The 60,948-nt window shown below is 32.2% G+C and overlaps 5 protein-coding genes, 2 non-coding genes and 1 pseudogene across 7 annotated transcripts; 2 read left to right on the top strand and 6 right to left on the bottom strand.

Moving 5' to 3' along the window:
* The first annotated feature begins 12,372 nt into the window (after window positions 1-12,372).
* Window positions 12,373-13,188, top strand: LOC114175078 (putative CCR4-associated factor 1 homolog 9 pseudogene; annotated as a pseudogene).
* Window positions 13,189-20,321: 7,133 nt separating this feature from the next.
* UREG (urease accessory protein G) lies at window positions 20,322-22,682 on the bottom strand. Its single transcript, XM_028060778.2, has 6 exons — window positions 22,307-22,682; window positions 22,173-22,233; window positions 21,875-22,076; window positions 21,421-21,542; window positions 21,197-21,301; window positions 20,322-20,584 (listed from the first exon to the last, which is right to left on the bottom strand). Exons 1-6 carry the CDS (start codon window positions 22,579-22,581, stop codon window positions 20,501-20,503), a joined length of 849 nt encoding a protein of 282 aa, XP_027916579.1. The 5' UTR covers window positions 22,582-22,682; the 3' UTR covers window positions 20,322-20,500.
* Window positions 22,683-30,128: 7,446 nt separating this feature from the next.
* On the bottom strand, window positions 30,129-30,212 carry TRNAL-CAA (transfer RNA leucine (anticodon CAA)). The gene has a single exon. It is a non-coding gene; the product is annotated as a tRNA-Leu (tRNA).
* A 113-nt stretch (window positions 30,213-30,325) lies between these two features.
* Window positions 30,326-30,398, bottom strand: TRNAR-ACG (transfer RNA arginine (anticodon ACG)). Its single transcript has one exon. It is a non-coding gene; the product is annotated as a tRNA-Arg (tRNA).
* A 939-nt stretch (window positions 30,399-31,337) lies between these two features.
* Window positions 31,338-33,684, bottom strand: LOC114176223 (NAD(P)-binding Rossmann-fold superfamily protein). Its single transcript, XM_028061181.2, has 5 exons — window positions 33,458-33,684; window positions 33,124-33,324; window positions 32,716-32,835; window positions 31,751-32,023; window positions 31,338-31,647 (listed from the first exon to the last, which is right to left on the bottom strand). Exons 1-5 carry the CDS (start codon window positions 33,572-33,574, stop codon window positions 31,483-31,485), a joined length of 876 nt encoding a protein of 291 aa, XP_027916982.1. The 5' UTR covers window positions 33,575-33,684; the 3' UTR covers window positions 31,338-31,482.
* Window positions 33,685-37,132: 3,448 nt separating this feature from the next.
* On the top strand, window positions 37,133-38,669 carry LOC114178637 (krueppel-like factor). The gene is made up of 3 exons (XM_028064652.2): window positions 37,133-37,356; window positions 37,625-37,921; window positions 38,431-38,669. Exons 2-3 carry the CDS (start codon window positions 37,669-37,671, stop codon window positions 38,463-38,465), a joined length of 288 nt encoding a protein of 95 aa, XP_027920453.1. The 5' UTR covers window positions 37,133-37,356; window positions 37,625-37,668; the 3' UTR covers window positions 38,466-38,669.
* An 833-nt stretch (window positions 38,670-39,502) lies between these two features.
* MCM3 (Minichromosome maintenance (MCM2/3/5) family protein) lies at window positions 39,503-45,156 on the bottom strand. Its single transcript, XM_028064651.2, has 17 exons — window positions 44,990-45,156; window positions 44,802-44,911; window positions 44,453-44,661; window positions 43,643-43,773; window positions 43,327-43,565; window positions 42,970-43,206; window positions 42,737-42,891; window positions 42,440-42,648; window positions 42,158-42,323; window positions 41,876-42,078; window positions 41,558-41,617; window positions 41,379-41,468; window positions 40,697-40,872; window positions 40,341-40,418; window positions 40,101-40,242; window positions 39,922-40,022; window positions 39,503-39,807 (listed from the first exon to the last, which is right to left on the bottom strand). The coding sequence occupies exons 1-16, from the start codon at window positions 45,053-45,055 to the stop codon at window positions 39,963-39,965; spliced, it is 2,331 nt and encodes a 776-aa protein (XP_027920452.1). The 5' UTR covers window positions 45,056-45,156; the 3' UTR covers window positions 39,503-39,807; window positions 39,922-39,962.
* A 2,306-nt stretch (window positions 45,157-47,462) lies between these two features.
* On the bottom strand, window positions 47,463-53,229 carry KASI (3-ketoacyl-acyl carrier protein synthase I). Its single transcript, XM_028065665.2, has 7 exons — window positions 52,701-53,229; window positions 52,002-52,433; window positions 51,427-51,600; window positions 48,742-48,855; window positions 48,514-48,615; window positions 47,930-47,996; window positions 47,463-47,844 (listed from the first exon to the last, which is right to left on the bottom strand). Exons 1-7 carry the CDS (start codon window positions 53,148-53,150, stop codon window positions 47,777-47,779), a joined length of 1,407 nt encoding a protein of 468 aa, XP_027921466.1. The 5' UTR covers window positions 53,151-53,229; the 3' UTR covers window positions 47,463-47,776.
* Between the last annotated feature and the right edge of the window lie 7,719 nt (window positions 53,230-60,948).

Raw genomic sequence — 60,948 nt, 5'->3', positions numbered from 1 at the left:
CATACAATCACAATTTGTCATTCTTCTTGATCCTCCAATTTTCTCTTTCTTTCCTTTTGTTAAACCACATACAATTCCATTTCTATAAGTTTACACAAAATTCATAAAGTTTTGCAATATCACTATAATTTTTTTTCATATTTGAGAATAAATGAGACTGTAATAGTTATGTGAGCTGAAGTTTGAATATATCAAGTGTTCAACAAAGGTTGAATAGCTTTGACTACAACACTCATGTCTGGTCTATAGTTAACTTCATATATAACACATTGCAACAACAACAACTATTTGTAACCAAGTATCGTGTTGTTATCCATGAATATTGTTTTTAAATTAATCTTTTATTGTCCTGATTATATGTATATGTAGTTCCTTTTAATATGCTTAGAAAAAAAAAATATATATATATATATAGGTACGATTCCTATACTAAAAAAGTGTCAAATTCTCCTAGGCTTAAGTAATACATTTAACTATACTGAAACTGAGATCATAAATAACATAAAAATATTGTCTTCAAAATGCTAAGCTAAAACTAATTAATACATCCAACAAATTTCCACTTGAATGGGAATCATACAACATTTTAGATTCAAAGTTTGGTCTTTGGCATATTTAGAATTGACTACCTAAATAAAACATGGAATTCTAATGCTACCTTTAGTGAACTGCATTGCATAGTTTTCAATACAATTTCAAATATATAAGCAATATAATGTTTGCAAGGACATTCAATATAACATTAGCAAAAAAATAAAATTAACGTAAATTGTAAAGAATGATATATGAAATCACAGTAAACACTTTAGCAACAACTTTGGGTGGATATTATCCTCTAGCCATGTATGAACACACTGTCTGAATTTATCTTCACTGAATTTTGGTGAAGTCTGAGACAACATATATGCATTAGTAGCATCAGTGTCGTTATCTAGAATAAAAGGAAGTGTCATTATCTAGAATAAAAGAAGTTACACTACTGGTTCCAAGTTCATATTGCATTTAAACAGAAGAGAACCATAAAAGAAGACTTACACTACCGACTTTTTGTTCTTATAGAACCTTCACAATAGTTCCTTGACAACCAGCACACTTCATCAAAGCCCAAGACTTAGATCCCTTGTTGTAAACACCAATATTATAGTAGACTTAGATCCTTTGTTGTAAACACCAGTATTATAATACAAAAAGAATTCAATAGTTCAAGTTTAAACTCAAAAAAGATGGATCTCATTGAAATCTTTTGTCCACATTTGAAAATAAAGATAACGTATTCATTGAACTACTTATAAGCATTTTTTTAGATGAAGGCATCTCCATAGGAAAGAAAAAACAATAACAAAGAATGAAATTATAATGAAGTAAGGCAAAAAAATTAAAAAACATAGTTTCAGAACACAAAAACATCATAACAAACCATATTTAGAAAAAAAAAACTTCCATTGCATTCAACTTTGAAGAAGTAGTTTGGGAACACAAAAACATCACAACAATACCATATTTTATTAAAAAAAACTTTGACTGCATTCAACTTTGAAGGAAGTAAGAGTTGAGGAAAGTAAGTCATGTTTGGATAGAACAAGTGATTGTATTGGCTCACATTCCATGCGAATGTTGCCTAGATTCCATGTTAAATGTAAAATGAAAAACTAAAACCAATTCCAAAAAAAACCGACTACAAATAAAACTATTTTAGAATCCAAATAGCTTCCAAAAATTTAAATGCGTACAAAATTTTAAATAAATAAACTAAATTGCGTACAATTTTCACTTTCCCTTTTTATATCTCTGCATATTTCACTTAAATGAGATGATGGGATTACTTCCTCTAATACAAAATTAGGTCAAATTTGAAAACAATACTAAACTGAAAAAATGGTCCAAGCCATAAATATTCCGGAGAAATATAGTACACATTTTTTAAAACATTTCTCTAATGTTGGATATAATTTCTCAAATAAAAGAAAAAAATATGTTATTTCTAATTAAACCTGTTAGTTAGCTTCAACTACATAAAATGATAGATATATACATATGGACAAATAGATAAAATCTTTCATGCTTAGAATGAATCACAATCAAATGCGATGAATTTTAACAAAAATGGCTTGATCTGTATAGAAGTAAACTCAAGTCCTACTTTTATCATGTTGTTTGTTTAGTTCCTCCAAAATATTAAACAATCTTGGATCTTATTTGCATAAGGATCAAGAAAAGGAACATGTAGGCTCCTGATAAGGTGAGAAATTAGACATGATGTTGGTTTTATAAGAATATTGAAAGAGTATAGTGTATGTATGCTAAAAATTCTTTACAAAATGACGTGGTATATATGCACACAGATTATTAGTACATGATATGAATGTTGTATCTCATGAATGTATAAGAGGGGACAATTAAGCACAAAAACCATCAAACATAGGTAGAACACAAGCTTAAAAAAATTAAAAAGAAAAAAGATAGCATTTTCTTCATATCAGTAACCACGAAAACCATATCAAGACCCTAACAATAGCTTCCGTTCAAACCTAGAGGAAATTTCCATCATTCTTTAAGTGAGGACTATGTTTAATTGATGTCGTTTAAAGACATAAGTACTTTTTCAATCTTCTACCATGAAACTTAAAACCTAAAAAGAACCATTTAAAACCAAACTAATATTGTATAAACACAACAAACATTCCTAAACCCAGAAAACGAAATAGAACCACTGAAATAGATGGAATAAGTTTAATGACAAAAAAAATGAACTTGAAGAAAAAAACAACAATAACTGGCCTTCAACTTGTTATTCCCAAAGACGAAGAAGGATAAGTAAAAAGTAATGTTGGATTAAACAATAACTGTTCTTCAACTTGATATTCCCAAAGACAGAGATGAACACCCTTTCATTAACACAAAGAAGGAGAACAAAAATAAAGGCTCATAGATCAATTTATAGAAAAAAGTAAGAAAAAAAATAGGAGAAGTGGGCAAATGTATGTAACAGAAGGAGAAAATAACAACGAAAAAAACAAAAAATCAAAACTTGATTCACAAACAAATCACACCATAATCAACGAACATACCAACATAGGTAAAAAAAAACTAACATTTAACATTTTTTGTCCGAAAATAAGTACAAAAATGAAAATATCCTTCAAGCTTCAAGGAGGAGGTTTGTAATAGAAGAAAAAGAAGAACATAACAACAACAAAAAAAGACAAAAAGTCAAAACTTGGTTCACAAAAGAAATCACAACACGAACCCAACGAAAATACCAACATACGTGAAAAAAAAAAACTAACCTTTAACCTTTCTGTGCACAAAAATAAGTACAAAAATAAAATCCTTAAAGCTTCAACCTTGAACAAATAACTCATAGATCAATTTATAGAAAAAGTAAGAAAAGAAGAGGAGAAGCTAGAGGAGGTCTTTAATAGAAGAAGAAAATGACAAGAAAAAAAGAAAATCAAAACTTGTCACCAAAAAAATCACAACACGAACCTTTAACCTTTCTGAGCCCGAAAATAAGTAGAAAAAAGGAAAATATCCTTCAAGCCTCAACCTTGAACAAACAACACAAATATCATATATCCACACTGATAAGCGAAATAGGAATATATGAAAATAAAAACATCCACAATAAAGACAAAAAAATGACATGTCATTAAATGCAATATGAGTGGGAAGCAATGGGAAGATGGTTATGACAGAGGAGCCACGGCTCCCCAAACCATTTATTTTAAAAGATAATATTTATATACTATTATTTTATTAATATTAATTGATTTTTTTATTTTATTTTATTTTCTATATATTTAAAAAAAAATATATTTATATATTATTACTTTATTTATATATTATTACCTTATTTATATTAATTTAGTTTGGAAAATCTTTTTAAAAATTTAAAAATCACTTTTTTTTCTCTATTATAATTTCTTATACTTTTTTATTTGGTTTGTATCTTCCGTGCATCCATCTCTTTCTCGTTTTATTTTCAAAATCAAATTACACTAGATAAAATTGAAGAGTTAATGAACATTTTGGACTGAACAATTTTTTCTTTTGAGTAAGTTCATTTTTCCGTTTTTTTTGTTTGAAGCAATTTGTTTCCCTCTTGTATGTGGCTTTTCTACGCTATAGGCATATCTTTACCTGTTAGAGATCATAAAATCATGCTTTAATTGTTGATCAAATACTTCTTTGTGTAGATAGAGCTATTTTAGGCTTTGAAGTTGTGTAAGGGAAGAACAAGATTAGGAATCTACTCTAAGGTAAGCTAATAACTATGTTTTAACTTTTTGAATATTTTTTTATAGATTTTAAAAGTTGGAGGAGCACTCTGACCAAAGGTAACTTTTTTTTTTTTTTTTTTTACTGTTGATGATAAACTTTATGTTACTCTTACATATATATTATTGTTATATTGTTTGGATTCTATTGTCATAAGTGCTTATTTTGAATAAAAAAATGATGTAAAAAAATTATTTTTTTAATTAAAAAAATATAATTTATATATAACAAACATAATTTGACCTCCCTAAAATTTTTGGTCAAGTTCTGCCACTGGTAGGAAGGAAGTTGAACCAAAGCTCTATGATTATAAAACAAAAACTTCCTCAACAATTCATTATTCTTCTACACCACGTCCATCAATCACTTTGTCAGAGTCTCAAAAATTAACAAAGTAGCGGGAAAATGAAAAAAATCCACAAATGCTACTACACAAAAGGAACAAAGGACGTATACATCGAGGTTAAATATGTCAATTCAGACAATTTTCTTATACAAAACTCTTAAAGGACCAAATAACCAAAGTTTCAGACACGTGTCACATAAATAAATAGGGTTAATTTAGTAATTGATGGATAATAAATGACTAAAAGACTAGTAAAATGAACATGTGTCAAAAACTTAAATATGGATATTTGAGAAAATTCTCTAATAGTTTCTTTTCTTATATTGTTACAGACGTATAAGGTATTGAAGATTAGGACTAAAAGAAAGCGGAGATAATGCATTTTTCTCACAAAAATATATTGTATATATTATATTTAGACGAATTTCTTTCTACGAACTTTTTAAAAATAAGAAAAAAAAATTGGAGTATTTATATAAATTAATGACAAACGAATTTGTAATATATATATATATATATATATATATATATATATATGTATATATAAAAGTTTTCTAAATTTTCATTTTTTATCCTATATTTAAACTAACTTGTAGGGAAAAATATTTTTATTTTTTTCTCTTAAAATTCATAACTTTTTCCAAAAATTCCACACTCAACTTCAATTATTCTGTACTTCCATTTGGATATAAGTCAGAAAAAATCCTTGCGCAAAAGTATTTCCTTTTTCATTTTTAAATGTATTTGGGAAAGTCGTTCTCTTGTTCTACATGCCAAAATCAAAATCAGTAAACTTTGACATTAATTTTGAAGTAGACTAAAGGCACAACTGTGATGGAAAAAGAAAACTAAATTACAGATGAAAAAGTTTGAGCTTATGTAATCATTGTATTGTAGAATGAAATCCACGACAGCTTCTAAATATTTCACAGTGGAAATTTGTAGATAATGCTAGAGAGACTTAATATATATTTTAACTTTGCTGGAAGGAATCTGGATCTCACAATCGATAACTTCATTTCATCACATCATAATAATAAGTAAAATTACTTATTTGTCTCTTCATCTCCAAATTTCATTGCAAGAACCTTCTGTTTAGCTAACCAAGCTTTTCTATAGGTGACTGAATAACCATGCCGATTCTTGATTTCAGCAATTAAACTTTTTATCGAGATAGATGGATTCGCCTTGACCGATTTGAAGATAATGGAAGCAATTTGGATTGAGTCCAAATTTATATGATCATCAGAACCAACTATTGACAAACATGTATGAGGCGCTTCAACTTTTTTTATTTCCCATTGATGGCGAATTTTGCTAAAAGATGCTCGTATGCGCCATTGACACCCATTGTCATCATGAATGCAACGTGCTACATATATGTTAGTCTTCGATTCCACAACCATAAATTTGTAACCTTGATCAATGTGATATTGTTTTATCGCATATACAGTAGCTTCCTTTGAACTGAAACACATCCGTTCCGAAAGAACAAATTGAATGTTTTGAGCTGTTCGAGTAAACGATTGAACTTGTGATATGAACTCATCTTCCTTGTCATCGTCACTAATATCAATAACCATATCTTTAATGATAGTTTTGTCCTTGGTACTCCTAGAACTTTCACCCACAATCTTTAATGTATTCATCTGTCATGTATACAAACAAACTGAAAAAACACTTTCTATTGTGTAGTGCGAAAAATAGAGTTAATAGTAAAAACACGTACCTTTTGAGTATTCACGAGTATGCTTGATGGTGGTTTGAGTGACAGAAGAACTGTGAAGTAGAGTTGGTAACGAAAGTTTCACATGGAATCACAGTTTGCAACTGCTACGAAAGCTTCGTATAAATATAACCTCATTGAGTGATCATGTATTAATATTAAAATATGATAGTTTTGATTGATGGGTTTTGGTCCCGAGGCAGAAATATGACCACATACAATTAATTAATCTATCTGTGAACAACAAAGCTTTCATCCATAGACCCAGATGAGGTGAACCCTGTTTTCAGAAGTGAAGCGACTTCTGCAAAAGAGAAATCGTGATGGTCTTAAAGCAAAGTCGTTGGGAGGCAGCACGACTTCATCACAAATTCCAAAAATGCAGGGATTTGGTTGCAGTGTTGTGATCTCCATGAGCAGTGAGTGGTGGATACGCGTGAAATTAGACATTGATGAGGCCACGTGAAACTGAAGTAGCTGCTCTTCTCATTTAAGCTCGCCAACAGCCACGCCTAAATGCATTCATGGTCTCTGGAGATTCATCAACAATCAAATCTCAGTTAAAAGAGAACAGGGAAAAAAAGTTGTTTTTTATATTGAATAAAAAAAAGTTAAAATAAAAAAACTGAAGAAAAATTTTGTGAAAAATTTAATTGATATGATAAATAAAAAATATTTTAGTAAATTAATATATTTTTAATATTAAATATATTTCATATTAATTTAGCAATATATAAAAAATTAATTAATTAAATATAATTTTTAATATTAATTATTAAATAAAAATTAGTTTATGTTATAACATATTAAATTAAAATTATTTATTAATGATTATAACATTATTTATTATAGTATAAATTTGAAATACCTATTTTATTATATTTTACAATCCTTAACATTATTTAATATAAAAATAAAATTTCAAAGTTGAAAATTAAAATATAAAATTAACATCAAATCTATTAAATTAAATAAATACATTTTTTAATTTATTATATTCATTAATTATTTTATTATAATAACACAAATTTATTTATAAATACTTAATTATTATATGTTACATTTTAATTTAAAAATGAATAACATATTAATTTTAAAATACAATAATTTAATTTAATTTTTTAGAATATTACTTCCGCACAAATCATCTTAACAATGTGAAGAAAGTTTAAATCATGATTTTTTTTTATTATTTTCCATGTTTTAACAATTTTTTAATCCTCGATTTTAACACTTTAGTGCATTTCTCTCCATGTCCTCTTCGTCCGGAAACAAATACACCTTAAAATACTAAATTTATGATTTTTCTTTTATAAAGTATTGTCTATCGGATTTAGATTTACATTCCATGGGATTTAAAAAAATATATATATTTATAAAATAAATTTATGTTAATAAAAGTATAGCTAAAAATTAATATAAATATCCTCACTGCTACTCTGATTCTCACACTAGGTTGCATCTTTGACTTCACCCCCGCTCTTTCAGTATTTCAATTAATTCACATCAACCCTTATTATGCTCACAGTGGTTAGGTTTCCTTCTATCATTCATATACAGTCAACTTACTATAACTTTTGTGTTATTTGAGGATTATATCATTACGTCAAAAACCAAAATTTGTAAGAGGACATTTTGAATGTTCAGAAATAAACTGAGAAGCTGTCATGATATTTTGAGATTATATCATTAGGTTGCATTTTGTTTTATTATTATTTTCATTAAACCACTAGAAAAAATCTCTATTACTTGTAACTTAATTCAATAACCACAAAGAAAATTATCCTCCAAACAAATAACAAATGTTATCGCTGTCAACAATCAAACTGCAGTGATTTTGTGATAAAAAATGTTCTCATTACAGAGCTCCGATTCAAGATTGGACCTATCAAAGTCAAGAACTATGTGTTAAGGATCAACTATTAAAATATCAACTCGATCTAACGATTAATGAAGTAGGAACTTGTACGAAAAGTGTGCAGTGTTGTCAACAACCAAACTACAGTGACCTTGCGATAAAAACTGCTCTCACTACAGATCTCCAATTCAGGATGCGACCGGTCAAAGTCAAGAAATATGTGTTAAGGATCAACTATTAAAATATCAGTTTGATCTAACGGTTAACGAAGTAAGAACCTTCATTTTACGAAAAGTGTGCAGTGCAGAAAAAAAAAAAGTAGCGTCACATCAATCAAACATACTCATTCCAGAATGAAAATAAGTACACTGTACTTTAAAAAAGAAGGAGTTCTAGCTTCTCTTACATGGAATGAGCTAACAAAAGACTTTGACACCAAACAATGGAGTACAGCAGTTCTAGGGGCAGATTCAAGAGGTGGGCAGAAAAAAGGTTGAGCTAATGTGAAAAGAGCCAAAGTCCAAACCCTAGTAGAAGGTGGTTGCAACTCTAAGAGAGGGGAAGAAGTTGCTTTTCTGAAAAATGAGTGAAATGAGATGGTTATGGCAGTTTAGGATCTTGAACACCCTATGAGCCAGCCCTTATACCCAACAAATGAGAATAGACCCTTTAAATTTTAGGAAAGAAAAAGAGAGTTTTACATCTTATATTTAGGGAGATGACAAAATATGCCTATCTAACCCATTTTCCTTGGGCTTGTTATTGGTCCATTAAAAAAAGACTGTGGTAGAAATATAATGTGTTTAAATAAATACTTATAAAGCACTTATTCAATTTTTAAATATAATTTGCTTATATTAAAGAAATTATTGCAATATTTAAATAATACATGGCATTATATTATAAATTATGATGCTAGAAATTAAAATAAAACATAAGTTTGAAGATATTAGTATATTTAAGATATATAATTGTTGGGAAAAGTCCAAGTGTGAGTCAAAAAGTTCCACATTGGATATAAAAGACAAAGTTAAAAACTATATAAGAATAAAAACCCATAATAACATTGTCTTAAGGTTTTGGGTTAAAAGTGATGTCTAAGGTCTTATATGTGTAAGACTAATGTCATATAATCATATAGAATCACAATCTCTCAATGATTATAACCATGACCATGACTATAACCCGTATATGAAAAAATATATTAAAATAAAATATATTATTATATTCAAACTAAAATTTGTTAAAGGTGACATCAATGGTTTCGTGGTAGAAAAGTAGACCGGGTCACAATTGAATCGTGGTACTTTGACTGACTTACATTTTTAAGTAAAAAGAGTTATATCCTAATTAATAGGTATAGTTTTTGGTCAAGTAGTAAATGTTCGATCCTAACAAAATTGTAATAGTATAAAAAAATATTTTTTAACAAAAAATTAAATTTTGAATGCAAACATTAGGCTAAGTTCACTTTCCATTTATTTATAAAAATATCTTTCCAGATTTTGAACATGATACAATGAGGTTTTATTGATTTTAAAAACTAAATACAGATCTTTTTGTCTCAATTTCAACTCTTATTTTAACTAACTTCTCCTCGTGTGATTCTGTCTTTCCTTCATATCTTATTTTCTGAACTTTTGTATTAACTAAAATATATTAATTTTTTTATATTAGTTACTTTTAATATATTTAAAAATAATAAAGAGATTCGGTAAAGATTCCAACATCTAGTGCATTTCATTTTTGTTTCTAATGCAATTCACTCCATTGTTTACTTATTTATTCTGTTATTTTTATTTTTTTTAAGATTCACTATTTCAAAAACATTCATATGTTATAATTTAGATTAAATTATACTTTTAGTCCCCATTTTCGTAGCAAAATTTGAATTTGGTCCCTCAATTAATTTTTATTTCAATCTGGTCCCTATTTTGGGAAATTTGACTCAATCAAGTCCTTTCCGTGAAGTAACGGTGTTAAATGGGTACCACGTATCAGCTTCTGGATTTTTTGAATTTTATTATTTTTTTTTAATTTTATTATTTTTTATTAATTTTTTAAAAAATTTTAAAAAAATTAAATTTTTGCCACGTGTCAAGCTGACATAGTGCCACGTGTCACTATTTGGGAGGTGTCATTTTCTCATTCTCAATTTGGTCCCTGTATTTTATCTTTTGTCTCAATTTAGTCCCAATTTTTGTAAAAATTATGCAATTTCGTCCCCCTCCAAATTGAAACAAAAATTATAAAATGTTATACAAATATTTTTATTAAATTTGATTTTTTTTATTCAAATTGATATTTTTATTATATATTTTCAATAAAACCAAGTTTCTTTAAATTTGTTTCACATTAAATTTTACTTAAAATTGTTTTCAAATTTTAAATATTTGTTTTTTATTGTTACATAAACTAGTTAATTTTTCTTAAATTATATAATTGTTATTTTTATACTAACTAAAATATTTGTATAGAAATTATTGAATTTTACACATTTTAAAAATATGCAATTATTTAAAATATAAATTCAAATAAAAAACAATATTAAAGTATAATGTAATAAAATATCAATATAATTTAGGAATTTTTTTATTAACATTATTTTCTATTAACAACTTTAAAACAGTTTTAAATAAAGTTTAACGTAAAATATAAATTAAAATAAACTTAATCTTGTTAAAAATATTTACTTGAAATATCAATTTTGATAGAAATATTTGTGCATATTTATATAGAAATTAAATTTGGTTTCAATTTGGAGAGGGACAAAATTGCACAATTTTTACAAAAATTGGGACTAAATTGAGACAAAAAATAAAATACAGGGACCAAATTGAGGATGAAAAAATGACAACTCCCAAATAGTGACACGTGGCACTGTCACTGCCACGTGGCACGATGTCTGCTTGACACGTGGCAAAATTTTAATTTTTTAAAAAAATTTTAAAAAATTAATAAAAAATAAAAAAAAATTCAAAAATAAAAATAAAAATAAAAAAAAAATTCAAAAAATCCAGAAGCTGACACGTGGTACCCCATTTAACACCGTTACTCCACCACTAACGGAAAGGACTTGATTGAGTCAAATTTCCCAAAATAAGGACCAAATTGAGATAAAAAATAATTGAGGGACCAAATTCAAATTTTGCTACAAAAATGGAGACTAAAAATATAATTTAACCTATAATTTACGTCGGTCATGAAAATCGAAGTTAAAAATATACGATTGCAATTTTTTTAAAACAGTTTACCCTCATAATTTAGAGATAATAATATAACAGGTTGATAATGATAACATCATTTATTTTATATTATGAGGGGTAGAGAGTATATCTGATTCGTGTTTACACGAATTATTTTATTTTATCATATACTCCAAAAATTGGTTTCAGTTTTTAAAATTTTGATATTTTAAGGAGCGTAAATTAGATAAAATAATTATCTATAATTTAAATACAAAATTTTCTTAAACATTAAATATATCCTCCTATAAAAAAGATAATAAAATAATTATATATCAATTAAATCTAATTATGACTTGAAGTAAATAAAATAACTAGATATGGTTCTGATAGTATCAGTGAAATTATATATATATATATATATATATATATATATATATATAATTTAAATACAACAATTTTTTAAATATTAAAGAAATACTTGAAATAAATAAGATAATTAGATACGGTTTATATATATATATATATATATATATATATATAAGGCTACTATTTATATAAGATTAGATGTATTTGTTAAAATTTATCATTAGATTATGTCAAAGTAGATATATTATAAGATTAAATTATAGAATTCAGTTATGGATTATCTTTTATATAATAAGGCTATCATTTATATAAGATTAGATGTATTTGTTAAAATTTATCATTAAATTGTGTCATATATAGTAGATATATTATAAGATTAAATTATGTATTATCTTTTCTATATAATAAGGCTACCATTTATATAAGATTATATGTATCCGTTAAAATATATCATTAGATTATATAAGATTAAATAATAGAATTCAATTATCTATTATATTTTCTATTGTCACATGATTTTGCATACCCACTACTATAAAAGTTGTATAATGAGGTCCATTATTATAATTTCGTCTTGTTCTTGAGAAGAGAGATAAAAAGATATACTAAAATGGCTGTTGTGATGACACGATCAGTATGGTCATTTAATCTTGAGGAGGAATTCCATTTGATTCGTAGGGTGATTGGGTTATTTCCTTTCATCTCTATGGACACAGAGTTTCCCGGCGTTATCTTTCAGTCGGATCCAACACTCCGACAACCACAAAATAATTATACAGTGATGAAAGCCAATGTGGACTGTATGCACCTCGTCCAAGTCGGATTGACCCTTTCAGACGGTCACGGAAACCTTCCAACCTTTGGAACCTCCAACCGCTTCATTTGGGAATTCAACTTCTGTGAGTTTGATGTCACTTGTCATCCCCATGCTCCTCACTCCATTGCGCTCCTCCGACGTCAAGGTATGGATTTTCAAAAGAATAAAAAATTTGGAGTCAACATTGTGCGATTTGCAGAGCTTATGATGCTTTCAGGACTCCTCTGCAACAATCATATTCATTGGATTACTTTCCATGGTGCTTACGATTTTGGCTACATGGTCAAGATATTGAGCCATCGTTTTTTGTATACACAACCACTTTTACCTCCCAACTTGGGTGACTTTCTGAAACTCGTTAATTTTTTCTTTGGACACACAGTATACGACGTTAAACATCTAATCAAATTTTGTCCCAACCTTCATGGTGGTTTAGACAAAGTTAGTGAGTCTTTAGGTTTGGATAATAGTGCCAGAAAAAGTCATCATGCAGGATCTGATAGTTTAGTTACTTTGCATGTTTTTAACCAGATTAGAAGACTCTATTTTCATACACAAAATGACTTGGCAAAACATGCAGGGTTTGTCTATGGTTTGGAGATGCTATGATATTCATAGTTCAAAATGTCTGTACTTTTTTTTTTCATAGTTTTCCATACAGGTGAAAGAATGTACAAGTTTGAGATGGTTACAAGAAGATAGTATCTTACCTTTGTATTTTTTTTTCAGCCTTATGTTTGTTATTAATTAATAATCTATTTCATCGTACAATTACCAAACTGTATAAAGGGAACACTTTCTTGTATATATATTTTTTAATTCTATTTTTCAATAAGTAATTGTTTTTTAAAATTAAAATAATTTTTTTATCAATTTTATCTATTTTGAGTGATTTTCTTTTTAAATTTAATTGTTTCTTATTTGATTTTTTTTTAATTTAACTATCTTCTTAAATTAAAATAATTATTTATAATAATAAAATTACTTATAAAATAAATAAATAAATTACACATTAAAGTTATAAAGTTATATATATATTTACTTTTATAATTTTAATTTTATTAATTTTTATTATCATTAAAAAAATTAACACACGTACATAATATATATATATATATATATATATATATATATATATATTTAATAATAATAATAATATACTATATTCGGAGATTTTTTTTGCTTTTGGATGGCTCTCTAGTTTTTTGTTCTTAGAGTGAAAGACCATACAATGATTCAATGCAAATCTGCAAAATATTTCTTACGATTGGGAAACTGGATATTCTTCTATGCAGGAAAAAAAAGCTTGCATGGTAAGGGAAATTTTCTTTTATAAAAGTTAACATATTTAAATGCATGTGCTTAAAGTTCACTGTACCTCTCTGTCATAATTACATATTAATTGAATTTTTTTTAATCAAATGTTTTGAAAACATTTTTAAGATATTGTCGATTATTTATTTATTTTTAATTTATCGAAGATACATATTTTTATGTAAATATTTTAATTTCTAATAAAATTTATAACCAATAAAATTTATTAATATATAAGATTCCAATTCTTCGCTTACTAAAATATGTAATTAATACAAATTATATAATTAAAATACAACTTTATTCTTCTTTTATTCAAAATCTCAATAAAAAAAATAATTGTTTTACAAACATACTTTATGAATAAATAAGACTAAAAAATTATATCAAATATTTCTTGATATTAACTACACTTTCTAGTATCATATGCTCTTATATAAAAATGATAATTGTATCTGAAAATAGAAGAAAATAGAAGAGTGAGCTCAAATAGTAAAACTAAACTATTTTCTTTAAAAAAATAAAATAAAACTTTTCCTTTAAGAAAGCAATAAAATAAATAAATAAAAATTAAATTCTTTTCATACTAATGCACACCAACACCTTAAAAAAGCAATCTCCTTGATCAAAAGTGAAACAATTACCCCATCGAACATCCTCCCTAGTTATGATGGTACAAAACACTTTCAAAGGACAACCTCCTTGGTCTCTTCCGCTAATGGAACACATTACTCTTTCGAGTAGTCTTCCCGATTATGATGGAACATAACGCTTTTTCGAGCAACCTCCTCGACTAATGGAACACATCGCTCTTTTGAGCCGTCTCCCCGACTAATAAAACATATCACTCTTTCGAGTAGTCTCCTTAATTATGGTGGAACACATTCACAAATGCATAGAAACTTTCAAAATATATATGTCTTCATATAACTATCCTTTTAATCCAATTATCCCAAATACTCATGCGATTTCATAAAATCTCATCCACATAGCTTTAAACAAGAAATTAAAAAGATTTGAAAATAAATTTGTTTGAATTAAAAGAAAATATGATGAGAAAGTGAAGAAAATTGTATGGTATAGGGTTGAATATTACTCGACTATATTGTTTATTGGAAGCCTGGAAGACTTATAAGGCCAAGTAGTGCTCAACCATGATGATTACGAGAGGACTGAAGTGTTTTTAGCTTTCCAAGTTGTATGGGGAAATGGTCTTCTAATTTGCATGCCATATTGACAAGTCACGCAATCAGTCATCTTGCCTTCAAGCAATGTTACACCTTTAACCAACTCATTTTTTTGCATGTATAGAAGTCCCGCAAGGTGGAAATGTCTGAGCCTTTTGTGCCATAATTCAATGTTGTTGCAGGTGCTTGAAAAAGTTATTTGCTCCTACTCCATTAGACTTAGAGCATAGCTTTTGGCCTTCATTTTCACCTTAAACACATCTCTGTCTTCTATATCCTTAATCAAGCACCATTTGTCTTCAAATATAACTTTGAAGCCCTTTTCAACTAGCTGCGCCACACTAAGCAAATTCTGGTCAATGTTAGGCACATATAATACATCAGAGATACACATTTCAACTGTTAAACTTTCTATAGTAACAGTTCCTTTTCCTTTAACTGCGATCAAATCACCATTTCCTTGGTCGTTCGTCATATGGTTTGTACAACCACTGTCTATTAACCATGAATCACTAGAACTGTTGCTTGTAGCAAAACATGTTGCAACAAAGAGTTGCTCATCTTCTTGCTGCTCTATGGACACCTTTGCCTCTTCTGGTGAATTGCAAATCCGCTCTACATGCCCCAGCTTGCCACATTTTCTACACTTGATGTCAGGCCTCCACCAACATTGTTTTAGAGTGGTTTATTTTTTTATTTTTTTTGCAATGTGGACAAGGCGGAAAGGTATCACTTTGGTGCTTGTTGAAGCTTTCTGGTTTCTTGTTCTTCCAGTTGGTGTTCTTCTTATCTTTGCCTCCTCCTGAGTTTTGTGCTTTTATATGAAAAGCACCTTGTATTGCCTCCTCATGTCTCATCATTCTCCTCTGTTCCGGTGCTTGTAAAGCATTTACCAATTCTCCAAGGGTGATATTTGACGAGTCTTTTGACTCCTCTAATGCTGATATTTTGGATTCATACTTTTCAGGTACAGTAACAAGTATTTTTTTTGTACTATCTTTTCATCAGGAAAATCCTTACCGAGAAGATGAACCTGGTTTGCAATGCTCAACAGTTTGTCAGCATAATTTTTTAGTTTTTGTCTCCTTCATGCTTTGGATCTCAAATTCTCTGGCCAAGTTGAGTGCCTTCGTACCTTTGGTTTGCTCACTACCTGATATTTAAATTAGTTATTAATTAAGGATTTTCTTATATTTTTTGTCACTTGGTCGTTAATAAAGGATTTTTTTGTAATAATCGATGTTCATTAACTTTGAAATTGCTATCGTTGTTCTCTTCCAATCACACTTTCCATGAATGTTATTTCATCTTAATCCAAAAAATGCAGCTTACTCGAAGGCTTTTTGCTGGAAACTTCATCTTTAATTTCCAAACAACCATGAGGAGTAATATTTGGCTGAGAACAGCGTCATACTGAAAGCTGTAGCATTGAACAGTGAAAGACTGAAACAGCAGAGAAAACGGAAAAATTGTGAAACAATGAACTATGAGAAATGACTAGCTATATGCAATGCCCGAAATGTTCTACATATAAAAGAATCCAAAATGAAAAAGCATGAAAAATCTGTACTCACTACTAGACAACCCCACAAAAAGTTTTGGAATGTTATGAATGATATAGGTAAGGGAAATAAATCTCTGAAATCTAGAAAAATGGAAAAAGCTAAGAAAGTAGAAAAGAGATAGTAAATGGTGAAATTTTGAAAATTTGGCACCCCAGCCTCTTTTGGAAGTTGGCCAGCGGAATGGAAACACAATTTCCAAAACGTTGCGATTCACCAAGTTATAATCATTTCAAGTTTTTTTACCACCAAATTTTGGCAAAACAGAATCTATGATTTATACAAGCAATGTAAAGACTCTACAAACAAATATACACTGATAAAGTTAACACAAAAATTTGACTCAAAAATCAATTTCTATCTATTTTTAATGAATTTTGCAAAGTTAGTACAAGCAGTCAAAACTGATATGGGCTAAAGCTAAAATGGAGTGACTAAGCTGATTTGTCTTTTCTAGGTTGGGCAGAAACTGGACTGTGGAGACTTGGACAGAAACTAGAAACAACAATTGAGAGTGAATGCAAGAATGACCAGGCACAGCAGAAACGAAATGCAGTAAGAAACGAAAATGCAGTGAAAAAACTAAAATGAAGTTACTGAAACTGTGAAATAGCGAATGAGAACTGAATTATACTAATTCCTAATTCAAGACATAGAAACAAAAACAAAAACACATCAGGTCCAGAAACAAGAACAAGAAAATATCAGAATTCAAGTCTAATATCAACAAAGATGACCTACCACCAACAAACTAGTATTAAGTCAGAAAACAGAAAACAACAAGTGTAAACTACAGAAAACTTAATTGAGCTAACGAAAAGAAAAAGATGGCCTAACTCAAATTGGTCATAAATAAAAATTTATTTTATTTATTTTTTATGTAGTACAATTTACTTTCTATACTACTCACTATACTATATTTACTACTTCTAACTATACTAACTAAAGAAAGTATCAAAATTCTACTCCTATTATGAAAAAAAAAATGGGAGAAAAATTTAAGCACATTATTCTTCTGCTCAACTCTGTCCTATCTGGGTATAGATGCACTGATCTGGTTGTCTACTGAAATTTGTGGCAGCAGCAGCAACTCCTTCTCATCACCAAATGAAAGTGACTGAAGGTGTAAAATAGGAGATGTAAGACCATCAACAACAGCAACAACTGTATTTGTAAAATCAGTAACATTAGCAAAAGTAGCAGTATTAAAATCAGCAGCAGTAACAAAAATTAAGATTAGAAGTATTAGCAATTGAATCATTAAAATCAGAATCAGAAACACCAGTAGCAAAAACAATAGGACTATGAACAATAGTAGCTGGAATCCTATCCTGTGAACAAGAATCTGCAGGTTTTTCAGATTGCTCTAACAGCTCTAATCACTCTTGTTCCTGGAGAAGATTATTAGCAACTATAACTGGAAACTTCTGTTCTTCATCGAGGAGGACATATTTCAAATGTTAGGGCAATATCTTCAAATCCACTTTTGACTTTTTCTCAGTTGGCTCTTGGTGTCGCTGTTGCTGTTGTGGAACAGTTGATTCTTGATGCTCTTTTTCAGTTTGGACAGTTGTTGTACCTGCAAAATGATTAAAACCAGATCCTATGAAAGTGTTTATATCAGTACACATATTGCAAATACCATCATTACAATTATATTCTGTGATATCTTCAATGTTCAAAGCAGAAAAATTTTAAAAGGCAAAAAGTTCAGAATCACAATCTAATTTACTCCTATTTCTAACTCTATAAAAATATTATCAAGGTTTGTGATTTCAGCAAATTCACACTTAAAAACAGAATGATTCTCCAGTGGATGCTTCATAGCTTCAAAGATGTTGAATTTCTCAATATCATCTCCAAACTCCATTGATAGTGTCCCTATATGAACATCAAGAGTGGTCTTCCTAAAATCAGTGTAGACCTATGAGCTGACTGTTCATCTTGAATAATGTCTAAAATATTGGAAAAATTAATTGGTTGACCTTCACCAACACATCCTCAAGCACTCCTAAAGGTTGAGCAGTGCTGCGATTTGCTAGCTGAATTATGACATTAGTTGGTTTCAGATCTCCCAAATGTAACATTCTATACACAGCTGAAGGCATAACATTAATTGAAGCTTGCAAATCCAGTAAGGCATTTTCTATAGTTAGCTCACCAATAGGTCAAGGAATGGTAAAGTGGCCTGGATCATCAGATTTCTTGGGCAAACTGGAGTGGGATAGAGATGAAACTGTTTGCACACTTTTCTGTTTTAAATTTCTCTTATATGTGCATAACTCTTTCAAAAACTTAGCAAATTTAGAGATTTATTTGATGTCATCCAGCTGTGGAATATTTATTTCTACTTTCCGAAAGATTTCCAGCAAGTCTCTATCATTTTCCAGCTTCTTAGGTAGCAACCCTTGAAGGAAAAGGCAAGGGTGCTAACTGCTGTGCTTGCTGTTCTTTTTCTTCCACCACTGATTTGTCTTTGATCTTCTCAATTAGCTCTTTTCCACTCCTCAATGTTATAGCACTCACATTCCCTTTTGGATTATTACAGCTTGAGAGGGAATGGCTCCAGATTTCTGTTGTTTTAACTCATTGATGGTGGTGGCCATCCGCCCCATTTGCATCTTCAAATCTTGCACAGTTGCTGAAATGTTCTGCTCAAATTGAATGTTATTTGCGGCCATTTGCTTCACCAAATCCTCCAAAAAGGCTCTGAATTAGCTTGCTGTTGAGACTGTTGTGCATGGAAAGGTTGAATTGGTGATCCAGCATTTTGCATCTGTTGTTGAATTAGCTTGCTGTTGGGACTGTTCATTAATCTGAGGACATGTGGGACACAACTTATTGAACCTCTCCCGGTAATCATATAAACTTTCTCTTTGAAGTTTTCTTATACTACACTAATTTCCTTCTTGAAGCACGGAAAATTTTTTCCACAAACTTCCTTTTCATATCATTCCAAGTGGTAATTTTGTGTTGGTTGAAGGTACAGCCAATCCTTTGCAATGTCAGAAAGAGAAAATGGAAGGTCTTCATCTTGATCAGTTCTTCAGGCACTTCAGCTTGCTTCATGGTTGAACACACTAAATTCCATTAGGTGTTTGTGAGGGTCGCCAGTCCATCAAAATTAGGTAACAAATGTATCAGGCCTGATTTCAGCTAACTGTTTGCACCATCCTGCAATTGTGGCAGTAACAGGATGCACAAAGGTTTGCATCCAATATCTAGATTAGCCAACTCCTTCAAAATTCTCTCTCCATTTGCAGCCATCCCTTCAAATTCAGATTGATCGGTTTCTAAGTTGGATGAAGCTGTATCTACGATCAGATGATTCTCCTATTTTTAATTTTAAAATTTGTGTCTAGTTTTTTATTGTTTCGGTAACATAAATATTTTGAAATGTTATAAAGTATTGAATAAATTTTGGTAAATTTAAATTTTAAGATATTACAAAGCAATGCACAATATGATTAATAAATAAAAAGTTATTTTTGACAACTTATCCTACACGTGGTCTTCCTTCCAATTGTTGAATATGGTTTGTAGTTCTTTTGTTTATGACCACAACCTATTGGGTATACTTCTCTTTTCGTAATAAGTTTGTACATATATCTCGTTATTATTGTTAATATCTTATCTTGATTGTTTGACATTTGTGTAACTCTTAAACAACAACAATCCATTTGATGACAGTAACAAAGAGAGTTGCATGTAGCAATAGCCTAAGATTAATTAAGTCCAAGCAGTAACATGTTGAGAAAGTTGTTAATGTAACATGCAGGAACAAGAATGTCTCCGAAGTTGTTTCTCAACATGCTATCAGAATATGCGACATAAAGGAAACCGTTTTACAAAGAAACGTTAATGACGTTTATTGCCTGTCGTTGCTTCCCACGCCTGTAAGACATGATTCACAATTTCGTCTACTCCAACCTTATGCTTCACCTGCACATAGATTTGTAAATCAAGTTAAGAAGAAAAGGGGTGAAAAATTAAAGGATTGTTGGTCGTTCAAGACCATATGATAAAGATACAGATTATGGGTGCTAAAAACAGTTTGATTAGGATGCTAGAATTGGGAAAGCTGAAAAAAAGAGTCCAATGTGGGTTGAATAAGGTGCAGCACACAACCAGCTTTGCTGTTACTTCAATGCTAAAATGAAGTGAATCATAATTGGGATCTGTATCCAAATTTGCATTACAACACGTGCATGATGTGGGGAACTAATTACTGGTGTAAACCAACAGGTCTCAGTTTGTTTAAGCAAGGGAAAAATGCAATCAAAAACCAAAGTCACAAAGGTAAGTGTTATAATTTATAAACATTCCAGATTACAAGCAAGCATTGTAACTTAAATAACATGTAAGAGAAAGCACAGTACTACTGCTAATAGAATGTTCACTGCTGTATATTTAGTGCCACAAAGCATGCAAAAGCTAAACACAGCAGGCCAAAGTGAAAAGCTGAAACTTTAATATACCATGGGGTTTAAGTGTATTAAGCCACAATTAAGATTTATAACACCATTGTTCCAATAAATGATGTTCTTAACTAACCTGTGCAAAGACAAACGGCCCTCCATCTCTCATCCGCAAAGCATCCCGCTGCATGACTGCTAAATCAGCCCCAATTGCTGGAGCAAGGTCAGTCTTGTTTATCACCTGAAATAAAGTCCAACCAGTTCCACAATCATATTCCAAAATCTTACAACAAGGATTGTAGATAAGCATCGATGGATCTGTGACAAGAACAGTGCAAGATCTATGCAAATAGAACCTACAAGGAGATCGGCTTGTGTGATTCCAGGACCACCTTTCCTAGGAATTTTATCACCACCAGACACATCTATTATGTAAATTATGTAGTCAGCCAATTCCCTGCTGAAATTGGCAGCCAGGTTATCTGCAGAAGAAAGAAACTCAACTCAAGTGAATATCCAAATCTCTTGGGATCTAACTTAATTTAAAAAACAATCGCATATCTAAGAAATTACACAACTAATTCATACAAACAATCGTTTAGCTTGTTCAACATCTGGTTTAAGTTAAAAATCATCCAAAACATGTTAACTAGATTCTAAACATAGCAACGAAGAGTTTATTCAATCTTGACACTATCAAGGAATCAAAAATCATCCAGTCATATGTATTTATCAAAGTGAATAAACTTAATAACATGTGAGTAAACTTAATTAAATTGTAGTAATTGATTAAAAATTAGATAAAGAAAAACACCTCCCCCAGATTCACAAAGAAGTATATCTGCTTTGAAGAGGTTAGAAAGCTCCTCGAGTGGTCCAAGATTAATACTAATGTCTTCCCGAATGGCAGCATGCGGGCAGCCCCCAGTTTCCACAGCGCGTATCCTTTCTTCTGGAAGAGCTTTGTGCTTCACCAAGAACTCACCATCCTCTTTCGTGAATATATCATTTGTCACCTGAAACAAACAACAAAGCAAGCACATTTTTTTTTTTTTTTTGCTTTTGTCAAATTAAGAGTAAAATTGGAAGACAGAGAAGGTGGAAAAACTGACAGCAGCGAGACTGTAGTTATCCCGAAGGTATTCACAAAGGGCCAACATGAGAGCTGTTTTCCTGCATTGCCATGAAAATGAAAAAAGGCTTAACTTTTGAAGGGTTTTGAATACACAGAGAAAGAGGGACCCACCCAGTGCCGACAGGTCCACCAATTCCGACAGTGAAGGCTCTTTCGTTGAAATTCCTGTTAAGAGGAGGGGCTCTTCTGCTGAAGAAGCCAGGTGAGTAGATGGGTTCGTGAGAATGCGGCGCAAGACCATCGTGGCTGTGGTACACCCTACCATCCTTGCCTACCCATGACTTCCCCTCTCCCTTTTCACCGTCATGATCATGTTCATGGTGGTGATTATGATCGTGATCATGATCATGGTGGTGGTGGTGGTGATGTTCGCCGTGAGAAGCCATGAGTTTGGGTGATGTTAACTGTGAGTGTGTTGAACTGTGAGAATAGATAGTAAACTAAAGCAGAAACCGCTTCTAATGCAAACACTAGCGACAGGTATCTTATCACCAGCAATATTAGTTTCTATTCTCTTAAATGAATATACAAGTTACACTTCAAAAAACCAACTAAATTTAAAGAACTAAAATAGTTCTTAGAGAACTGTTTTTTAATCTTTGAAATCAGTGTTTAGAAATTGAAATTGTATTTTTCTAAATTTGGAAAATTAAAATATGACAATTTTTCACTCTTTCTATATGATATTTATATTCTCTAATTTTAAAACAAACATTAAAATAATGAATTTCAAATTAGAAAACAGAAAATAGGTAAAAAGTTTTGAGGATCGAAATAAAAAATTAAAAGTTTAATAAAAAAAATATTGTTTATCCTATAAAACTGTATTAAGATGCTGTAACAATTTCTTTTTATCAGCAGATTCTTTAACAGTTATTTCTGATTAATTTGAATAGTTAACTAATGTAAAACATTTCTTCCTAAGGTAAAAGATAAAATACATTTTTTACATTTAATGTCTTTGTTTATATATTGAGATTTTTTTATTATTCAATAGATTTTTATTTTCTATAATAAAATATCAATTAAAAACGCAAAGAAGTTTTAAAATATATAAAAACTTTATATTTCTTACAATTTTATATTTAATTATACTTAAGTGTTATTAATATAACATGTCCACAAGGTAGACTGACTCTGCCTTATCTTATTATAATTGTATAATTTAACTACACAGAAATAATATAATATTAAGTATACAAACTTATATAAATACATTATATTTCTTTAGTCTTATATACTATTAGATTGGTTCTGGAAATTCACAATCACAGAATCAGATGAAAAAAAAAAATTGTAAATTTTTCGAGTGAAAATTTAATTGTTATTTTTTGTACTATTGATGGAAGGTGATTGGTGATTGCTAATGGTTGGTTTGAAAGCTCAAAGTCCAATGCTCAATTGTGAACACTAACATCGCTTGAACGAAGAAGAAGACAAATCTAAATTTTGTTTTTCTTTTCTTTAATTGACATTAACACACCCAATGCCACAGTTTTGTTTGTCATGGAAATCATACTTCAACCATACATTAAAAATATCACAAAAACTATCTTCAATGTTACTTTGTTAGATAAAATATCTTTAAGTAGATGCAAAACTTTGTTAATACAAACTTTTGCTTTTTATTGTTATTATTTTGGAAATGGAAAAATAGAAATATATAAGTAATCAAAGTTATTCATGGATGGTTGGTTTATGAAAACATAAATAGCAATAAATTTCAAACAATTATTAATATCCAAAGGACTAATTGTGGAAGCATATTCGAGAATATTTGATAAATTTGGTATATGGTCTTTCATCTGGAGAGTACACTGAGTTTTCTCTTGCTTTTTTTTTTGTGGGGAGAAAAAGAAAGGAACAGAATAATTTTTTAACATATTCTCAGATGAGGATCATAACCTCTTTATGTAACTTATGTCGGTTACTATTTTCTAAAAGACAATATTCCTAATTTATCTCCTTCATCAAATTAGAATATCACAGGTATCTACACAGGTGATATTTTCATTATAGATATATATTTTTAGACATAGATATAATTAATTAGATATAACAATCCTAACACATTTAATTATTTATCATATATATGTATGACTAAAATTGCTAACATTTCTACCCATCTACTACACATCCCATAACAAGTTTACGTTCAAAGAATATATGATTGATATTCTCTTTTGCAATCCACATGAGTTACGAAAAGAAACATATAGTTTTATCATGACAAGTCTAATTTATTATGATTTTAGCCGATAAACAAATTTTATATTACTAAACTCATGACTTAAAACAATAAAACATGATATTTATTCTAGTATCAAATTATGATGTAAGCATGTATAACTTTTGCAATATTTTTTATATTAAATGTAGTATTCCCAAGTGGTGGCCATTATAAAGTATGCAAAAAGTGTGTCATTCTTTGGGTTATATGAATAGTGAATATTGCAAAATAGGATGTTAGGTTCGTTTTAGACGTATTCTTTTTTTCAGTTTCTCTTCCTGTTAGTTTCGTTAGCCTTGCAAAGCCTTGCATAGTCTTAGTTTTTCTCTTTCCTTCTTTTGTATAAAAGTAGGTTTTGTTGCATTTGTAAAAGCAAGTCAAGCATTTAATAGATTCATGTTCTTCTTTTCTTTTATGGTATTTATACCTGTCTAGAAACAACATGTGGGTCTGCTGCCGACGCTGGAGTGACGAGGAGCAGAGATGTGAAGTGGTGTCGTCATAAAGTTGGAGGAGAGTTGGTGATATATAGAGAGAAATATTAGCATCGTCATAAAGTCGAGGTAGAGTTAGTGATATATATAGAAGAATATTAGCACCGTCATAAAGTCGAGGTAGAGTCAGTGATATATATATATATATATATATATATATATATATATATATATATATATATATATAGGAGAATAATAGCATCGTCATAAAGTCGAGGAAAAGTTAATGATATATAGAGAAGAATATTAGCATCATCATAAAGTCAAGCCAAAGTTGGTGATATATAGAAGAATATTAGCATCGTCATAAAGTCGAGGCAGAGTTGGTGATATATAAAAAAGAAGAAGAGTGGTTTCGTTATAAAGTCGAGGCAGAGTTGGTGATATATAAAGAAGAAGAGTGGTGTCGTCACAAAGTCGACCTAGAGTTGGTGATATATAAAGAAGAAGAGTGGCATCATCATAAAGTCGAGGCAGAATAGTGATAAATTGAAGTTGTTGACAAAATTGCTAAAGGTGTCACTCTAAGATCAATGCTGGAAAAATCTTAGATTATGTAAAGGGGATATCTTAGTTATTATTTAGGAAGATTTTATTTGAAGTGTTACAGTTGTTATTTATTAGATTATTTTTAGAAGATTATTAGAAATATTTCGTAAATATTTGATTATGTATATATATAACAGTTGTAACCAATTTTAAAGCCTATAGATAAGAGTGTTACTCCCATGGTCAATGGATGGATTTATTTTGGCCTAAGTGAGTCACTAAGGTTGAAATACTTCTTTCTTTTGTTTTCGGTTGAAGGTTATTTTACACCTCTTTTCTAACCGAAACAGTATCCAAAGTCGGTTGCCATGACAGCGTTAGAAAACTCACATACATCCACCAATCACCAAAATTCTTCTCTTCCTCCCCCCACCTTCAACCCGCACACTTTTTTCACACCATATCAAGTCAAACTAAATAATGAAAATTTCTTAATATGGCGGCATTGGGTTCTTGCTACGATCAAAGGTTTAAATTTTCTTCATTTTATTAATAATAATCACATTCTACTCCAATTTCCTCCATTTATCGATCTTGGTTCATTCATCCAAAATTCTACGTATCTTTATCATCAACAATAGAATCATATAATAATTGTCTGGCTCCTGGGATCTATGTTCTCACATATGTTAACAAAAATGGCTAGCCTCGACTCTGTTGTCACTAACACAAAAAAGGCTTTTAATGTTTGATATTTTTTGTCTTTGACGTCTACCCAAACTCCGACATCGTATCGGGTGACATCAAAATTGACGTCAGAATGCAAACCTGATGTCCAAGAACATCAGCTATACAGGGATCCAACGTCCCTTAATGACAGATTCGGGAAAGCATCGACGTCCAACTGGCATCAATTTGAACATAAAACAACAATTATTGACGTCTAGTGTTGCACTACAAAGCGTCAAAGGACATCGATCTGTGCAACACTTACTTTTAATACACTTCTAATGAATAAAATCATACAATTGTGCATTGTGTTGGAATGATGACCAATAGTTGTCAATGGGCCCTACCATCAATCACAAGTAGTTAGTCAAATAATTAACAGTACTTCATAAAATATTTCAAACAATAACAACCTACCCATCAATGTAGGGCGCAAAGTAGATCTCTCTTCTTTACTCAGCCATCCATGTTTGCAAATAAGTTTTCATTGCTCAAGTGTGCTTCCATTAACTTGAATGGTCTAAGGTTCAATGAATCCATACATGGAAGCTCGACCTTGGTCCACAATGACTTTGTCCATGTACCTATAAGAAGATAGTTGGGCGCTCTCTAGTACATCATTTTCACAAGACCTTATATCACCTTTGTCATGAACAAAGTATGTCAGTTCATGCAAGCTCCTCAAGTTCATCATTGGAAAGGTTTCAAGAGAATACTACGCTACATTGCATGCACTTCAATGGGGTTTGTTTCTCACCTTCCCAAAATTGGTTTATCAAGTGTTTCATTAATGCAGATTGGTTGCTAACCCCGACGATCGAAAGTCAACCTCTAGCTTCTATTTTTGCATTGGTTAAAACCTCAAATTGTTCTTCAAAGATACAAAAAGTTGTCTCTCAGAGTTGTACAAAAGTTGAGTACTACAGCTTTGCTTCCGCTATTTCTAATGTCTTGTGACTTCAAATGCTTCTTCAAGAACTCAAAGTTCCTTCATCTCCTCCTACAATATACTCAGACAACCAATGCACATCCTATCATGCACTCACGTACCAAACACTTCAAAATTTACCTTCATTATGTTCATGATCATCTTCATAAAAACAACATTAGTGTCTTTCATATACCTATTATCTACCAAGTCGTTGACACATTTACCAAACACATTTCTGGTGTTCCGTTCTTAGCTTTTCATGACAAACTCAAGGTTCTTGACATTCATCATCCACCTTGAGTTTGCAGGGGTGTGTTAGGTTGTATGTTTTAGCGTATTCTATTTTTCAATCTCTTTCTCTGTTAGTTTCGTTAGCTTGCAAAGCCTTGCATAGTCTTAGCTTTTCTCTTTCCTTCTTTTGTATAAAAGCAACCTTTGTTGCCTCTGTAAAAGCAAGTCAAGCATTTAATAGATTCATGTTCTTTTTTTCTTTTAAAGGAGACGCTAATTATCACTAAGACCAACATTTCCAATGTAATATGAAAATGAGAAAGGTCAAATTGTCACTCTGTAATGTTCCTAAAGACCAACATTTTTGTTAAAATTTGAGGCTCTATTGATAAACCTGATAATGTCAAGGATTTATTGAAGACTATAAAGGAGTAATTTGTTACCTATAATAACAAATACATTTATGATGGAATTTTCGTCGATAAAGTTCACTGAGATTATAGTAGTATGTTATCATATCATGCACATAAGGGATATTGTAATTCAATTGAAAGATTTGGAGGTTACAATGTTTGACTCCTTCCTGGTACACTATATTATGTACATTTTGCCTCATCTTTATGCCTCCCTTTTAAAATCTCCCACAGATAAGTGATCAATTAATGAATTATAAACATGTGTCTTCAAGAAGACGAAATGTAACTAATGAAAGAATGAGAGAAGGTGAACTTGACTACCTTTGTTAAGAGTAATAACAATCAAGTTAATCACAAGGGAAAAATTATTGCTCAACCATTCATATAGAAAGAATCAAAGTGTTTCTTTTGTAAAACAAAATGACACAGGGAAAAAAGGTAATTCGTTTATTTTTATTTTTTTTTGTGAATTTGACTATGAAAAACACATTCTCCCAAATTCTTACAACTTTTTTCCAAGTTTCTTAAAAGAAACTCAAAAGTTGCTTCTCAAATAAGGAGGTTTCCTTGGAGAAGAACTAGAAGAATATTACTCTCATGTTATATCCTCAAGAACAAGAAGAAAAGCATATCAGCAATTCAAATTATCATCCATCAAAAGGTAAGTCTTACAATATGCAAGAGGTCTTATTTAGAGATGTCTAGTCCCCTTGCACCTAAATATACAAAAAATGTGGGACATAAGCTCAAAGTGGATGTACCAATGCAGCAAATAAATGTCTTAATTAAGCTTATTGTTTGCTTCTCTCAAGTGATGTGGGACTTCCACTTCAAGCCTTCTTCTCCATGATTTAGTCATATTTGTCTCATTTTTTCCATGGTCTTGGACGTCTAAACAAGGCCCAATTGATGCTCAAATCCATACAAGTTGCTACAAAATTCTACAAAAATATAAACTAAATATACACTTATACAATTTATACAAGACTAAAAAGAAAGAATAAAATTTCTAATAGCCTACACTACAATGTAGGAGAGTCTTCTTTGAGATCTATTTTTCAATTCTTCTAGCCATGAACCTTGTTAAAGGTCCAATGTGATGTCTCTCAAATAGTCCTCCCTCCCTCAATATATGTATCTTTAGTTCCAATGATATGTTTTTGATGTCTTTAAACTTTTTAAGATTGAAGCAGAAATATAATGCAGAAAATAAGTAAAAAATGTGAGATCAAATAAAGATAAAGATATTATGATAAATACGTATAGAGATCGGACACACACCTCATTCATTTACAATATTTTTTTGCAAACATAGAATTATTGACTAATATGGTGTGACTAAAAAAGGAATGAAACATTAATGGATATGGTGAGAAGTATGGGAAGCACTACAAAACTTCACAAATTTTTTATGTGATAAAATGAGTTCCAATCAAGACTATTTTAAAGACAATTTTTTAGTTATTTAAAGGTTAGAAACTCAATTTATAACATATAAACATTCGGGGATGTCCATCTAAATAAAAAATTTATAACCCACAGAAGAAGAAACTAAACCCTAAGTATTAGTTGATATTTCATTTGATATGTTGTTGAAAAGTTCAAAACATGTCTCTTTGGAGAGGACTACCAACATATATATAATATTCACCCAAGGATATTAAAACTAACTCATCTCTCTACCATTTTAAAAAATATCTCTTAAAACTTCTTCGAGCAACCTCTAAGAATTAAGTCATAAATCTACACCCAATTTTTACTATAAGAATACATGAAAAAAATGATTTTTTTTTATAAATTTTAAGCATCGATTTTAAATTGCTAACATTTATGCATAATTAATATAAAATATTCGGTTTATCATAATGTAATATAATACTATAATCCAGTTAAATTAAAATAAAATATCATAAAAAATCTTAAGAACGATTTAAATTAGAGATACTATTGATACAAAAAAAAAATAGCATGTTATCACGATCCTGTATTTTAATTTGGTTAAATATGTTATTATTATTTAATATTTTTTCAAATTGTACTTGTGCTTTTCAAAACAACAAATTGATGTCCTACCATTGAATATTCCTGTTAATTGAACTGTAGCATCAAAATATTTGTTCAATGTGGCCTTGCATGTGTATTTTTCAATAAAATATATGTTTAGTTTCTTATCTTTTAAAAGTTTCATTCTTCGAATCTCTTTGTTAAAGAATAAAACAAATCATTTGTAGTCCCTCAACAATTTTTTATTGGTCTTAATCTGCCAATTATGTTTGTCTTTAATTTTAGTCGCTTCCAATTTGGATTACTGGTTACAATAATATTTTTGTTTGAAATACATGTTTTGGAGATTCCAAGGTATTATAATTTTCATAAAAAAATTTGAAAAAAATGTAAAAATTTCAAAGAAAAATGTCAGAAGTGGGATTTGAACCCACGCCCTCTTTCGAAGACCAGAACTTGAGTCTGGCGCCTTAGACCACTCGGCCATCCTGACTTTGTTATTTATAATCATGTGTATGGTTTATATACTATATTTAATAGGAAAAAGTAAAAGTTCTAATAAAATGAAAAATATGAATTAACACAATTCATAATGTTATATCAAATCGACTCTGCTGGGGATCGAACCCAGAATCTCTGGTTCCGTAGACCAGCGCCTTATCCATTGGGCCACAGAGTCATTGTCGATTACATAATCATAGTTATTTTACTAAACTGCTGTGAGAAAAGTAAAACTTAGATACATTTTGTATTTTAATATATGGATCCAAATAAACAATGTTTAGATCTAAAAATTATTTATCCTTAGTCATTCATTGAGAAAAACAACATGCTCTGCCACATTTTTATCCTTTAACAATTTAACAACGTTGTGTTATGCCAGCTAAAGTGGCCCTCACAACACGGACACCGTCACCAAAGCTATACGTAGTAGCTCTGCTTTATCATACTTTTTTGTCTTTCTTTTTGTTTAGCCATTGATAATCCTCTGGTTTAATTATAATTCTTTGCATGCTTAATGTTTACGCTTCAAAAGCTGATTACATACTTCTAACTCAGCACCGTTATACAGTGCTGTCACCCTAATTCTTTAAGGCGAGGGAGACAGAACATTATCATTAACCCCACACACTCTCGGATCATTGTGTTTACTGTTTCAGCTACATATTACACCTCAAAATTCCTCACTTGTCTCAAATCCTAACTATAAAATGGCTTGTTCTGTTCCACTATCTTCATCATTCACAACTATTTACAAGCACTGTCCTCTACTAGTAGTTATTCATCAAGTGATGGGTGGTAAAAAAATGGAGAGCTGCAGAACTGCTATAGTTCTCACTTTCTGCATTATGGCTATGTTGGTTTTTGGTCACTGTTGTGTGGCTGAGAATGTGGTAGAAGATGTTGCTGCAATTCCACCTGCACCAATGGAAAGTGCAGGAGTGCATCTTTGTGCGCAAGCTGCTTTTGTAGTCTTTGCTTTTGTGGTTGCTAGGTTCACCTGAGAAGAGTAATGTGATGTTCAGTTGCTGAGAGAATATACAATTACATCATTTAATTCTTTATTTTCTGTGGGTTAATGTTTGTTTCCGGAATTCATCCATGTAATGTAATGCAATGCTCAGAGAAATTGGTGTTTTCGCAACATTTATCGACTATGTAATGTTTCCTGTACTTGTACAGTTAAGATACACATTGGACACCACAAAGTAAAATAACAGAAACAAAATCGTTAATCTGCAATCAAATCATAAACTCGGGAATCATCGCTGCCTTATGGAACCAAAAAGATCATGGTATGAACGCTTAGCAGCATCTGGGCGAGACACAATTTCCACGACTTTAAAAGATGCCTCAGGATAAGCCAATGCCTCCACAGCTACTTCCGCAACTTGATCTCTGGATATGGAACCTTCATAAAGGGTGTCCTGGTACACAAGGATTTTGAACAATTCAGCAATCGTTCCAGAAAATATGAACTTAAGATTCTATTGAGGAAATGTAACAGAAAGTCAGAAATGTAGCAGCAACCTCTGGCTCCATAACAACATTTCCAGTTGGAGGATCATTTCTCAACCCGCCCGGTCTTATAATTGTGTAGTTTATGCCAGATTTCCTTATATAATTCTCTGCCTGTAGTTTTGCTACTAAGGTGAGTCCAAAAACATTAAGAAATATGTAAGCTGGATTGAGTAGCTGTCCCATAGATGCTCCATTAACTAAAATGGAACTGATAAGAATGAATCTGTTCACATTACGTTTCCTGCATGCTTCAACAAGGTTTACAGTACCAAAATTGTCAACCTGCACAAATAGCAATTCTTGTAAGAAGCACTGAATGATACCATGAGACAGAATAATGCACTCACCCTGCCATGATTTTTTTGCATTTTTGGTGATTATCTTCGTAATGTAATTAGTTTCTAATGTCTTCTTTAGAGGACGAATAATATAACTATGCTATCCCTTCCCAGGTGAAAGTCTTATAAATTCCACAAATGAAAGCACATGGCAACACACAAGTTTGAAAAGTTAAGCAGATGAAAAAGATTCTAATAGCTCTCCATCAACATCATCCATTCCTACTAATATCCTTAATGATGTCAGTTACTAAACAAGAGGTACAACATGAACAAAAGTGAAGAATAAAGACATGGAAGAAACTAGGATCCAGGTTAGATTACTTCCACAGTTTCATATCCAAAAGGCCAAGGGAATCAACTCCTTAAAGTTTAAGTAAACGATGACACACTCTACAAAAACATACACAACCTGTCCTACTTTCAAAAGCAATTAAATAACTTCTACTATGGTAGATTCTGGATCACTGAATACGTTGAGCACAACAGTCAACCTGAATTACTGCAACCTATATTTCTTCTAACCAAACTAAGGACTGATATGAAAAGTGGGTCGTACTAACTAAAGTAAAAGGTTATAATTGTACATTTAAACATTCTAGTATACTACAAGACATTGACAAAAAATTGACAAACCTTCCATGGAGCAAGCAAATCCCACCCTGGCCGAAAGCCTGTGGCACATACCACTGCTTCTGAATCATCACCAATGGCTTCAGCTAGCTTATCAGACCCCTCTGTGACATCAGCTTTTACCTGCATTACATACACATACACACCAACATACTCACATACACCTAAAAGAAAATGCTACTAACATACTATAGTAAAATCTTTCTAATTGGTCAAAAAATTTATTGAAAACTACAAAATCAAGAAAGAGGGTAGTTAAAAAAGTTGTGAGATCCATCAAATTTTGTGATTTTCAATAAATTTCAACCAATCAGAAAGTGTGTCTAAAATAGAGTGTTCCTAGCATTTCTCTACACGAAAAAAGTGGGACTGGATTGCCTAATGTAACAATAAGATAAAGGAAAAGCTTACAATTTGAAGAGATGGGTTGGCAGAGGAAAGGGTGGACTTGGCCTTGTCCAAATCCCTAACCCCAGCCTTAACAGAAAAACCCTTTGCCAATAACTGCTCAACGATTCTTTTCCCAGTGCTACCAGTGGCTCCAGCAACAAAAATTTTCCTCTTCGCTCTCGAATCCTCCACCACTTCCTCGCTGATCTCACTTCCTTCCATCTAACATACAATCCAACAGGAAGTAAACAAAAGGATGTTCTGATAGAACAACACACGCTACGCTTGCGATATGCACATGAAGCTGAAAAAAAAAACAGAATACAAGATGTTGTGAAATGTGATGTGTTGCTACCTTTGCGAAACTGAGGAGGCGTAAGGAAGAAGGTGTTGTGAAGTGCTTGTTGAGTTGGTAATGGTGAGTGAGGAAAATGGGATTTCTTACTATGGTGAGAGTCGAAGCCATTGACATGATTGTGACACTGTAAAAAACACAGATTTCTTCTAATTTCCACACTGCCAAACGAGACGCTATAGCCGCGCCACGTGCTCCAACCGTGGGATACCTTAGCTTTTGTTCTATGTTCTATGTTAATGTTAATACTAAAGTTTTAATAATAATAATAATAATAATAATAATAATAGACACAAGAAAAAATCTCAAATCAATGTCCTTTTAAAAGGATTTAACCTAACATATAATTACTTATATTTGCTAATACCCACACCCTTGCATGCTTATCAAACACTCATAACTGAAAAAAAAAATCAATCAATTTTTGTAGAGTTTATCCTATGAGATCTTATCATGGTTCACTAGCCTAGGTGTCAATTTTCTCATAACTTATCTTATTGGAAGCTCCTTATGAGATTGAAATACTGTTTATAAATAGTATAAAGAATATTGTCAAATTTGAGATATTAATTAAAGTTCATTTCATATTTAAAAATATTAAAATTGTGAAGTCTTATAAAAGTTATTAAGATTAGAAAAGAATTGGTATTATTACTGATTTAGTATCCCAACTTTTTTGTTAAGTTCAATTCGGTACCCAAATTTTTGGTTTGTTCAATTTAATACTCTAATTTTCTAAAAAGATTCAATCTAGTCTTCTCTTTTAAGTTAGAGTTAACATCGTGTCCGTACAGGACACGTGTCAAGCCATGGAATTTTTAATTTTTTTTTTAATTCTTTTCTTCAAAAAATTTAAAAACTGTCACGTGTCAGTCAATAATCGTTCCACGTGGCAGCTTACAATCATGACACGTGACAGTGTAATAATTGTTTTCAATTTAGTACCCCAATTTAAATTTTTGGTTCAATTTAGTACTCCAATTTTTTAAAATGATCCAATTTCGACCTCTCCCATTTGAGACCAAATTAGTAAATAACCTTAATTACAACCTATATATACATGTTACAATAACTTTTTCTAATATATACATCAAATCATTTCACCTAAATACTTAAATTACTTTATCTTTTACATTTTAACCTTTGTAATTTTTTACACTTGTAAAAAATAAAATAATTTGAATATTTAGGTGTAGTGATTTGATGTATAAATTCAAAACAATTATTTTAACATGTATATATAAGTTATAATTAAACTTAGTTACTAATTTAGTCTTAAATTGGAAAGGACGAAATTTGATCATTTTAAAAAATTGGGGTACTAAATTGAACCAATGGGGTACTAAATTGAAAACAACTATTACCACTGTCACGTGTCATGATTGTAAGCTACCACGTGGCACAATGATAAACTGACACGTGGCAGTTTTAATTTTTTTTGAAAAAAAAATATATTTTTTTTAAAAAAAATAATTTAAAAAAAATTAAAAATTACATGGCTTGACATGTGTCCTGTACGGACACGATGTTAACTCCAACTTGACGGAGATGACCAAATTGAATCTCTTTAGAAAATTGGGGTACTAAATTGAACAAACCAAAAGTTTGGGTACCAAATTGAACTTAACGAAAAAGTTGAGGTACAAAATCAGTAATTATACCAAAAGAATTTTATAAATGACATTTGTATATTTTATTATTAAAATTCAAAGTTATAAGTAAAATTCTTTGGACGAGTTTTATTTTATAGAATTTGTTATATTTTTAAAAACACATTATAGGACTTATGGTGAAGAGAGTTACAAGATTATTCGATCAGAATTGTTAATAGAGTAAGTCTTTTTTTTTTTGTCTTTTTACAATACTTGTTTTGCTTGCAAGTACTCTATGAGGAGCTTGCATGTGTCATTGAGTAGTTTTACGTGATTCTCTAGTCTTTGTTTGTATGTAGTTAGAGTTATTTAAGGATCTTGTCTTGTGTAGAGTCTCTGTGAGCAAAGGGCTCTTCAATTGAGGTAAGGGAGACTTATTATTTTATTTTAGACATGTTAAGATTTATGTGTGTTGGATGCAATTGATTAAATTGGATGGTTTGGTGAAAATGGTTAAACTGTGATTGATATAGAATAATATGATTGTAGTAGAATTGGTAGCAACTAATGAATCTTTTTTATTTATGTGATTATGCGAATAAAGTGTATGATTGAGTTATGAAATGGTGGTATGTGAGTGATCAAATTGGTTTAATGATACTATTTGAGATGTTAAAATCAAAGAACACTTGTTGAAGCAATTTTAGAAGAGGTAGAGTACTCAAAAAGTTCATTGAACCATTTAAAACACAAAGGCAAGAAAATCAGTTATTTGTTATTGTGTGGGGCATTGTTGAACATTGTCAAGCGCCACTTCCATTGGGTGCCTTCCAAGTTTGTGACCATTAGAGGTTTCTAGCGCCAAACGTTGCCTAGATACCGTTGGTTCCTCACTTCAGAGTAAGCTCCAACGATTGGGGTATTCGACACTACAAGCATCGTTAGGCACTCTCCTTTCACATACAACTCCATGGAAGGTTGAGTTGGGCGATGGAGGAGTGGCATTGGGCGCAAGAGGTGGTTGATGGACATAGGGTTCAACATTAAGTGTGATTGTGTTATGTTTTCATGTTTTGAATATCTATTGTGAAGATGCCATGTGAACTATGAAGGTGGCTCGAGTGGTGGTGGCTTGCGTGAAGGTGGCTCATGTGGTGGTGGTCGCTCACAAGTGATGGTGATGGTAGGGCAAATCTCTCGTCTATATGTATTGTGATGTGGGTGGATCTTTCTGTTGTGGATGGGTGAGAGTGATAAAGCGTTAAGAGTGAGTGAGAAAGATGAAGTGCTGTGGGTGGGTGAGAAAGATGAAGCAAATAAACAAGAGAAAGGGAAAAGGTTGTGTTTGTGCCTTCTTCAGTTCACATTCGCGAATAGAGATAGAGAGATGAGATGAACTTAAATAAAAATAGGTTAGAGAAAAACAAAACACACCACAGTACATGACTTAGTGGAAACGGGTTGCGGTTGGCCTGTCCAAACCCGCCCGCAACCCGTCAGGTTGTCAACCATGTTGAGCCGAGCTGCAATGTGTTCATAGGTTGAATCACCTAACCCAACCCATGCTTTGAAGTCGAGTTGATAACCAATCCATCGGGTTAGACCCACTTTGACATCCCTACAAAACCTTAAACGATACTAAAGAGGAAATTCTAAAAAGATATAAGTTCTTAAAAATGAATAGTTTATATATATACATTTTGCTATTTAATAATAAAATATATTTAAGAGCTCATTTTTATAAAGCTTTTTCTAATCTTGACTATATTTTTTTAGGTTCTCACATATTATCTTTTTTAAATTAAAACTTATTAATTTTACCATTTAATTGATTTTCTGAACCATTATTTTAAACTAAATTAACTATTTATAATAAACATATTACCTTAAAGATAAATAGTCAAAATTTATTTTTATAGTAAAAATTATTTATATTTATTATTTTTTGTTATTATACATTTGTTTTTACTAATAATGATATAAATGAAATTTATAAACTGAAAGCAGTCATAGAATTTTTTTATTATTATTCTTCGGTATATTTTATTTATTTAGTATATTTTACATTGAAAAAACGTGTTGAACTTCGCTGAACCCAATGATCAAAAATAAGAAGAGAGGAGAAAAAACCCAGCAAAACCCTAATACTAACCAGCGCACCAATTTGTAGTCCTGTTTGTGAATGGACAGAAAATAAAAGGGAAAGGGGAGAACAGTGAGATCGCAAAGCTTGTTCTGCACAACTCAAAGGGTAACATCCAAACGCAACATCAACACCCAAAACGGACATAATTTATTTTTTCCCAGGTGCGTTCTGCATAAATCTTCACTTACAAACGATTCTACAAGATTTTGATTACCTGCATCTAAATCCTGAGAAAGGAAATGCCTATTTGCCAAGACTCAAAAAGTGGACATGTTCGATTTTCATTTTGGCTAAATTTATACTTTTCAATATTCTTGGAGAAAAGCTTTTAATGGTCTTCATCTTTTATTCTGTTTCAGAAACCAATGGGTTTTGTTTTGTTTCTGCTTGGGTTTATTATGTTGTTAATTCTAAGTTTTTTTTCTTCAGCACCAGCATAATTCGTGGATTTAAGGGTTTGGAATTGAGGCGTTATGGAAAGTAAAGATGCAAAAGATCCATTCAAAGGGGTGGATTGGAAAGCTGTTGGCGGTGAAATGCAGAAAAATCCGAGTGTTCAACCATCCTTGAAGAAACGATTACCCAACAGAGTTAGGCAAATTCCTGAGTACTATTTCCTGCCTCGATGGCCTCTTCCCAAAGCCATTTTATTTTGCAGTGCATGCATTGGTGCTGGTGTGGCTGCTGGAATGCTTGGTGAGATCTGGATTGAAAAGAAAGTTAAAGGTATTTTCACCTCCCTCTCTTTCCTTTCACCAACCAATGTTTTATTTTAGTCCTTTTAATTGCCAAATGGAAACCCTTTCTTTTTTGGATAAAATGAAGAAGTAGTAAACACTTTATGAAGAACATCAGAAAATAAAATGAATTGAGCTTATCCCTCAAGTTTTTGAGAAGTACGTCTACAAAAGTCTATAAGTTGATTTAAACTTGCTGGAAAAGTTCAATTCTTTATATTTTTTTCTCCTATAAGTATTTGTAGAAAAAATTATCTAAAGAAAGTTGTATAAAAAGTTTTCGATTGTCAAGTTATCAATGTACATGTTATGTATTTTGTGATGTGCAATGGATCTTTAGCAAGCTTGCTTCGAGTTTCTGACTATGTCATGTACTGTGAGCGGATAACAATCATTGTCAATGACAAAGTATTAGTTTGAACATTCATTGCGTTGCTCGTATTTGTTAAACTTTTGAATTAGACATTGTTGTAATGGTCTTTTGTTTTGGTATTGCAGAAGATGGAGGGGTTATATGGGAATTTGATAAGTAAACTATTGGTCTTAGGACAACTAATGTCACAGATATTGCTGCCTCTATGCAAGTTAGTCTCTTCAGCACCCTCACTTCTCAGAGGAATTAAGATGATCCTTGTTTAGCAGCAGGATTGAGGGGAATGAGGTGTGATGGTAATACTAGGAAAGATTTCTCTGCCATTTCTAATAAATATGGCACCTAAATTTATTACTTTCTTTAAGATTAGCATTTCGATGGTTCCTAACCAGCACTCCACAATGATTCAATCAATCAGCTTATTAAAAGCCAACCCTGACGCCACGAAAATGTTGCAATTGTTGCAATGAAATTGCCATTTTTTAAAGGAAATGATTAAGGAGCCATGTTAATAGTCTTATAAGGATAACGATGTGTCCATGCCGTTTATATTTCTTCAATTCTGCTTTTTGGTTAGAACCCTAAAAGCTAAAATGTCAAAAGAAAAAAAAACTGTAAACTGAATCCACGCTACTGTATCACTCATTGGGCTGCTTGCCGCCAATGCTTAAATAGAAAAACACCATCAAAATTTGCTGAAAATTAGTTATGAAATAAAGATTCATGCACCCCTGACTTGTTATGAATCGTGGACCTCTTGAAAAGTGCTGATGAACGGCATCTCTTCCAATCCTAGCAGAGAATTACTAATTCTGCGGCTATGATTGTAGACAATCATAATGTTAAATGGGCGAACATTCTTACTTCGTAACAATACAAATTTTTGTTTACAAATTACGTGATTCATTTGTACATTAATATTATATTATTAAGTGTGTTAAAATGATTTTTACTTCCACATGACCTCTTGTACATAATGCTGTTCTACTGGTTTGACTTAGATCGCACCGGAGGTCTACTTGTTTAATTAGGTGCTGCATAAAATAATATGTTGATCCGGACCACAAAGGTTTGAAAATTGAATTCAACTCGCGTCACAAGCTCCAAGCTTTTCTTTTGGTTTCTCCGTAAATTTTTATGGTTGGCAATAATAATAAGTATCACAGTGAAGGAACATGAAATTATGGAGACCAGTCATTTCTAAAGCCTTGTTTTACACGAATACTTTGCAGTTAGCAGAGTAACTAATTCATAAAGATAAGGCCAGTATCAAAATTATATGAACAAAACAAGGAAAATTTTCAATAGGGGTGAAAAAGTTCATCTTAATTTAAATGTTCTGTGAAGAATAATACGCAGTTGCAATCGCATAAGCTATTTCCTTGTCGAAGTGTTAGTGAAGAACTCCCATATAATAAGGTATTAACTCTGGAATTTCCAAATCCTTCTCAAGCCTCGCACCGTTGTGAAGTCCATCCTACCTGAGCGGCAAATTCTGCGCCCTGAAATTCATCCATAGTTGATGAAAAATCTATTTTACAATTGCAAATTGTGTAATGCGCTCATCTTTACTAATGACAATTAATGATAATGTATATGTTTGTAGAATCGCATACCTCTTTGAATCTTCGTTGAGATTGTGCCACAATCTTAGATTTTATGATATCATATGCACCATTCCATCAACTATCATCACTCTATTGTCATCTTGCAACCTCTGAAATTTCAGAAAAAAACAATAGTAACGAAGTTCGAGTTGGGATGGTGGCAGCAGAAATTCATCAGAAGATCATACCTCTAATAGGAGTAGTATATCTGCAGCGGTGTAAGGTGAATCTGCCCCTCTGTTGATAACATTCTCTAAGTCTGCAATAGCTATGAGATCCAGGCGGTTGGCGCGCATATGCTGACCAAATAGAGAATTAAATGCTTCAATTCTGCATGTCAATATAAGATATTTTACATCAGAAACAGTAGGAGCACAGAAAGAAATATAAGAAAACAATTAAAAGGCAGGAATCGGCAGTTGACTGACCTTGCAGGGGTGAGTCCAACATTAGCTTCAGCTGCTGGGGTCTCATCTACTTCCATGGCATCTGTTCCTAATGTTGATCTAGCCAAAAAGAAATTACTAGTGTTATTAGTTCATAATGGACAAATATGTTTTAATACATCTAGACATCGACCTCCTCAACATTTACATGGCAACATAGATGTCTTAATGCTTACAAATGTGCAAGTGCAAGGATGCTAAATTACGACAGTTACAAAGAAAAACGCTAGAATATGGCAATAAATGAATTATCATGTAATCTAATTATAGTAGTAATCAGAATGAAAAGATCCTTGCAAATAATACAGCTTTTCCAACTTGTTTAAATTCTTGCTCACCCTCTTGTATCTTTAGAACCTCGATTAGGACCATCATTTTCATTGTGATCAGCCTTGCGCTTCCTGCCTAGCTCTTTCTCCCTCTCTTGCTCTCGCTCTTCCATTTCTGTAAGTTCTTTGTGATATATTGCAAAATTTAAAACCTTTAAAGCAGCTTCAACATCAGACTTCGAAACCTGAAATGAGAAGTGCTGGTTCAATCACAAAGTGTAGTGAACAAAAAAGTGAAAATATAGGCTGTTGAAGTATCATCGGGAAGAATATATAGGTAAAATAGCAATAGGAGAAAGAGAAAAGTGCAGCTAAGAAGAATGCCAAGTGAGTGTTTGACTAATTGGAATAATATTTCGTTACGGGAAATGCACTTTTAGAAGAATTAATTTTGATGGAATTGCATTTGAAAGAAGGAATTTTGTTTTTCTAAAAAGCATACTAGACATTGATTGGAGATACCAACATTATTTTTAGTTGAAAGTAATTTAGCTTGAAATAGCTTGGAAAAGTTAATCCAAAAGCAAAAGAATTTGTTGAGAACAATAATTTAGCTTGGAATACTTTTCCAAGCATGATTAGAAAGAAAAATAGAAAGGTTAGTTAACATTTCCCCTGGACTTGTTACCAAAATAGACATTTATAAATAACGGAGAAGAGAACATTGAAAAAGTAGATGTCAGTCTAGTACCTTTCTGCTCAATTTCAGTTTGGCATGAGCTGTTGAGAGACGTATGATGGTTTCTAAAGTTCTGGCAGTTATGGGAAGTGTTCCTCCTGTCTGCATAAAGTCAGTATTATATCAATAAAAGAAACAATGTTGTGTAATGGCTCGAATGCAGAGCACCAATTTCAACTCTCAATGCTAACCTTTGCATTTGAGCTTGCATTTCTGAGCTCAGCATAGGCTGTGGCAATGTTCTCAGACGCCTGTGGACGATGTCAATTGATGTTAAATTAAAGCTAGTCATATGTCTATACAATAATGGACGGGAACAGAAGCATAGCAACCATAAAATAATCGGAACCATTCAAGTATGGCAATTGTAACATAAATATAGCAGACCGAACTTACATTAAAATGGATAAATTAGAAACTTCAAAAGAGAATACATCAAGAAAGATGAAAATGATATTATTAATAAGAAAGGCACGTTCTTATTAGTCAGTTCAGGATAAATTACAAACCTCATCAGTCAGTTCAGGTTGAATCCTATGCTTAGCGTAGTGGATATATTTCTTAAGAAACTTAATTGTAAGCGTATCACGTTTGCGACCTCTTTCAGTTTTCTTCCCATGTAACATTCTGTTATATTTGACAAAGATAGACGAATCCGTATCAGCCTCATCTTCTCTTCCGTATCCTGAGCTCCCATTAAGTGTTGCCTCGCCTACATTGTTAAGCTACTTTGAATAAAACAACTAACTAGTATAAGAACGTCTCAAAGCATTGTAAAACTGCTTATTTACCTCCATCAACGGCAGAACGAAATCTATGCATACGAAGTACATGCTCAGAAATTCGACGATCAATGTCAGGATCCATTTGATCTAACACAATGAACAGTAGATCAAATCGAGAAAGCAAGGAGTCTGGAAGTCCAATATTTTTAGTTGGAGTCAATGAACGATCATACTGTACAATTGCACAATAAAAAGTCATAAGTTAGAAAAGAAATTGAAGGTTCAGTACAATATCAGGAAATTGGAAAGTTTAAACTGCACAGCCTATTACCGCATAACGCTACTTACAGTTCCATATATGGGATTTGCAGCTGCAACCACACTGCATCGAGCATTCAGTGATGCATGGATACCAGCTTTAGCAATAGTCACAGTCTGCTGCTCCATAACTTCATGTATAGCAACACGATCTTCATCATTCATCTTGTCAAATTCATCAATGCAGACAACACCCCTGTCGGCAAGAACCATTGCCCCAGCTTCTAGCCTTCTTTCCCCTGAGAAAGAAGTAAGAATCGTTTCCTTAGATGACAAAATATATAATAATAGAACTATGCATAGAGCCCATGACAATGATCTTTTTACCTGTTTCTTGATCTGAAGTAACAGCCGCTGTCAAACCAACTCCAGAAGAACCCCTGCCTGTAGTTGATATGGCCAAGGGAGCAATGTTCATAATTGCTCTTAAGAGTTGAGACTTGGCAACAGAGGGGTCACCAACCATCATCATGTTAATGTCACTAAAGAACCAAGACAGACCAGCATTACGATTTTATATTAAGTTAAAAGAGAAGGGAGATCAAGCAAAAAACACGAACCCTCGCAAGTGAGTGCCATTCTTTAAGTTCTTCTCCACTCCACTAAGCATCAACAAAATCACTGCTTTTTTTATCCAAGAATGCCCATATATAGAAGGTGCAAGCGAATTACTTAGCATGTCAAATGCATCATCTCTTTCAGCTATCTTTTTAATGTTTTTGAGATCTTCGGGACTGTATATTGGTGCATTAGCCTCTTTGTTGAGAAGAGAAACATTGTTGGCTATGAGCACAGTCCTGCACGAACATCAATCAATCAGTTTTCTGTTTATGAAAGCACAGGAGTCAATCAATCAGTTTTCTGTTTATGAAAGCACAGGAGTGAAAACGAACTGTCAGTATATATACTGGAGCTACCTGAATACTCCATTCACACTGCCTTTACTTTTCCCTGCAAGAGCCTTATATATTCCCACAATTGCCACTCGATCTCCAGGCTTGCAAGAATCAACAAGGTCATCTTCTACAATGACATCCACTGTTCTTGGAAGTTGACCAGGAGCAGAATTCTCAGGAACTTCTTGAATGGACAAAGTTTGATGATCTTTGTATTTGCACAATCCATACTCAGTCACAAGTAAGTTCCCATTTTCATCCTACAAAGATTTTAGTCGATAAATTTCATAATCACGAGAAGACAAAAAATATTGGAGATCAACGAGCTTGACATTACCCTTGTAGGGTAAACAGATCCTGTGGGCAAACCCAAATTAGAGGTAATATCACGATATTCGCGAGAAGTGAAGTTTCCCGTGGTGGGGCAGAAATGAACACTTTTAACAACCTTCGGCCTTACAAGAGAACCTATAAATTAAAATAAAGGGTGAGATGTCTGCATGCTTAAACCAGAGCATTTGTTCACAAATTTGTTCATAAATGTATTCCGTATCAAACAGAAAGAAAGGAATCAATGCGGAAAATGAACAACCTAAAGATAAAACTAAACGGCTGCTTGTGAGAGATATAAACTACACACTTTTACCCGCGAAGGATATTCACATTTCCATCATTATCACATAACATAATGAATAATAACATGCCACTCAAGACATACTAAGCAACTTGATAACAGACGATATTAACTTGCAAATAAAATAACAGCTTTGTAGGTAAGATAAAAATATGAAGTGGAAGACTTATCAAACTAAAACGAGTTATAAGGGGAAAAAATACACCCAGGCCATACTAACCAATGACCACGAAAAAAGATAATCCTTTGAATCCTCAAAATAACAAAAATAGAATACATTCCCAAAGCCACTAATTAAACCCAGTAAAACTTATAAGGGAGGACCAATTGGACTAAAAAAGCCAGAGAACATGAGTTTGATTTTTATTTAAAGGGTTTCGGATTCAACTTAAGAATCGAAGTTTAGTCGTTTAACGCCCTAATTTCTTGAGAAACCAGCTGCACTAAATCATTAAGTTATGACAAAAATTAAAAAGGGACAAAAAGTATAAAAAGAAGCAAAGGTAGTTTTACATTTGGTGACAATGCCCTCAACACAGACCATAGAACCTATGAATTCAGAAAGAAGCTCCCTTGGCGTGACTCGGCGGGAAACAAAGGGACCTTCAAATCCCACAAGCACTTGTTCTCCTTCCTTCAAATACTTAGGATCAATAGCACGAGTAGCGTCCGTCACCGCATCGCAGAACGGTTGAATGTACTCACTTGGACTCCTGATTATCCTGCAAAAATTTCAATTTCTATTAACAAAAAACAAAATAGAAACACCAACTGCAAGCAATAACTTCACAGACAGAATCAAATTCCAAAGAAATGTAAGTACAAAAGTAAAATTTAAAAATTAGTAGCGAGAAGTGTTAACCTGTTCCCCAAGTCGCGGAAGTTGTGGAGATCCGAGATGTTGATGATGAGACGGTGGCGCTTGTGGTTGATTAGGGCTTTGATTTCGTCCATGTAAATGCCCTTTCCCACCTGATGATTTGACAGAGATCGTTAGAACGAAGACAGAGTAACAGACACAAATAAGAAGAGGAAATGCATAGGACATACATCTTGATCTAAGAAATCGGCGAATTCTCGCTTATGCGCCGCCCTAACTTCTTCGCTCAAGTCCATTTGAGAAGGCTGTGGTAGTAGCGAGAGAGAGTCAGAGAATGGTGGAGTCAGAAGAGTGAAAGAAAACTATGGTGGTGCTTCTTTTTCTTTTGGCGCTAGGACTCTGTTTTTGGCGGGAACATGGAGCTTCGTGCTAGCTTTGTGGCGGGAACAACAACTTTGAGATGCTCTTGGGCTTTTCTTACTTCCAAGGCCCAATTGCTATCTACACATCCTACCATAAGTGAAAGGCAGACTTTTACTTCCTACATTTCATCAATCTCTTCGCACCCCTCAAATTTTCAAAATAATTGTTTTAATAGATCTTGAAAATTTGCAAATTAAGAGACTAGAAAATTTAATTAAATTTAAAAATATTAAATTTTAATTCTTAATTTAAAAAAAAAATTCTTATATTTTTCAGTTTTTTTAAAAAATATAAATATTTTTTAAATAATCAAAAATAAATTTATTCAAAATTTATTATGTAAATGATTTTAATAAAATTAATTTTCTGTTTTCAAAATAAAATATCCCAAAATTTGATTCCGGAAAATTTGAATTTCCACTAAATTTTGAGTACAACTTTGAAACATAAGCATAATTTGGCTCTGAGATCGAATTCCAACTTAGCAATAAAATGTCCTATTTTAGTACATTGTGGTATCTGGTATCATTCTCATTCGGTGCAAACAAAATTCATCGAAAGTGTTAGATAATTTATCCTGTTCTCTGGTGAAAAAATAAAATCTCGTTTTTTTTTTCTTAATTTCCTATTCTTTTTATGTATTTTCTTTCTACTCTGGACTATTTTTTTCACTCTTTAAGTACTGTTTTTCTCCAAAACTATAATCTTATTTATTATTTTTTTTTTTCAAACATTGAGGTTTGTTTAGAGAAGTTGTTAATGGATAAATGATTCATATGAATAGACAAAATGCACTGAAGAAAACATAAAAGGAAATAAATACCAAATTTTGATATGGACTTTTCTCAACATGAAATTACATTGAGTCCTTCAAATATATTCAAGTTGTAGTAAAGAGACTCCTAATTTAGATATTCTTTTATTGTTTTCTAAAGCTCGTACCAACACATTTATTCTTTTACAACTTCCCTTTTTTAACAAATATTCACTCTTAACTTGTATACAAAAGTGTTCATGAGAATGAATTAGATTAAAAAGCAATAAAATAAAATATTGTATTTATCTTAAGAGAGAATTAGATTAAAAAGCAACAAAATAAAATAATCATTTTTTCTTTTATTCTTACACCAACTCACTTTAATTGCAACCATTGTTATCATCATGATCACAGTTTTTGTTAATCATCTTTGTTGTTTTGGTCCATTCTCGTGTGCAATAGAGTTTAAGAGAAACTCCTCTAGTTCATCTTCAACTCGATGACTTCTTCACAAACCTGTCCCGAAACTTCCTTTCTCAAGTTCATAGACAAACTTTCTTATTTTTCAATTGTTTTTTTTTTTTAACTTTTAACTTAATAATGTTTTACTCTCTATTATACTAAAACTCATTTTTTAACTTATTTGCATATTTATTGTTGTTTCGATGTTTAAGTTGATATAATGTTCCTTGCTGAATCATATTGCATTCTGAAATTGGAATCGAAAGATGTTTATTCATTAAAAAATGTCCCATGAAAATGTTTAAATTCCATGTTGTATTAATAAATATATTTCTTTTTTATTTCTTAGTATAATTTTGACAAGTTTTTTTTAAGAATTTTGCATTTAAATTTTTGAAACATATCCCTGCTATTTCAACATTTTTTAGTTTACTTCTTAGTGTTCGTTGTAACTTCTAAGCACCTAAAATTGATGGAGTCTATTATGTCCCTTACTAAATTCAATCATTTAAAATTCATAATCAATCATCCAACCAGCTACTCTTAAAATACATGTGTTACAACTTTTAGAATACATACTATTAAAAATAAATATAAAGAATTTGATTATTTATATTTATGTGTTTTAGCTTAAATTATTACAAAACACTTCAATTAAATATACTATCAGGAATAAATCAAGTTATATTACAAAAGTATAAATAATTATCATAAATTAATAAAACCCGGCTCTATAGAAAATTTAACTTACTTTTTTATTTTCAATTGTTTCAATTTTCAATATATTTAGCTGTTAACTTTCTGTTCTGATTTCTTTTGACGGGATTGAATCAATTTAATAGCATTACCTCTATCAACCAACATTAAAATATAAATATTCGATATCTAATTTGGAAGTTCACGTAGAAAATATCAAGTCTAATAATTATGCATTGTCTATGAACGGCAAGACTTTATTTTTGTGATAATTGATTTAAAAACAATATTTATTAGCATAATCTTCAATTGTTACCTTAACAATGCATAAAAAGCATAGTATTTATCTTGAAACTGATGAATGATTGGAAAAAATGATGATAAATATCTTTACTGAAACAATATGGAAGAATGATGAAGAATTGCTCATTTGGCATTTTATCCTTCTGTATACCTCCAAACTAAGGACTTCCAGCTACATTCAAAAACGTCTACTCATTAAAACAGACTTATAGCTAACTGTCAAGTCACAATTACCACAAACTGAACTACAGGCCTACGGCTTTCATATATGATTGGCTCAAATAGAACAAACAGCCTCACTGATCTAGAGAGAACAAAATTTCAAATAACTTAAACCCGTGTTCCACATAAAGCGCAGATAACCCAACCTGCGTAATCAGGGCCTGAAAGCAGAGAATGCCACCACAGAGTTGTGTCCACCAAATCCAAATGAATTTGAAATAGCTGAAATACAAAGAGAATCAATCATTGCTGTTCCAATTATGATGGACTGTGGAGGATTTGGCTATTGAATTATTTAGAATCTTACCAACATTCACTTCATGCTGCTGCTTCACATTTGCCACTGTATCAAAATCGACTGCGGGTTCTGGGTTCTGCACTCAAGACCAAGGACACATTGTAACTCTAGAATTGAAACAATGCAGCAAGAAAATAAAAACGAATGATACTGTTTGGTTCTCAAAAGCAGAATGGGATAATACAAGGACATCATAATATTTTCCTAACTGCTTGCTTGTGCGGGTAATCATAACGACTGAAAACACAATACTTCCCCACTTTTTAAAACTAGGATGATTGATGATAATTAATACTAACATAATCTTAACTGCAATCTGGTTCAGACAATCCATGGAACTCGATCTAACCATCCCTAAACTACCAGTTTAATATGTGAAATAATTCACACATATTTATAATAAGTTGATGACATGTACAAATTCCTAGGTACAATTTTCAATTATTTTCAGAAACAACTTTGCCACACCAATATAGATCCCACATGGCTAAAGAAAGGAGAGAAAAACACTGACAAATAACAACTTACAATAACAAAAGTTCTAGAAGTCAGTCAAATTAACCTTAACCCTAAAAAGAATTAAGTAAACGTACAAATTGATTGATTGTTGGATGCAGCCATCCTGTTGTTATGGCTTTAACAGTGGCAATGGCTTCCAACCCCCCAGCTGCACCAAGGCAGTGTCCTATCATAGACTGATACAAAATGAAGAACGCAAATGTCAGTTCCCGGAGAATGAAACAATCCAATATAACATTCTGTAATATAGAAGAAAACAGAAAGCTGTCACCAGCATAATAAAGCCACTAGCGTGATAGTACCTTGGTGGCATTAATTTTGATGCCAGAAGTGTCCTTGAAAACCTTCTTAATAGCATTAATCTCTGCCAAGTCGCCAGCAAGAGTGGAAGTTGCATGTGCGTTTATGTAGTTGACCTGAAAATAAGCAATTGTCACACTTTCACTTTGCAAATTTATGGTATGACTGAATCAGAAACAACATATAAATAACAAAAACATTAAGACTAACTTCTAGAACTGACAGAAAAACGATGGCATTACAAAATTCCTTTTAGCTCTATTAGTAGCTTAAGCCCCTCTCTCTTGGAAAATTGAGGGAGTAACTATGTATCAAAGGAGTATTTGCGTAAGTTGCAACTGCTCAGGGCCTTACTTTCAGATACATACTTTGATTTATGTTCTAATAGTTGTGTTTCTCACACATTCGAACTTGATATCACTCTAAGAGACACTGAACCAAATCTCAGAAAATAACTAAGTGCTATGGTGAACCATAATTAAACATGCTGTATATTAATCATTTTATCATTTTGCTACTACAATCAGTGTAATTCTGTAATATCAGAACCGTACCCACGATTACAAGAAAAAAAAAAAGATGAATGGAAATTGCAAAATGGAAGACAAATAGCAACACCAAAAAGAGGAGTTTGTAAATTGGCAAGTTAGCCCATTTGAACTCTTAGAAAAATAAGTTGAATAACATGTAAAGTCGTCTTTTATTAAATTTGTACATTACTTGTTAGACTTGGATAAACTCAACTTCAGCAAAAAGTCTCAAATTCTCCACTTAATATATATATATATATATATATATATATATATATATATATATGTTTGTGTGTGTGTGTGTGTTTAAAGGTGGGTTTCTCTACTGTGTTATATAGCAAGTGTCACATTGGTGTGTTTAGGGTTAGGTACAAGGGCATTGAGAGATAACCCTGCTGTGTTCCTTCTGCATTTGCATCATTGGTGCAGGTACAAGGTCCAACAACCTAATAGGTTACCTCTGTAAAACATGACCAACCACACAATCTGCAACAACAGGCCTATGACGATCACAACCCCCAGGAACGACCATACCCCAACAATTTGGAACCAGGAACCATTGTTCCTTATTGTGCATTGGTGCCTCCCTTATTGTAATTGAACTGAACCTAATTGAAAGTTTAAAATTAGGACATATGGAAATTGTGGTGTTGTACGTTCTCTCATCCCCTATAGTGCTGACTTGTGTTGTGCCTCCCCTCACTAGCTTGGTGGAACTGTCCAAAGTTTGATTAACTCTGAATGTTTGAGTATCCACTTGATTATCCCGTGTGTCTAAGCTGAAATTGTTTACGACTGGTTTCTTTCCTAATTTCAAACTAGTTTTACCTGATATTTTAATGTGGTTGTTTATGAACAATTTTCACTTGTACTAGCATACTTAAATACTATGTTATTTTTGGTTTTCTCTATTTGAGTGCTGGATATTCATTATCTGGAAAAAAAGAAGTCTATGCACTGAATAAGTAAATTTTTTTTATACGTCAGCTAATGACAAACCACCAAGAATGAACATACTTAAATACTTTAACGTGGTTGTTTGTGAACAATTTTCACTTGTACTAGCATACTTAAATACTTTGTTATTTTGGTTTTCTTTATTTAATTGAGTGCTGGATATTCATTATCTGAAACCATCATTAAGGTCATTGATGGCTGAAAATGGTTCCCACTGCTCGCCCTTTGCTTCTTTCATCATCCAACCCTTATCCCGAGATCCTAACCCACAATATCCTTCTTAAAGGAGTCACAACACAACATTTAATTATTGACTTCTTCATATGCAGAGCTTTGACAGCCCATATGCACATTACTCTTCACAACTCCCAGAATAGGAAGCTCAAATAGAAGTTGATAGAAACTGGGCCAGACTACACAAAATACACCCAAAAAGATACTGTATGCTATGGGCCTCTGTGCAACATCAGCTACAATACCCCAAATGCAGGAGAAAAAACTGAGCAGAAACTATAAAATGGAAAACATTCAGCCCGAGACTCATGGGAGGCCTTGGTCTCTCCCCCCAATTCTCTCACTACTTGAATCTTTCTTGCATTTTCTCTCTCCTCTCCTTTTATCATCCCACTATCTCCTAACAGATTTCTCCCACGCTCCTATATCCTTTTGCCATGTGAAGTCAATTATGCCACTCTCACTCCAGGTATTACTCACTACAGGTGCTCATTCTCATACCTCCTTTTCTTCCCGCAGTAAACCTGTTTTTCGGGTGATTTCTAGACACTGTTTACCATGTAAATCCCGTTAATGGTTGAATAGGAAGATAAGTATTTTATAAGCATAATGAGCATCCTGTTTTATTTAATTGGGTATTAGTAACTGTTTAACGTCTCTGCCATAATTTAGCCAAACCTCAATGCTAGAAAAGAAAATCCTGGGAGGCCTACTACAAATAATATTGCATAGCAGCATAAGAAATGTTTATCATTTCTATATATATATGCTATGCCATCCCCTACCATAATACAAAGATATTGATAACACAGAATATGCAAGCAAGATAACAGAAAGGTAGAGTCAACTAGGGAGAATTCTTGAAGAGAAATACCATAATAAAAAGTGAAGAGAAACCACCTATCCTTTTGAAGGAAAAAAAAATTAGCTCTAAAAGGAAGAGTAGTACAAGGAGAAAAATATTACCTCCTCAGGTGACACACCAGCATCTTCAAGGCTGCTCTGAATGCATGAAGACACACCAAGTCCATCAGACCTTGGATCTGTCATATGATAAGCATCACAGTTAACAGCGCCTCCCAAGTATTCAGCAATTATAGGAGCGCCTCGCTTCATGGCATGTTCCAAGCTCTCCATCACCTATCAATTTATAGAACACCTTATAAGATTTAAGAATTAGCTTGCATAGAACAAAAACCCATACAAGATAGAAATTTCCTCCAACATTCACAGGGAAAGGAGATTACATGGTAGAATAGGGAATGAGAACACTGAAAAAGGTAGTGTTACTTTCTCAGCAGTTTACCACTCTAATAAATTCATAAAGATCCTACAGTTATACTTACAAAATCCTTAGAAAAACTTCTCCGTAAGTACTTAAAATGATTACAAGATGAGAAAATAAGAAATTAAAATGAAATGAGTTATTATAAGGACAAACGCTGAATTCATTTCCCCTTTCTTTTTCTTCTTTACAAGGGTTAATGGAAAAGTTCATTGAAAAGGGACCTAAGAAACACAAAAGGTGAACGTAAGCTTACCAAAACTCCAGCACCTTCACCCATAACAAAGCCATCACGCCCCTGATCCCACGGCCTTGAAGCAGTTTTGGGGTCATCATTCCTCTGGGAAAGCGCTCTGCAAGCGACGAAACCCCCTAACCCAATGGGAATGATGGCAGCCTCTGTTCCACCCGCTATCATCAAATCAGCCTCCCCTCTCCGTATATGGTTCGCCGCAGCATAAAAGCAATAATTGGAGGTAGCACAAGCAGTGGAAATAGAATAGTTAGGACCCATGAACCCGAGGTCAATCCCAAGCAAAGCCGAACCCATGTTAGTAATGGCATACGGAATGAAAAACGGCGTTATCTTCCGGTGCCCTTTCTCAATCAGAGACTGAACACCGTCGGAAAACACCGTTAGGCCTCCCATTCCGGATCCCACGAGAACACCGGCACGCTCCTTATCAAGCTACACAGAATCAGAAATCAGAAATTCAAGTTAAATAGGGGTTCCATAAGAATGAAGAACCAGAAAATCAGATATTCAAGTTAAACAAGGCTCCAATAAGATTCCAGTGAAGTAGTTTCCCATAACGTGGCAAATTACGATTTGGACAAGTGTTTACATTTAGTATCCTGAACAGGATTTTGTCGAACAAAATTGTCTTCGGAACACGAGAGGAAAGAAAAAACCGAGAAATGCGAAAAAGAGAATAGATCTGAGAGAAGGAGAAACCTTGGTGAGGTTATCCTTGGCGAGGTCGGCGCTTTCGAGGGCCTTCTTGCCGGCGACAATGCAGTAGCGGAGACAGTCGTCGAGGCGGCGGTCGTTCTTGCCGTCGATGTAGCCCTGGGCAGAGAAGCCGCGGATCTGGCCGCCGAAGCGGGTGGGAAACTTGGACGCGTCGAAGCGATCGATGGCGGTGATGCCGCTCTCTCCGGCAAGGAGCTTCTCGTAATAGCCCTCGACGTCGTTGCCGAACACCGACGCGAGGCCCATTCCGGTGATCACCACGCGCTTCTTGGGGTCCTTCTGGCGCTGCGGGGCAGAAACCTTGGGCGCCGCCGTGGCGGAGACGAAGAATACGCGCTTGGCGGCGGCGGCTCTTCTGTTGGCGGCATTGTTGGGAGCGCGAAGCGGGTCCAAGGGAGACGCGCGGAGGGTGGGCGAGTTTAGCGCTTGCATGATGGCGGAGAATGCGATGCACTGAACACTGAACAACTCTGTACTGTGTACTGTGTGGCAACTACACAATGAAACTAACAAGTGGTCGTATTTATTTTCAGCTCAGCTCATTTTTTATTTGTGTATGTTTTCTTTAAACTGAAATTTTATTTTTTTATTTCAATGAGATCAAAATTTTCTTAATAATAATAATAGTATGTAAGAATACTTTATACACTCACTTTCAATCATAATTCATACATCGTTAATCATTATGCAAAAAATTATACTAACAAGACTATCAAATTCATTATCTGACATAAATATTTTAAATTTTATTTTATGTGGATAATATCAAATAAAAAATAAAATAATAAACATAAAAAGTAAGATAAATTAATTTTAGTTCTACCCGTTTTATATTTTTTATCAACCAAATTCCAATCAGAGATAACAAGTAAATTTAATAATAGTAACGGAAATAAATGGATGAGAAATAGTCTGCGACCTATCGATAAATACAAAGCTCATAAAGCTCATGTTTCTTCTGCTGCCTTCCTTAATTAGAAATTCTAAGCTGAAACATCTTCAATGTCCAAACTTGTCATTGTCATGTTTAACCACTTTTAAGATAATTAATCCATGTTAATAGTTGCGAATATGTTAATTATTTATCGTTTTTAAAACATGTTCGCTTTTATACGTGCTTAGTTATATCACGTTTAAAATATTAATTATTTTTAAATTAATATTTAAGATTTGAGGTTATTAAATGTATATGTATTTTTTTCTTTTTAAAAATAACTATTGTTTTTCTAGGCTAAGGTATATCATATAAAACCTTTTAAAAGTACTCCAAATGCCACAATTTTAGGGGATATGTATCTCTCCAAAGGTACTCACTTTCGAACTCCATCAAAGAAAATGTATTTGCAAAAGACACTCTGATGATAAAGTAAGTATGATGTGTAAGAGAGTAATAAATGCTAAAATGAATATGTGATCAATGTATTTTGTAAAACATACTACTTATACTACTGTTGACCTTACCTAGGTGAATTTTTGGCCCAAGACACTATTTACCAAATAAATTTGGATTATTGTGATTAACCTTGGGTTTACCATAATGAATGGTAATGGTTGTCTCTACTAGCTAATGTGAGTTGGATACATGTGCGTCCTTGAGGGTCGACATGTATTCGTTTAGGCCATGTAAAGGTTGAGGAGTGCCCTAAACTTATACAGTACATTAGCCATCTAGTCTTAACATGTCATATGTTGAAGACTTGAAAGAGGTCATGGGCATACTCGATAGTTGGTCTTGAGATTTTTGAAAAGAAAAACTATATTTCTTTAGTTGTATGACCTTATAGGTATAGTTGCCTCCCAACCTTAAGGAGCTAAGCGACAAAGAGGTTTGAGATAATGAAAAGTCAAGGTTGATAAGACGCAGGTGTGCAATTGTCAAGTTTTGTTGAAATCAAGGTAACTTTTGAGAGTGGAAGAGTTGTGACTATTAGGCTCCTTTATTGGTGGTTTGCGACTGTTGGCATGGTGGGGGGAATGTGAAAATGTGTTATGGGTTTCTATAAATAAGGTTTCATTTTTTACGTTCTTTACCAAGTTTCCTACGATTTTATCTACTGTTGATATCTTCTTTTACAAATTTCATAGAAAAAGTGCAAAAGTGTCAGATACCTTTAGGTATATCCTTCAATGGATCGAATATGGGTCGAGGGGTTGGGTAGCAGTCAGTCTTTAAAGTCATCAGATGATTCATTATCTATAACGTTGGGGGTAAACATGGAGGTTATCACGAAGTGTAGAAAAGACCCTCCCAAGGAACATGCTGAGAGCTCTCTTCCCAAGAGTGTTGGGTACGAGTGGGATCATGAAGGGGTTCAGGTAGTGTCTTTTAAGTTTAGGTGGTCACGACTGTTGACTTCCTAGTTGAACAACATATATATTTTTTAGATAGTGTTGAGTTATAGTATCGTATCTCTTAAGAGGGTAAGTGATATACATAGTGTGTGTCATGGTCGTGAGGATGGTAAGGATGAGTTTTTCTTCGTGTATATGACCTTTTTCATTCAGCTCCATTTTCGGCTTCCTTTTAACAAGTTCACAATAGGTGTTCTTCGTCTTCTGAACATCACTCAAACATAACTTCATCCTAATAGTTGGGGATGCAACTCCATCACAATTTTAATTTTAGTTTTTTATAGGTAATGGATACTCGTGAGTACAAATAATATGATACCCATACTCAACTTGTTTATAAATAGGTATTAAAATACCTACTACTCGCAAGTACCAAGTAAACGCCACAAAATTTATTTGTGGATACCCACTTGTACGAGTATTTTCGCCATCCTTAGTTGTGAAGAGGGTTGTCCCATCCAAGCAAAAAGTAGTTGGTAAGAATAGGAAGAAGTTAAGGTTTCTTGCAAAGGGTGGGACACCGAGTTTTGTTTCTAATACATTAGATCTCGACAATCTTGAGGTCCTGATGGTTGGATTCAAAAAGGTTTGGACATCAATTTAAGTGAGTATGAATCAGAGTTTGTAGAAGCGGTAGAGTCGGGCAGTGCTTTGGAAGCTTATATGATGCACAAATACGATACGTGTATCGGATATGACACATATCCGATATGTTGATACGTTTATTTTTAAAATAATAGGATACGACATGTGATAAATACGTGATATATGAATATTGAAAAGTGAACAATGATTCTTAAAAACATAATAAATATATTATCATTATTGTGTGAATTCAAAATAAAATTATATGTACTAAAGTTGTCAATATAAAAAATAAATTATTGTTATCATAAAAGTATCATTACAAAAAATTCTTAAATAATAACTAATTTTAGTAACCAAAAATATGTTATTGAAGACCAATTTATAGACCAATTATTTTGGTAGTCAAAACCTGGTTGCTAATGTTAGTGACCAATTTAGAAACAACTTATTTTGGTAGTCAAAATATTGGTAGCTAATGTTAATGACCAATTTATAAACCAATTCATAATGGAAACTATTTAAATTATCAATTTAAAGACCAATTATAATTTTTAATTTTTAAATTAGTATCTAAATCGGTCATTATATAGTAACTAATTTTTTTTTTACTAAAATTGGTCATTATTCAACATTTTTTATAGTGTACTACGACTTTATAAATTAAATACTTCATTAATAAGTATCTTAAAATATTGGACACACATATCAAATATAAATACGTAACCTAAATTGAAATATCGGTACATTATTAAAAAAAAAACTTTAATAAAGTTTCAAGCCAGATCTTTGGTGATGGGCCGAAGTGTAGCTAATTTGCTACAGAAAGAGCTGTTCGATGAGGTGAAGAAGGTTATGGAGGAGTTGGCGACTCTGAAGAAGAAAGTCGATGATGACCAAGCTGCATGAGCCGAGGAAAAGAAGAAACTTGAAGAGTAAATTAAAAAGTTGAAGGACTGGAAATCGCAGTGTCTGAAATCCGAGAAAAAATTGAAGATAGGAAGGAGAGGGTGAAGCTAAAGGAGACTATGAAGATGAAAGAAGAAGTCTGGTGAAGACAGAGGCCGATATGTTCACTCTCCGTCAATATGTACTTTTTGAACATCTTAATGGATTGTTTTCAAGTATATTAAAACTTCCGTTTTTCATGTTCTACAAAAATATAATAAGAGAGAATAGAAAATTAATTATCTTCCGATATTTCTATTATTTATTTGACATTTGACATTACATGACAACAATCGATCTGGTGGGCACTTTATAAATGAATTTTGAAAATATAATAAGTACCATAAATTTATTTAAAAACATCGAGAGAAAAATAAAACAATAACTAAATTCAAACAGTTAATTATTTTAGCTAAATTTAAGATGGCCTTAATTATTTTTATTTGCTATCTCTCATTCTTGATCTAATATTTAATTATATTTTTTAATTTATCCAAAAGACTTTACAACACAAAGCCCTAGAGCGAAAGTCAAGCGATAATAACAATGTAGAGAAAGTGAAAGCACCGTCCTACCTGTTTGCTATCTCATCATTCCTCTATTTCTTTCCATTAAGTTTCATTTGTTACATTTAACAATAATTTTTGTACTTAAGAATTTTTCACGTTAATTTTAAATTATTATTCCTTAATCTATAAATGATAAAGAAAAGAAAAATAGAAATAACAAATCTTTTTTTTTTCAAAAGAATCTTTAAAGGAAATTTTATACTATCTTAAACTTATTTTTTTCATTCTAAAATAATTATAAATCGCATATGTCATCTCTACTTTAAATAATATACCTAAGATCCTCCATACTAGATTCCCTTTTAAAGTAAGAAATATGTTAATTCATTGAAGCAATTTTATTCAATTCAATGCAAAAACTTTTCGTACCAATTAAGAGGTGGATATAATATAACGAGGTACTTTACTTTTTCCATCATATTGTGAATTGTTAGACGTAATCATTATTATGACATTTGATTAATTTTAGTAAAGTTTTTATTTCAAGAAATAAAAATCTATGGTTGTGTTATGTAGCTTGAGAGGTTATTCACATTACGTGTCAAAATACCTTGTTCAGATTAAAATTGATTCGATGAGTGGGAAGAAATCTGTCAAAAATAAAGAAATAAATAATATTAGGCAAAAAGGCAAAAACATTATTATCTAATAAAAAATGTGAGATTTAAATTTAAATTTTTCAATGTTTTTTAAAATGGTTGAAAAATTCAAAACAATATTTTAAAATTCATAGGCTATATCATACAAAATTATTTAAATATTATTTTAAATCTATGTGTGACATCCCATTTAAATAGATTATTCTACTAAACAAAACATCGCATAGTTATAATATTAAGGAGCAAAGCTGACAGAAGAAACCAGAGTTAAGAAATGTGTTGTAACAGTCATCCATAGGAGTACTTAGAGGGAAACTTGGGCATACAACCATGCCATAATCAAAACCAAATCTAAAATTTAACAGTTGTGCAAAAGAAATGCTCTAAGAGCATGGAATTACAAGGCACTAGGGCCATAGAACTGCTTCGAAAGCCATATCAACGGGCCCACTAGGCTGCACTGCTACCACCATCAGGCCTACCTCCAGAAGTATTCCCCCACCAATGATGATCATCGCAAAAGAGAAAACACAACAGGAACATACACAAAATGCAAGGGTAAGCTAATGTAATTTAAAACTTATCATAGTGTAACAGAACAAGTACATAAACATTCCCAAGCATACAACACAGAGACACATAAGTCATGTTATGGCAAACAAGCAAGACACTATGACTCAATTATCCGGATACATATACTAAGATCGGATTCACTGGACGCTTGCACTCGTGGTGGCCTCTATTGCTCTGCAGAGCCATTGCCAATGGGTTTCACCCTACCACGCACAAGGTTAGCCTTTAAGCGTCTAAGGCCATTATCCTGCCAGAGAGTAGGGCCTCCCGCTACTCTCACCACTTGGGTCAGTTTGCTCTACTTGAGACTCACTGACCCTTTAGAGCTTCGGGATGCAATCCTTACTTGAATCCATATCTTAATATATACACTACACACCACCATGAGATCTCCCTACGAGACTCATGGAATTACGTCTATCACATACAAATTTCATGTTTATCATACCCCAACCATCATTTCCATCTCATACATTAAATTCTCATTTCACCTAACCATAACATAAGAATTCCATGTCATTACTCATACCAAACATACCAATCCCAGTGCATATAACTCATACAGTTACACCATAATCATACATGTTCGAGGTAAATAGCCACACACAATGTAAATGGAGATGTAACACATAAATCTGCACGATTCTCGCCCAGGCTAGAAGTCCTCGCCTAAGCTGCAGCAACTGTCTCGCTTAGGCTAGGCCTTCTCGCCTAGGCGAGGCCTGGAACAGTGGCACTCTGCGAGCATCTCGCTTGGACGAGATCAGCTCGCCTGGGTGAGATCGCCCTTCGCCCAACAATGAAGCACCTCGCCTAGACGAGGTTGTGAGCAGAGCAAACCAGATTTTCCTCGAGAACTCGCTTGGGCGAGTCACTCTCGCCTGAGCGAGACAACGCGTCGCTCAAGACCAGAGCCCTCCGCCTGGACGAGTTTCTCTAGCAAAACCCTGGGCGAGTTTCTGAGACTCTCGCCTGGGCGAGAATGACAGTTCTCGCCACTGTTCGCGTACATGCAATTAGAGCCACAGTTCAAACCAACATCCAAACACGCATGCAATTCAGTCTCATTCGATTAAACATACTTCTCAAGCTCATAAACATGGAACAAACCAACAAGACACCCAACAACAAAAATGAACGGTTAAATCTAGCTTCCCTTACCTTTTTAGACACTAGCACAAGGAATGGTAACCCACTAAGACAATAAAGCACCGGAGCAAGCTACAGAGCTGAAAACCAAGATACACTTGAGTTGAGAAAAAGGGAATCAGAGGAACCCAAAACAGAACTGTAACTCTTATACTGGAAGAAGGGGAAATGAAGTTTAGGTTCAACTTACCCGAGAGTACGAAGCAGATTGGAGCTAGCTGGTAAGGAGGGGGACTTCTGCCCTAACAGAGCCCTTTTACTTTCGTTGAGAGAGAGAGAGACGAGAGCAAACTGTTTTTCTGAAACAGAGGTAAGTGAGAATGTGAGGGGCTGACAGGGTATTGGGGTCCTTCAGAAGGGCTGGTCTTGGGCCTACGAAGAGGTCAGGCCCAAAAACCCATAAGACTGAAAAATGGGGCTTACACTATGCATCTTTTTTTAAACATTATTTTGAATCTATGCATCCTTTTTTTTATTATATTAAATAATATTTAAATATATTATTTTAAATATTTTTTATATATTTTGAATATATTATTTTAAATATTTTTTATATATTATTTAAAAAAATTGAATATTTAAATTCAATTTTTTTTCTCAAACTAGTTTTAAATCTATGCATCCCTTTTTTTATTATATTAAATAATATTTAAATATATTATTAAAAATATTTTTTATATATTTTTTATTTTAGTTATAATATATTTTAATTCATAGGCTATATCATACAAAATTAATTTTTAATAAAAAAAATTAAATTAAATTTTTAATTTAATTTATAAAAATAATTAAAAATTTAATATTTTTGAGGTATTAAAAAGATATTTGTTTTATAACAGTTTTAAAAATTTCTACTTTTCAACAGTTTTTTTATAATAAACTACTTGTGTATTGTTTGTATATATCATAATAACATATTGATATTTCCGATAGAGTTATTTATTATGTGTTAATAGTTATATGTTATTTGTTTTAGAAAGCTGAGTAATATTTTCTTAAATATAATTTGTTATTGTTTTTTCATTATAATATATTTTCAATTTACGCTTTTATGTATAATTTAATAATAATGAATTACTATGTGCTAAAATATGTATTATTGTTTACATATTTAACTTAAATAATTTTTTGAAAAAATAATTTTGAATATTTAAAATGACATTTCGTCAAATTTATATAATATTTATATAAAAGAATTATGACATTTCGTCAAATTATGACGGATGTTGATAGATACATTTTATCATAAACAATTTCATTATTCATGTATAGACATATAGAATTTGATTTTGAAAAATCTTTTTCCAGCATAAATAATTAGAATTGAATTAAAAAACATGAAATATTATTAAAAAATAGTTGAGTTATATTTACTACATTGCTTATAAAGTACTTTTATACTTTATTTTTTTTATATATTATTTTAATTTTATTAAAAATATATTTTAATTGATG

Source organism: Vigna unguiculata, chromosome 3 (assembly GCF_037176805.1).
Source record: "Vigna unguiculata cultivar grain cowpea cultivar isolate G323 ecotype 2 chromosome 3, ASM3717680v1, whole genome shotgun sequence".
NCBI lineage: Eukaryota > Viridiplantae > Streptophyta > Magnoliopsida > Fabales > Fabaceae > Vigna > Vigna unguiculata.
This window is presented reverse-complemented; position numbering and strand designations above follow the sequence as displayed.

What these genes read in the sequence shown, in the direction of transcription:
- UREG (XM_028060778.2), bottom strand. Translation starts at nt 22,581, where the DNA reads ATGGCTTCTCACGGCGAACATCACCACCACCACCACCATGATCATGAT. An exon ending in TCTTTGTGAATCTGGGGGAG is followed by an intron (nt 21,543 to 21,874) that starts GTGTTTTTCTTT and finishes TTTCTTCTGCAG; the next exon opens with ATAACCTGGCTGCCAATTTC. An exon ending in GGCCGTTTGTCTTTGCACAG is followed by an intron (nt 20,585 to 21,196) that starts GTTAGTTAAGAA and finishes ATCTATGTGCAG; the next exon opens with GTGAAGCATAAGGTTGGAGT.
- LOC114176223 (XM_028061181.2), bottom strand. Translation starts at nt 33,574, where the DNA reads ATGTCAATGGCTTCGACTCTCACCATAGTAAGAAATCCCATTTTCCTC. An exon ending in ATTTGCTTGCTCCATGGAAG is followed by an intron (nt 32,024 to 32,715) that starts GTTTGTCAATTT and finishes CTATTTGTGCAG; the next exon opens with GTTGACAATTTTGGTACTGT. An exon ending in ATGTTGTTATGGAGCCAGAG is followed by an intron (nt 31,648 to 31,750) that starts GTTGCTGCTACA and finishes CTTGTGTACCAG; the next exon opens with GACACCCTTTATGAAGGTTC.
- LOC114178637 (XM_028064652.2), top strand. Translation starts at nt 37,669, where the DNA reads ATGGAAAGTAAAGATGCAAAAGATCCATTCAAAGGGGTGGATTGGAAA. An exon ending in GATTGAAAAGAAAGTTAAAG is followed by an intron (nt 37,922 to 38,430) that starts GTATTTTCACCT and finishes TTGGTATTGCAG; the next exon opens with AAGATGGAGGGGTTATATGG.
- MCM3 (XM_028064651.2), bottom strand. Translation starts at nt 45,055, where the DNA reads ATGGACTTGAGCGAAGAAGTTAGGGCGGCGCATAAGCGAGAATTCGCC. An exon ending in GATCTGTTTACCCTACAAGG is followed by an intron (nt 43,566 to 43,642) that starts GTAATGTCAAGC and finishes AAATCTTTGTAG; the next exon opens with GATGAAAATGGGAACTTACT. An exon ending in GGTTCTAAAGATACAAGAGG is followed by an intron (nt 40,419 to 40,696) that starts GTGAGCAAGAAT and finishes CTTTTTGGCTAG; the next exon opens with ATCAACATTAGGAACAGATG.
- KASI (XM_028065665.2), bottom strand. Translation starts at nt 53,150, where the DNA reads ATGCAAGCGCTAAACTCGCCCACCCTCCGCGCGTCTCCCTTGGACCCG. An exon ending in CCAAGGATAACCTCACCAAG is followed by an intron (nt 52,434 to 52,700) that starts GTTTCTCCTTCT and finishes GATTCTGTGTAG; the next exon opens with CTTGATAAGGAGCGTGCCGG. An exon ending in CTGGTGTGTCACCTGAGGAG is followed by an intron (nt 48,856 to 51,426) that starts GTAATATTTTTC and finishes GCTTATTTTCAG; the next exon opens with GTCAACTACATAAACGCACA.